The 72,089-nt window shown below is 36.2% G+C and overlaps 1 protein-coding gene and 2 pseudogenes across 2 annotated transcripts in view; all 3 read right to left on the bottom strand.

Annotated features, from left to right (window-relative positions):
* The window catches only part of LOC145641639 (cytosolic sulfotransferase 15 pseudogene), a 3,329-nt pseudogene extending 2,074 nt beyond the window's left edge, over positions 1–1,255 (bottom strand). The window contains exon 1 of the transcript XR_014115485.1: positions 1–1,255. This exon is cut by the window's left edge and continues 1,130 nt beyond it. The product of XR_014115485.1 is annotated as a cytosolic sulfotransferase 15 pseudogene (transcript).
* A 7,532-nt stretch (positions 1,256–8,787) lies between these two features.
* On the bottom strand, positions 8,788–10,102 carry LOC145555685 (cytosolic sulfotransferase 15 pseudogene; annotated as a pseudogene).
* Positions 10,103–65,457: 55,355 nt separating this feature from the next.
* On the bottom strand, positions 65,458–67,201 carry LOC145642641 (protein FAR-RED IMPAIRED RESPONSE 1-like). Its single transcript, XM_081693829.1, has 5 exons — positions 67,053–67,201; positions 66,613–66,852; positions 65,799–66,492; positions 65,682–65,714; positions 65,458–65,586 (listed from the first exon to the last, which is right to left on the bottom strand). The coding sequence occupies exons 1-5, from the start codon at positions 67,199–67,201 to the stop codon at positions 65,458–65,460; spliced, it is 1,245 nt and encodes a 414-aa protein (XP_081549955.1).
* Between the last annotated feature and the right edge of the window lie 4,888 nt (positions 67,202–72,089).

Genomic DNA, 72,089 nt, shown 5'->3' with positions numbered 1-72,089 from the left:
TCCCTGAATCCGGATTACCCCAAAGGGGAAACCAGGTGAAACACCAAAAAAAAAAATAACATAAAATAAAAAATAATATATCAAAGGCAATAAATCAACCAAGTGATAGTGGCCGAAAACAAAACCATCAACCTTCTAAATTACCTTGGAGCTTCAAAAAAGAGTTGCTGGTACTTGGAAGAAAAACCAGAAGCCTTTAATTTTTCATAGAAGTTTTGATCAAAACTCTTAACTAATGAAGGGCTCAAATAATTAGTCCAATCTCCAACTTGCCCTTTTCTAAACAAATTTTTGTTTTCAAAATACCCAAAATAATTACCTTTCTTGTTCACTTCCATTTCCTTCAAACTTTCAAGGCTACAAAGTTTGATTATATCATCTATGATACCCTTGTTTTCTTCCTCTTCCGAAAACGGGTAACCCGCAAACTCCGCCATCTTTTTCACATGGGCTTTCGGATCCTCCTTTAGCCCTTCATATTCCAAGAACAACACCTTATTTGGATTTTGTACGCTCTCTTTTCAAAAACCAAGTACATGATCATCATAAGGACCAAATGGAAATTTCCCCTCACAAAACATACCAAAATGCTTCTCTATCATATTATGATCTAGCTCATAACCCTTACCCTTATAAAGGTCTATTTGAGAGTAAAAATGCCATGATGAAATAAAAGTGTCCAAAGGATTTCGACATACATAAATTATTCGAGATTTTGAGGATCTTATTGATTTTGTTATGTAGTGACAAATAAGGTATATGTGTCGCAAAGAGTCGAGGTGGGGATAATTTGGCTAAATTGGGTTGGGTTCCATCACTATTGTTATCATAAATTGTGTACTCGAAATGATGAACAAGTTTATGAGCATTTTCGGTATGAAGTGGGTGTTTAGTGAAATCGGAATAAATATTCCGATTCACAATAGTATAAAGGAGAGATTTTAACCAAGTGGTACCGGTTTTAGGTAGGCTAGCTAGAATGATATCGGTGTCGTATGCCTCAAATTGGGTTTGAAATAAGATAGTAGCTTTAAGTGCTCTAGATGGTAACCATAATTCCTGATATAGAATTAATGGGAATGCACCCATCCATGATTCCTTTGGGAGTGAGTTTCCAAGCTGTTTTACTTTATCTTCTAATTCTTCCATTTTGAGGGGTTTTGTGGTTTCTAAGGGCTCCATTGCATGCTTAGTGATAAGATCATGGTGTTATATAATGTATATCGTATACATATTCTAGATGATTTTTTTTTTTTTTTTTAATTTTTATTTTTTTTGAAAAAAGTCCTAAAGGACACTAGATGATTTTATATATGGTTGTCATTAAATTTTAAAAATGAACGGTTCAAATTTAATGAATTTCCCCGTCAAAAAAAAAAAATGAATTTCGAATTAATTTTAGATACTATCATATCATATAACTAATATATAAAGCTAAACTTTTAGCCAGGTCACGAGACATCGACACTTGGCGTTTTAACTTTTTACCAAGTGTCGCGCCACGTTGGATAGATTTAAATAGACGATTAAAAACTTAATTTAAATTCTATTTGGATATAATTTTAGGATAAAATTGTTAGTTTAGAGTTTTATTTTCAATAAAATACCAATATTTCAGAGGTACAAATTGAATTATAATTTTGTTAAAAATTTTTGCTAAAATATAAAAAATTGTCATAAAAGCACATCAATTCCTAACTAATTTTGTATCAATGATATGTTTAAAAATTTGACACATAGATTAAAATTTTATCTTCAATAAAAAACCCGGGCATCGCACGGGGCACAAAACTAGTTATTAATTAAAATTTATTTAATTATTATTCTTTAAATAAATTTATTCATATTTTTAGATTTATTAATAATTAAAACTAAATATCATAAACTAATTTGAAACAAATTTAAAAATTAGAAAAATTATTATTCGGATGAAAAATGAATTTTGAAAATAAGAAAAATGAAATTTATTTTATTTGAAAATTTAAAAATAGTTCATAATTTATTAAATCACAGTCATCGTCCAATTTAAACAATTCCAATAGAATTTTTTAGTCTTAAAAAATAAAATTGTCATTTTTAACCGTTTATCTCCTGATCACATGCATCTTTATCTTTCTCTTCAAATTTATTAGTCACAAAGAAATTTTTCAATAAATATATGACAAGACTTTTGTTTCATATAATATTAAACGGAGGTAGTATATCAAATTGATATGTAGAAAATAATAGGAACCGGGGGAAGTAATAGTAGAACTGGAAAACGGGTCGTTCAGGTTGGTTCAATTCGGGTCGGGTCGGGTCATTCGGGTTTTGGGTTAAAGTCGGGTCATCTTTTTGGGTCGGGTCAAGTTCAGGTCAGGTCAGTTCGGGTCGAGTCAGTTCGAGTTGAGTTACTTCGAGTCGTTTAGGACTGATTTTCGAGTCAATTTTGGGCCGGGTCAATTTCGATTCGGGTTAATTCGGGTCGGGCTAAGTTCGTGTTGGGTCACCAAAATAAATTCACTTACAAAAAAAATTGGAAAAATAAAGTAAAATCGTTAAAAAAAAATGAGTACCTATTACTTAATAATTCATATTTCCTCTGTCCCTTATTAATAATCCCTTATGGGTAATTTTTACGAAAATTTATAAACATAAATAAGAACTAGAAAAAATACATTAAAAAGGTAAATTTACATTGGGTATGCAAAAAAGTAGAGATTGAAAGTAATAAAAGTATATGGAAACGCAAAATTTACATGGAAAAAATAAACTGTACAAATATTGTTGTAAATTGGAGGGGATTTTGATAAAAAAAATAATATTAATTGTACTTGAAAAAAGCAAATAGGACTATTATTTTGAGACTTAAAATTGGTCATAAGGGACGGAGGGAGTAGGAAAGAAAGAAGCCTTAAGCTAAGTAATTTACCATTGTACCCTATTCAGATCACTTCAGGAATCGAGTCACTTCGGATTGTGTCACTTCGGGTCGATTCAGGTCAATCAATTCGGGTTAAAATCAGGTCAGGTCAAGTTCGAGTTTTGGGTCAATTTCAGGTCACGGTCATTTTGGCCATCGGGTCACATTCGCGTCAACTCCATTTTGGGTCGGGTTCGGGTTCAGGTCGAGTTAGTTCGGGTTCGGGTCAATGATTTTGGGTCAATTTTGAGTCACGGGTCGGGTCGTTTGGGTCGAGTCAGGATTACCAGGGCTAAGTAATAGAAGTCTTTTTTATCTCATAGTAATTGACACATTCAAATTTTGCACACATGTTGATACACTAATTTGATATTTTCTATACATGTGAATATTAATGAAAATTATATTAAAAAAAGTTATACTATGAAACTTTAATACTTCATCTGTTATACAAATATTGCAACAATAACTGTGTTAGGAAGTTTCACAAATATTGTAAAAATGTTTTTTTATTGTATTTCACATGTTTTTTCCGTTTTTCTTACACAATATCTCATAGGTCCCTACCTTTATTCCCCCCTCTCTCCTTTTTTTATAATACGTGTTCTATTTCATGTTGCAATATCTGTGGATTAGAGGAGGTATTTCATAACTTATCTAACATACTTTTTGATAAAATATGTTTTTTATTATGTTAAAAAAATATAGTAAAAATTAATACTTCATATATGACGAATAACGAATAATAATGTAACATATCAATTATTTTGGGATAGGAGTATGAAAGAACGAATTATTGTCATATAAAAGAAAAATAAAGATTAATGGAAAGATTTCTAAAAAAAAAAAGAAAAAAAAGGATTGATGGAAAGAAATTGCTTCAGAAGAAGCGGGGACCGATTTGCTTTGAACTTATGCGCGGTTGCTCACCATATTTTCCGTTGTCACTCTCAGATGACAAAGGATTTATCATAAATTCATGAAACAAAACAACTTAAAAAGTGAAAGTAAGGGATAAGTTTAATGTCGTTAGAGCTTTCTTTCCGATTTTAAAGCATTCTGAAATCGATTTTAATCACTCATCCTTGTGGCTTTCCATACACACATACAAAAAAAAAAAAAAAAAAAAAAAAAAAGTCACAACTTCAAAACGTGAGGAATGAAAAAGAGAAAAAAAAAATTCCTTTTTTATTTTTTTAAAGGCAATTTTCAAATTACATTTATTTAAAATTAGTATTTTGCAAATTGCAGCCATTTAAAAAAATTGCAAATTGCAGCCTAAAAGTTCTTATAAATTGTAAATTGCAGTACGATTTAACTTTTTCATCAGTTTACGTGTCGAAAAATATTCGGTTAAGGGTTTAGGACCCATTTTTTTAGTTCTTAAGGGACCGAATTGAGCTCAAAATCAGCAAAAAAAAAAAACAAAAAAAAAACATAAGTGCCTCATTTTTACAACAAAAAATAGTTGTCCACATAGCGATACATTTTTGATACGTAAAACGAGTCACTTACTTTTTTAAAAAAAAAAAAATTCAAACTCAATTCGGATTCTTAAAGACTAAAATGACCCCTAAAACTTTAATCAAAATCTTTTTGACACGTAAACTGATGAAAAAGTTGAAACGGGCTGCAATTTACAATTTATAAGAACTTTTGGGCTGCAATTTGCAATTTTTTTAAATGACTGCAATTTGTAAAATACAAGCTTTATATTGCTGCAACTGGCAAATTTTCCTTTTTTTTTTTTAAATTTTATCAGTATCAAAGTTGCTCTACAAAACAGGACCAGGGGGGTAATTATGTGAACCATATTTTACATTGCCAGTCTTAGTTGACAAGGGATTTATCATAAATAAAAAAAATAAAAAAAATAAAAAAAACTTCACTGTTCAAAATGTGGGAATTAGGCTCTGTTTATCGGTAGCGTTTTAGATAGCGATTAGCGTGTGGACCAAGTCAAAACACTAGTAGGAAAAAATAAGTGTGTTTGGTAAGGTACCTAGAGGTATCGTTTAAGTAGCTTTTATCAAATAATAATATTAGCATTTGAATGGTAGCTGGTAGCTTTAATTTTTACAAATTTTCTTTACATTTTGAATATTATTATGCTTGTACTTTTACTTTATATTAACATTTCAACCGCTATTTTTTGCCAAACGCTCATACTATTAACTGCTTCATTGAAAATTAACTTCTATCAACTTCTAATTAACAGCAATTCGCTACTCTAAAATCTAAACTCTGTTCGCTATTAATTGCAATGGTTCCACTTTAGTACCTAATATTAGGAAAGTGAGTTTAATGGAGTTAATTATTGTGTAGGTAGGATTTGTGGAGAGTTAGAAAAGAAATAGTGAGGAAATGGATTGTTCAAAACGGTAAAGGCTACACATACAATTGTTGTATGTGGTCCCTACATACAACCTCACTTTGTCATGTTTTTATTGGCTATAATAATGGGCCCATGTTCCATTAGAATTCAATTTATATTTTACTCCTAATTTTCTTCTCTTTTTTGATGATGTGTTAAATTTTTAGTGGTGTTGTATGTAGGGACAACATACAATAATTATATGTGTATCAGCTCTCTGTTAAATACTAGCCTTCCATTGATTGCTCCAGTCAAGGGGGCCATGCGGGTAATTATGTCAAGTTGTCAACCATATTGTTCATTATTATGTGAACCATAAATTCAACAACAAAGCAATTCACAGTTCAAAACGTGTTGAATTAGGTTTTTATTTTTATTTTTATTTTTATTTTTTTTTTGTTATTAGATAATAAGCATAAGTGTCAAATCGTTTACTGGCCTCAACCTAAGTATAAGTGTCAAATCGTGTACTTCTAATAAATCATTTATTATCCAACAATGGGGAAATTTGGTTTACTTTATTAAAAGGGGAAGGAAAATGGATCCTTTCAATTATCTCCTTACATTAGGTATCCAAACAAAAGATAATGCATCTTTTTTATTTCTCTTTAATTCATTCCCTACTTCTCTCTATTTTTTCGCTTCTCTCTATCCAAACATAGTGTAAGGCTTTTAACAATTACTTATAGAAAATTATTTTTAAAAAAATATGTAATCCCCCGTATTTTTAAATATTTTATAAATGAAAATTTATTTTATTTATAATATTTATTTGTTATTTTTCATAATTTAATTTCAAAAGTTTCAAATTATTAATCTGGGTCAAAACTTATTTGAACAAATTATTTTATGCACCTTATTCTACAATTTATGTCCAATCACACAAGCCTAACCCATTTGTTTACTTAATCGACCCATTATTTTTATGAGGCTCAATCTTCCTATTTACCCTACAATTCTCTCCTATAAATACCCCATGAATCCCCAAAAATTTTCCCACACAAAAAGGTTAGTCTTATTTTCTTTCTCCTTAGTTTTATTAATTTGTGTAATTATAATTATTGATTTATGGGTTTTGATTTTATTGTTTGAAATTAATTTAATTAGTATCAAATTGTATTTTGATGATTGAACTTTATAATTTCATATTTTATAAGTGTCATAATTTTCAGATTTTGTAAATTTTATAACCTAGGGTTTTAATTATTGAAAATCATGATTTTAGGGGGTTTATGAACAATTGATTTAGAGCTTTTATAGTAATGATGTTTTGAAATTTTGGTGATTATAACTAATGATTATTTTAACTTAATTCCAGATTATTTTGAACACTTAAATTCAGGTTTTAATTTTTAGATTTCCGTTCGTTAATATTAATCATGTTTTAATCCCGATCAGGTTCTGAACTCATCCGATTTTGATGAAAAAGTAGTGTTTTTCTCGTGGCCAAATTCAGCCTCTAAATATGATTTTCGGGCATTTTTTTATTTTAACAAAGTTTTTTTATACTTAAAATATTATCCTTGAGTTTGATTGATAAAATTAAGGATAAAATTAATTATGTTTAAAGTTAATTAAGCATAAATATATGTTTTTATTGAAGTTTTATGTGCTGGAAATAGTTTCTAAGTACTACTTTTGATGTTTTATAAAGAGGGTTTAATCACCCACTAAAAAGGGAGATTATTAGGGGTTTTTAAATAATTTTCAGATTTTTATTAAACTTTAAACTTGCTGTAATTTCATGTATAAGAGTGTATTTTAAGGTTTTTATGAAGAAAATTCAAAGAACTATATATAAGCCTTTAATTTTAACTAAAGGGAAGGTTTTAAAGTGTTGTTTGATTTGGATTTTGAAGGTTTTAAAGTAAGTTAGTATTGCTGTAAATTTGATTGATTGGGTATTGATTGAGATGTTATTGTTTGGTTTTAGAGAGGAGTTTATTGAAGGTGATTTCTAGATAGTAAAGTGGCATACCAATTCAATTCGTTTATTCAAGGTACGTACAAGTTACGAAACCTTGCTTGTAGGTGCATGTTTAAGGACGGATCGAGAACTTAGTATCATGTATAGGGTTGACTGGGTTAAATTGTTTGGTTATACATTGTGAATTTCAAATGATGTGCACTGTTTTATATTGCAAGTATTATTTGTGCTCTAATTATGCAAGGTGCGCTTAGAGGCAAATGTATGCAATTGGTGTAAAGATTAATTTATTACTCATTCATGATTATGCAAACAAGATGAGTAAAGGAAGAATTCAAGTCTTATAAGACGAGGTTAAGGTTTTGGGGTGCCTTATGCACTCAAGGTGTTTATACACCGAGGTAGTAAAGGAATAAATAATAAGTGTTGTTTGTCACTAATAAATCAAGAATTCAAATTGGAAACTTGTCTTGTTTGATTGAATTGTGTTTAGAATGTTTGTATTGTTATGCATATGAGTCATCAGCAAGTCTAAACCTGTAAATCACGTAAAGTGCAAAATGGATGAGCAATAAAACTCTAGATTGGTGCACTTCTGGAGTAATGACAATCAGGGGTTGGGGTACACGGGGTATTAGCCGTATACTTTTATTGAGGCCATCTGATCTACGAGTCTCCTATTTCAAATATTTTTTAAAACTAGGAGTTAGGTGAGATCTCATACTAACTACGGTCACGGAGTCGCGCCCGTGGTCGTTGGATGTTTATTGATGTTTCCGAAAGGAGGCATGGGGTTTTTCTTTTATTGATGTTCTAAATGGGACATGGGTTGGACAACCTTGTCTATTGCTAAATCCAATGAAATAAATAAATAAGTTAGTTAATATTAACTAGTGAAGTCTTAATTAATTTGATGGTTGAGTCATGTGCTGAGTCTATAATTTAATGATGCTTATGCTTGATTATTAGTAGCATGTTAGGTATTTCTTAATTTATTTCGCAGCTTGTATGTACTCAGCTTTGTTGATTGCGGCTTTTGTGTGTCTTTCTTTGGTCATGGTCTTCGCCTTTCAATGACCCTGTGACGATCCAATTTTTACACTTGTAATATTGGGGAGCAGATTAACCACATGTTCTTACACATGCAGCATTCGCATCAGGGTTGTGGGATTTTAAGTGGAGAGTTGGTTATTATTCGCAGTTTATTTCTTTTCATAAGTTTGAATTTATTTAAACTCTGGTTTTATTTATTTACTACTTTTGTTGGGTTTTGAATAAGGGCCTTAATGGTTCCAAGTTGTATGATTTAATTTGGTTTTGGTTATTGGTTTTGAAACTTATTTATAACTAAATTAGTTTTTCCGCTGCTATTTTCTAATAAAGCCTTAACGTTTGAACACGTGGCGGTAGCACGCCAGTAATTCTCTTGAATATTGTTTAGAGTCCTCACAGATTTAAAGAGAGAATTATTGGAGTGTTACAATGACATATTTATATTGTATATCAATAGTACAGTTGTGGAGATTCTTCAGATCATAGGGAATAACATACATAGTTTTGTGTAATTATCAAAATACAAATAGCTCAAACAAGAACAAGAACAATATTATTTCAAATTCAAACTGATGATTCGACTCAATGTATAAGCTAAACTAAATATAATAATAATCATAAAAACAATAAGCTAAGCTCCCCTTCCAACAAATGGTAAATATTGGACGGGTCACACACTAGTTGACATCATAATACATAAAACATAAATAAAATAACACTGCACCAATCTTAACGTGGAAGTTTTTATTTATTTATTTTTTCTTTTTTGAGGAAATCTTACCGTGGAGCTTAAAAAGAGAGTTGATAATATTTAGAAGAAAAATTAGTGTCCTTAAACTTTTCATGGAAGTTTTGATCAAACCTATTTGTCATTGAAGGAGTCAAATAATTAGTCCAATCTCCAACTTCCCCTTTCCTAAACAAAGCTTTGTTCTCAAAAATTCCATAAGCATTACCACTATCATTCACTTTCATTTCCTTCAAATTTTTAAAGCTACAAAGCTTGATAATACCATCTATGATACCTTTGTTTTCCTCTTCTTCCGAAAACGGGTAACCCACAAACTCCGCAAGCTTTTTCAAATGAGTTTTCGGATCCTCCTTTAGCCCTTCATATTCCAAGAACAACACCTTATTCGGGTTTTGTATGCTTTCCTTCCAATACCCAAGTACATGATCTTCATAAGGACCATAAGGAAATTTCCCTTCACAAAACTTACCAAAATATTCCTCGGACTTACTATGATCTAGCTCCGTGCTCATGTTATGGCTAAGCCGATGATAAAAATGCCATGACGAAATAAAAGTGTCAAAAGGATTTCTAGTCACATAAATAATTCGAGTTTTAGAAGTTTTTACTGATTTTGGTAGTGATAAATAAGGTATATGGGTGGCTAAGAGTCGAGGCGAGGGTAATTTGGTCAGATCAGGTAGGGTTCCATTAGTGTTATTTTCAGGTGGGAACTCCATATGAACAACAAGTTCATGAGAATTTTGAGTATGAAGTGGGTGTTTGTTAAAATCGGAAAAGATATTCCGATTTACAATAGCAAAAAGGAGGGATCGCAACCAAGTAGAGCCGGTTTTTGGAAGGCTAGCTAGAAGGATATCTGTGTCGTGTGACTCAAATTGGGTTTGAAATAAGATAGTAGATTTAAAAATATTAGGGGAACACCAATAACCCTCGTATAGACTTATGGGAAAAGCATCCATCCATAATTCCTTTGGGAGTGAAATTTCAAGATGTTTTACATAATCATCTAATTCCTCTAGTTTAGGGTATTTTGTGGTTGTTTCTAAGGGCTCCATTTGCTAGGGATCGATTATGTTGGATGGAAACAAGGTCTTACTACCTATTGCTTATATAATGTATAGAGGAAATTACTTGTTAAATATTTTATTCCATTGAATAATGATTAAACTAAACAAATTTAAGTCAAATATTGGTAAGTAGATTCTCATAAATGTCATAATATTTAAAGCATTTAATGACATACGTACTTACTGAGTAAGTGAGTAACATACATGCAATTCATGCTGGTATGAATAAAACAAACAAAAAATCAAGTATTGGTGAGCGAATCCCCAAATTAATGCAATAAATATAGTAACATGTTGCTGCTGCTCACGAAACGAAAAGTATATTAAACATTATCCATGTCGATGGTTATTTGATTGATAAATTGAATTAAGAGATTGCAAAATCCAAAGGTTAATCAAAGAAATATAAAAGAAGTATGGGTCATGTTTAAAGAAAATATGGAAGTTGAAAATGATCAATCCGAAGGTTTCACGAGCCTCAACGTTGTCAAAGCTTTTATGAACAAGGAAAGCTATTGAAGAAAAGGTCACAAGTTCAAGTGACCTGTTTGAAGACCTTACTTGGTGATGAGTTGATCCCGCCAAGAAAGGAAATGCTAGCCAAGGTCAAATAGTTTCGATTCTCTCCGCTACTCTCTTTAGGGCGTGTTTTATGTTTCTATAAGAAAATCCTCATCTGCAATATGTCCGGCCAAGTCCAATTTAATGTTGTTTTTAATTTCAAAAGTTATAAAGGCTTAAGTGTTAACAACCAGATTTTCAATTCTCAAGTTGTTTTAATTTTGAAGTTGGTAGTGGTTAGTCTTAATTCTTATTTGGTATGTTGTAAACTCTGATTATATAAATATATTTTGCTTTTGTAAAAATTAAAAAAAAAATTACAAAAAAAAAAAAAACCTCCAACTAGTCAAATAAATATATTTATTTATTTAACTATTTAATTGTATTAGTTAATTGTAGAAAGGTAGACTTGTCAGTCGGGTTGGGTTCGGATCGAGTCGCTCAGGGTCATGAGTCATTCGAGTCGGTCGGGTCACATTTAGTGGCAGATCTATCCTTGATCACGGTGGGTCACGCGACCTAGAAAAAAATACGTTGAATGAAGAATTGAAGGGAAAAGAACAAAACAACAGTAACATAATAACATTATTCTTCTCTCTCCGAAAAATTGAAAGTCACGGAAATCGCCACACCATTGCTGCTTGCCGCCGCACCTTTCAACCACCACCTTTCCCGCCGCCGCACCTTTTAGCCACTTCCCAGTGCCTACGGCCCACCGCATAGTCGTACTCCACTCCTATAACCTTCGCCTTCTAGGCGAGTTAATTTATTTTTAAGATTTTAATTTCGTATTATACACTAATCGTTGACTTGTTGGGTTGATTTTGCGCTTAATTGAGTGTTTTATGTTATTTAATCTAGTGAATTAGTGTGTATGTTTTTTAAATTGTTGTTTGTTATTAAATTTATCAAATTAGTGAGTTAGGGTTTCTGATTTTTTTAGGAATTGATATTATTGAAGTTTTGATTTTTTTCTATGAAATTGATATTATAAATTGACAATGGGCTAGTAAAATTGATGATTTCATATTTAATTTATGAAATTAGAGGGGTTAAGAATTTCTTTTGGCATGATGATGCAGAAAGATTCGATCTTTCGATCACCAAGTACCCCTGATTCTTAGCCCAAACTTGAATACCCTAGTCGCAATTTTTGACATAAAAAAAGTTTGAATCCCCCTTTACTTCAACCTAGAAGAAAAATGACTATCACCGTCTATTTTTTTTGGTATTATAGAGTTCGCATTCAAAACTCTGTGTTTTTTGTGTCTCGATGAACCCTTTGATGGGAAAGCAACCAGAAGGAAGAAGATGAAGAGTAATGAAGAGGGAGAAAGAAGGAGAGAGAGAAACGGAGGAAATTAAAATCAGGTAGTTGGGTGAAATAAAAGGGGGCATTTTTGTCATTTTGCTATTTTGGTTAACCGTGGTTTGATTTTTTGTTTAAACACCACCATTAATGTCATCATTAGGAGAAAAAAGATAATTAATGTCATTTTGTATAATTTAAAAAAGGCGGGGGGGGGGGGGGGGGGTGTTACCTTTGATGCGTAGCAGAAGTTGTGGGTCAACGTTGAGAATTTCCCAAAAATTAATTTATACAAGTAAACATTATAACAAATCCAACATTTTTTTTTTCTTTTCATATGAATGTGCAAAATTCCAAGTCTAGCTTAAAAAAAAAAGTAAAAAAAAAAAAAAAAGGGAGTACATACTACCTTTCACTAACCTTCCAAAGGTAAAATGACCTTTTGGTTATTTCAAAAAAAAAAAATGACAATTGACATGCACTATTTGCTCAAAATAGAACATGTCTGATTGATAATAAGTACGTCATTTAAATTTTGGAAAACCGACAAAATGTCTTATTATTTTGACAATTTTTCTTATTCCTAAACAAAAAGGATGGAAGAAAATACTGCATTAATTTAACTTTATATTATGTACAATATAACATTAAGAGAATAAAAATTACTATTACTTTTTTAATGTTGTTTCTCTTCATCTCACAATTAAAAACGTTGCAACACAAAGTTTTTTTTGAATAATAATGTTGGGTTTTGGTGATTCACCAGCCACGGGTGGCTGAGACAGCAAAGGGCATAATATGCATAGTCGCGGCTATGAACACTGCTACTGTACAGTGTGCACGTGTCACTTGACTCATACTCTGTATTGTTTTGGCCTTGTGGGTTTCGAAGGGGTAACAATTGTATGTACTACATATGATTCGCATCGCAATAAAGAAATATTTTTTTATCTCATAAATAATACCTCTTTGTTAGAATCGGAGGTATTATAATTAATTATGTAATCAATTGATTGTCTCGATAATTCTCAATCATTGCAATTATTGACATGATCATTGTGTTATGCATGAATTATTTGATGATGTAGTATATATACTCAATTCTTGTTAGGTTGGAAGTATGAGTCGTGTTGTTCCACTTGAAATATTTAATAAAGAACCACTAGTTTATAACCTAGGTGAGTTACTCCTTTAGTTGTCATAAGATTTTAAAATGAATCTTCACTTAGGTTTATAAGTGAACTTATGTCCCACATGGGAAAATTATATAAAGAACAACTAGTTTATAACAACCTTTTAACCCCAAAACTGTACCACCACTTCTAACTCCAAAAACCACCATCTTAAAGCACTAATCTATCCTCATCAACTCAGAATATCCTCCAACCATCCCGAATATAGCAAGAGGACAGCTAAATATTTATACAAGAGGAGGAAAATAAAAAAATAAAAACTTAATTAAGAAGAGTTGGCAGGTGGTTGTAACTAATTCTTCTTAGTGGAGGAATTAGTTAAGGCACTAGCTGACGTGTCTTCCACTAATTATTGTGAAGATGATGTCTCAACACTCTATGTCTCTACACTAAACAAAACTCGAGCTAGGAGCTTTCAATTCGTGTCGGACATGTGTGTGGGATGAAGTACCGATCAAAATATACTGATATGCTTTGTTATATTCAACTAGAAAATGTTCATTGTTGTTATAATAAATGTTCATTTTGGTAACGACCTCATAAATATGTAGTTGGGCTCGACCTCAGCTAATAACGATTGAAACAAAATAGATTAAGAGAAAAATGGACTGTGCTATTAATGAAAATCTCAAGCAATTTTTGAATCAAATATGCAAACTAGCCTATCACTGGGTTTAGGTCGAGGAGATGCAATTAGATGTCTACATGTCTACATACTACAAAGTGTGACACTTGGTGAACATATAAAATGTCAAATATTGATGTTTTTAAATTTCATGGCCTGACTGAATATTAGTTAATGTATCACTTCCTCAATCCTTTTATTAAGAGTCTACACTATTTGATTTTTTTCACAGGAATTAAGAAATTTGTAGATTCCTTAAAAGTAATAATTGGGAGTACAAATATAAATGCGGGGTTAGGGAGATATGGAGAGAAAGAAAAAGTGATGGAAAATTTTTTACAAGAGGGGGAGAAAAAATATTGAAAATTGATGTTAAAAGTATAAAAAACAAAAAAGAAAAAGAAAAATGATGACAAATCATCAAAAAAAAAAAAATATTGTTAAAAAGTACAACCTTGTAATAGAAATAAGCTCTTACTTTTGGTTACCCAAAATAGAATACAGGCTCTTAATAAAAGGATGGAGGGAGCTGAGTAGTCAAATGCCATGATGAAAAAAAGTGTCTACAGAGTATTGATTGTAATAGTGAAAGATATGGTATATGAGTGGCTAAAAGTAGAGGTTAGATAATTTGGTTAAATCAGGTTGGGTTCCAGACTCTAGTAGTGTTGTTGAAAGGTAGATACTCAAAATGAAGAACAAGTTCATGGGTATTTTGAGTAAAAAATTTGGTGTTTAGTAAAATAGAAGGAGGGATCGCAACCAAGTGGAGCTGATTTTTGAAAGGCTATCTAAAAGGATCGATAACTGTGTCATGTTCCTTAAATTGGGTTTGAAATAATATTTTAGATTTAAACATTATAGGGGAGCACCAAAAAGAGCAAATTCAAGTTTATCATGTTGAGAAACATTCCTTGTTTATCAAGGGGCTTTTTAGTACTTTCATACGTCAAAGGTAAGGGTAGTACTGTCTTTTTTGGTTGGAGCTGTAACTCTACACAGTTGACGATCGTTTGAAGGCGTTACTCTCTCTCCTCTGTCAATTTCTCTCTTTCCTCTGTCAAAATCGTTGTCCTATTTTCTCTCTCCTCTATTATCTATCCTTCATTTTACTCCCTCCCCGCTCTCTCTACACAGTTCCGTGGATGTTTTGTTAGTGGTTATTTCCTTGTACCAAAAGTTTCCGGAGGATTCTCGAGACCTGGTTGCGGACGGCAGTCGGAGGTAACATCATGTCAAATTTCTGGATGACAACAATACGTCAAATTTCTGGACGGCCGGAGGTAAGATCACGACAAATTTCAGTGCGTGTCGATTGTTAATACTTTATTCTACGTGTTTTATATAATTTGAAGTTATCTTTGAGCGATGTCGTGTGCCGATTGTTGTGGCGGCGATTTCAGTTTAGAGTTGATTTAGGGTTTGAAAATTAGTTGCTGAAATTAGTATATTAATTCTGTTTGCACATGTGCGTTGCCTGATTAATGTTGTTTTATGTGCTTAAAACTAGGTTGTAGAAGAGGAATGGGTTGCTGAAATGGTGAATTCGGCTATGGAATTTAAACACAATGAGGAACAAGACTGTCGTTGTGTACATCTTGAATTGGTAAATGCCTGGGCCCTATATTATCTGCAGTACATATTTTTGTGGTTGTTTATGCTGTTGTTGGCGTTTGGTGTAGGAACTTGGTCTAAATGCAAAACGGAAAAGGATTAGTGATAAGGTATTGGATGTCATTTGTTTGATTCATTAGTATTAGTTGTTATTTCTTATCCATTGGATGTGATGTATTCTGTGTTTCATATATGGTTGCAAGATTGGACCGCTATACCAAGAGATGTTCAAGGTAAATATATGAGTTCATGTTACTTGTATCTGCATATGTTTTTAATTTGTTGAATATTGCACTGTTTGATGATTTTTCCATATGTGTAATGTGAAGGATGATTGCATGACTGTCGGTGGGTTAGTAAAAGCTAAGGGTGAGGTCTTGAAGCAGTATGCAATTGGTACCTCAAAGGTTTGTGTTTCATGTATTCTGTTGTAAATTGGTATTGAAAGGATTAGATATCATTCAATACTTATGTTAGGGATTATTTGCAGGCTCCAAACTTGACATGTCGCATAGAGTCTTTTGGTAGGATATGTCAGAAGTTTGATGGAAGACGAAGGCGGTGGGTCACAGAAATGGGGTTTGGGGGTTTGTTGCACCTTGCTGCTTTAGGGATGCAGTTTCCAAGGCAACTGGCATATTGGTTACTGACTCGTGTTGATCCGGTTAGCAAAATTCTGATATCACCAGATGGTAAAGAATTTAGGTTGTCTCCAAACCAAGTGTATTGGGTTTTAGGAATTCCAAACGGTGGGAAGCCATTTCCTACTAAGAAAAACATGACCTCTGAAATAAAGGAAAGAGTAGATGCATTACTGAGAGAGTATGGTAGTTCTTGGGAAACCAGGTGTAGTAGATATGAAGGTCGTGTGTACATTAGTAAGGGTATATCTGTTAATCACATGGTAATGGTGAGACTTGAGGGGGAATGGAAAGATGGGGAGGAAGCTGAATTTAAGACCTTATTTCTATTGTTGTCCCTGCATATGGTTCTATGTCCCACCCAATCCCCTAGACTATCGGCGGATCTTGTTCCTTTGTTAACTTTTGCACAAGAGTGTACTGATTTTGACTGGTGTGGGTTGGTTGTGTCAAAGTTATTATGTAGTGTGGCGACTTTTGCCCGGACGTTTTATGCTAGTGGTTATGCTCGAGGAAGTGGAGGATGCTTGCTATTCATTGTGGTAAGATATGTCAGTTGCTGATGCTCTAGTTGATGGTTTCAATTAACATTCTGATATGTTGGTGATGATGTTTGTAGGTTTTCTATTTGGATAGGTTGAATAAGGTTCCACTTTCTTGGGGATTGTTTCCCAAGATTAAGGTGTGGAGTATGCATGAGGTTGGTTTAGTTGCTAGACTGGATCGGAAGTCTCCTGATGGTGATTTTGGAAAAATGGGGGTAAAAGCATTTCATTGTGCTGTAATGGTGGGTGATTTGGTTACTAACTGTTTAGTGTAAATTAATCGGTTGCTATTTAATTGCAGATGCTTGATGTGGCATATGGAGAGGACCACCCTAGGGAGGCTTGTGATAGCAATGGTCCCATTGTGATGCACAATGAGGTATGCATAGCATAGTTAATGGACAATATCAGAATCTTTATTGGTTTTTGCTAACGAATCGGTTGATATTCTGTTTAGGTGGCTGAGGAAGGTCCATATACACATAAAGCACCTAAGGCACGTCGGATTAGATACACCGGGATTCCCTGTTTTGTTACCACCCATTGTCATGCTCCACCATCTAGGGAAGGCTTTTGACGTGAGTTATTACTTATTCAAAACCTAGTGCATGATTGTGAGATTCAATGGTCCCGTTGTCATGCGTAGTGAGTGTATTTTTGCACGTTGTGAGTGCGGGTTTTACTGTTATGTACGATTTAGATTGTGAGATGAAAATTTTGTTGTATGTTAGCAATGTAGTTTGAACAGTAGGCCTTGCTGTATCAACTGTAATAAATGTTCCCTTGTGGAACGAACATTTGATAGCCAGATATGTTCACTTCATGTAAGGCCTTTGAATTTGAGAATAATTTTCAATTCATTTGATGAAAATACTGAAATAAACATTACAGATCTAGTTTGTTCAGTACATACTAAAGTTTGCTGATTTAGTACAAACTGAAACTAATCCCTAACAATTGACCTAGTGGCAATTGCTGCTATTAGAACATTGTTAGAATCTGCACCCTCCTCCCAGCAGTCCATCTAATCCTACATTAGTTATTAACCATTATTGCTTCACTACAATGACTAATTCCCAGGCGGATATCCAATCATGCATTAGGTCCCTGCAACACGAGGTGCATATAATGTATTGTATTCAGGCAAGGAAGTTATCTGGAACTTAATATTATGTGAAAAAGGGGCGGTGTTAGAGACTAACCTGAATCACACCATGGACACTGCTGAGAGTGGTATTAATAGGAACAAAGTCTACGTACTCCTCTCGCCAGAATACCACAATTCCCCCTGAAATACCTGTTGGATCAACCATCATCCATTTATCGTAAGCAATCATACTAAGGACTGTAGCTGTGTCTTATCTGCATAACCTGTTCTCTGAAATAACAACCATATGAGGTTGGTGCTGTATGATCAGGTCCTTGATGTTTCGGAGAAATGATCGCCGAGCCATTTCTCTTGCATTCCATTACAGTATAAGTAAGTCTGGGATGGTTTGAGGGTGATGAAAAGGCTCTACCTGTTCTTCTGTGAAGCTCGTGACATACTCTTTCTCCAGTCCGGTGCAGGGATCAATAAGGACATAGTTCCTAGGGACACAACATATGTGTATTGGTCGTTCCTTGTCCGGTGAGCCGCTTGGTTCCCAAGATACAGTTGGCTGAATCTGGTTTTCAGGTCGCCTGGCGCGAAGTAACTTCATAGCATTTGTCCAACTCACTATGTGCACATTAACTGCCACATAGCCGAGGTTAACCATTTCGATCACATGGGGGGAGAACTGGAGGTGGATCCAGTATGTAGGCGAATTCTGGAGGGATGACATCCATTGACCGTTCTTCTAACATTTTCTCTATTAACCAGAAAAAAGTTGCTTCACCGGAGGCGAGAGAAATACCAAATCAGAAATGTTTGGGAGGAGGGCTGGGATCAGATCCCCCTTGTTATTCAGCATTTTCATCTCTTTCCATTCTTCAGGTACTACAAGTGGATTGCAGATAATTTGCCTCAGCACCTCCGCCGGGGTGACCTTCACATCTTCGATATGAGCTGTCTCAAGCATGAACATAATATTGTTTGGGTTCAGGTCTGATATCCCAGCTGCAGGGGGGGCTAGATCTGAGACATATGTGTTCCATGTTTCGAGTACCTGCTGCTTGTACTCAAAAGGAGGTGATGCTAGCTGGTTTGGGCTGCTCGTTGGGGTTGATGATGGTGATGGGGTTCCTGGGTTGTATGTTTCATAGTTTGAAACCATTTTCAGAGAGAGTCTGTGTTGATGAGTTTGAAAGGAGGTGAAGTATGTTGAGATGGTGAAGACCATATCGGCCCATTATATTGCAGAACTCCGTAGAATTTCCAAATATGGGTCAAACATTATCGGCCCATTAAATTGCAGAACTACGTAGATTTTCCATGTTTCATAATTGGATTGGCCCAATTATCGGCCAGTCGTTCAATTTTATTTTGTTGTCCAATGGTTCGGTTAATTGATGGACTGGCCCATTTAACATATACTGACGGCAGTTGTGTGTACTAAATCCATGACTGGGCCTTTTAAATATTGGTTCTCATTTATGGACTGGGCCAGTACTTGTCAAGATTATTGATTTGATAATATGTTTGTCCAGTCTAAGGCTTGGACTATGTCCAGCACTTATTACATAACATTACGGACTGCGCCAATGTTTTATTGAGCTAGTTGTTGCATAATTCAAGTATTGTAAAATTTCTAATAAAGAACATGGTGGACTACAAACTTTGTAATATTGCATTCACAATGGGCCATTACAATTTTTAGGACACTAATCAAATTTTTGGATGAAACAACTACTAGCGAACTTACAAGCACTAATCTATCATGTTATGACATTCCAAACATTCATTGAGTAGTCTTCCAGATAGTTCTCAATGGTCAAATGCTTAGACAGGATAACAAACAAGACCCCTCCAATGACTCCGTACACTGATCTTCCGGTAGATTTGTATATGTTCACCTCGCTACAAATGAAACGACCCATACGAACAGATGACCTTGTCTCGGTTAACACAACCAGATCAGGCATGTGCCGGTCTAGCATGTGCTGGAATTGAGGTAGAAATGATGATCTGGATACATCTCTGCAGTTCCAAACCAAGACCCTAGCACCCCTAAGGTTGTTCTGGCATTTCACTATGTTGAAGTCAAGTGTCACCTTTCTTTCATCTAGTGGGTTTGCACTTAACCACTCCCAGCATGCGCACACTTCATTCAGGCGTAACGTACTGGAAGTGGTGAAAATCTTCAAATCATCTGAGTAGCAGTTGATCTCCATCCTGTGCCGTCTTGCGTTAAGATTACACGTTTCCATTACGGTTGGTAGTATGGATGGGGAGTCAACAATATTTGCGATGCACTCTAAAATTACATGTTCTAACTCGATTCCTTGGACACCCCCTTCTTCTTTCAGTTTCTTCTGTATGGCTATCTTCAAAGCTAATGGGAGCAGGGCCAAGTCAGACAGATCTGGTAAGTGAACTGGTGTGACGGAGCTCTTTTTCAACAGCAACAGGTCACCAGACGGTCGTTGGCCATTGGCTATCCAAGTAGCTGCAGTAGATGCAGTGACCAACTGCACAGTAATTGCCTGATATTCTCCTTTTTTTATTGGCTGTATAATGGCCAATACCCCCTTAAGTTGTTCAGGGAAACCTCCCACGGGACGTGTAGGCTTCACCTTCACAGTCAGCGTCGGGGTACGGAGCAGGACAAATGGGACCATCCTATTTTTGAACAACACAATTTTTTTTCTACCTTCATTGCTCATACAAAAGCCTTTAGCTTTTCTTGTCTGAAGTGTGTGTGCATTTATTTTTAGGTAGTTCATTTTGGTATATTGAATTGTGAATTACGATCTGTCATGTGGTGTGAAATGGTCTGAGGTGTGTGTGGGGTGATTTAAGGGGATGAAGCTTGGCGCCAAAAGGCTGTAATTGGTATTGTCATGAAATGTCAATTTCGTTGAAGTGGCGGCAAATTAAATTGAAATTTCGATTTGGCGGTTTATTTGTTGGCGCTTTTGTCTATTCTAATAAGAATACAAATTTGAGCAAAGCTGCGAAGAAATTGCCAACTCTACTCGTATATATACGAAATACTTGTATAAAAGTAGTTTCATATTTTAAAGATTGTAATTCATCATCGTAATTAGTTTCATAGTACGAACAGACATTGTTTAATCAGTTGACCATTAAATAGAACTAAACAGTACTGTTAGAGAGTTTTACTCAACAACGCATAGCAACAACTAATACGGAAATTTACAAAGGATTAAGCACGTGTGATACTAAATTAGTATTACCAAAAGGTAACTCCGTTGTTGATTAAGAAGTTTTTTGCTTGCCTTGTCGAACCCATTTTCAGCCTTTAATACAGTCCCTGAGTTCCGGCGGACAGATCTGATGGTCTGATATCAATCAGACGTTTACTGGGCTAATAGAAAGAAGAAAAAAGTTCAGATTAGGTAGAGTACAAGCGTCACGTAATTAATCAAATAATTAAAGCACATGACTTACGATGATGTCGATGGCCAAAACGTGATCATACAGAGACTGTTTCCAGTGAGAGAAGTGTGGAGAAGCCCCAGTGGCATACAGAAAGAACACCCCACCCAACCTTGAGTTGGGTCCGAATACGTCTGCTTTGTAATTTCCTTTGAGCTCATTACGGACGAATTGCATCATTGGCTTGCGGCCCCTTGCCTCTGTTATAATCACCATCAGTGGCGAGTAGTTGTCCACAATTACTTTCATATTCTTCGAAAACGATGGCCTGTGCACGTCTCAGGCATTCCATATTATTACACTGCTACCCCTCTGAAAATTGAATTGGCCTGGAAATTTGTTTGCTCTTTCCGACTGTATAGATGTTCGAAAGTACCTGTTCCCTGTTCGTCTTGTCCTGCAAGAGTATATGTCGAATGATATTTTGAAAATGAAGTCGTTTATCACCATGACGTGAACACCAGCATTATAAGCTCCCATGAAAATTTCCCTTTGTGAGATTGGAAGAGTGTACTTGCATATTTGATGTGGGTTTATCTCGAATCGCAAATCAAATATAGGGACCACATCTTGTGGAATCAATTGTTCAGCAAATGGGCTCTGTTGTAGGCATAGCCACTTCACGAATTCACCTGCACCTTTGTGTAGGTAACCATTTAGATCTGATAACAAGGGCATGTATGCTGGTCTGTATTCCTCGTCTCCTTCTTTCATCACTCTGAATGGGCTGCCATGTGTTGAGTCGTACAGAGGATAGCCGCAGATTTCTGCTTTCAGTGTGTGAACTTGAATTTGATTAAACTCGCTAAAATCAAGTTGGTTGTGGAAGTATTTTGTGTTGTTCATCTCAATCTCTGATTTGGTTGATGGGATGAAATGGCTAAAATACATGACAGGTTGTCGTGGATGGAAAATCATGCCATTTCCACCTCGACTACCGATCTCTGAGTTCGCCATTTGAGAGACGATTGATCTGCTTCTCCTCTTTTCCATGTTTACGAGATTATGAAGAGAATATGACTTACCAATGGCTATACTGAAGAGAATATGAAAAAGTATAATGCGTGAGTATAAGATGAAAGAGTACAAGTTTGACTTGGAAATGTGTTTCTATTTTGCAATCTTAAAGCAAACACGTCGAAAATTGATGCAGTACGCTTTAATCAATGGTCGGAAACGAGTCACTGGAAAACGAGTCACTGGGAATTCAGAAATTGCTGTAAATCAACGGTCGAAAACATTGAATTCACATACATTTTCTCATTAGTGAAATAAAATGCATTGCCCATATTTTGGATTGAATGAATTAGGGTCGGTTCTCATACGTTGAAAACCAGTTCAGTTCTGCTTGGAATCGTCTAACTAAGTATTATCCCAATATATAACTTTTATAATTTTAACTTATAGAGTATTACAGTTATTGATAGTTAAACTTGTGCATCAACAAGCGTGATAAAATAAACATGTCACCAAGTAAAAATGAACAGAGGAAGTAATAATAATAATAATAATTACCAATAATAATAATAACAATAATAATAAGCAATAAATAAAATTATGAATAATAATAATGATATTCAATAACTAATAATAATAATTAATAAATAATAATCAATAAGAAAGAAAATAATCAATAACTAATAATAACAATAACAATAATAATAATAATAATAATAATAATAATAATAATAATAATAATAATCAATAAATAATAATAATAATAATAATAATAATAATAATAATAATAATAATAATAATAAATAATAATCATAATAATCAATAAATAATATTAATAATCAGTAAATAAAAATAATAATAATCAATAAATAATGATAATAATAATAATAATAATAATAATAAAATAATAATAATAATAATAATAATAATAATAATCAATAACTAATAAAAATATTAAACCATAACTAATAATAATAATAATAATAATAATAATAATAATAATAATAATAATAATCCGGCAGCAGGTTCCACGTTAGTTTTCCGGCAGGTTCATCGGCGGCTTCTGCAACGGTGGTCCGGCATACATAGGGGCAGCAACGGCTCTGTTTTCAGGCGGTTTCCTCGTTCAATTTGGTGCTGTTTTAGAGCGTAATTCAGGCAATTTTCTGGAGGTTTTCAGGCGAATTTACTGGCGGTTTTTGGTGCAGTGTCGGGTTCCTTTTTTTTGGTTTATGGTGATCGTCATAAAGCGGCTTTCTACTCAGGTTTGTTTTCTGGTTTGATCTGGCAGTTTGTGGGAAGTTTTGGGGTGTTTTTGGGTGCAATTTCAGGCGATTTTTAGGCGAAAATTGGGTGTGTTTCCAGCGTATTTCCTGGTGTGTTTCAGGCGTGTTTACTTGCTGTTTTCTGGTCAGTTTTCTGGTCGGTTTTTGGGCAGTTTGGCAGCCGTTTTTTTTTTCAGTTTCGGGAAGGTTTTTGGGTTGTTTTCAGGTGCAGCTTTTCTCGCGAATATTGGTGTTGTTTTTGGTTAGTTAGAGGAGGTTCTTTGTTGGTTTCTGTTTTGGAGCAGTTTTGGGGCTGTTTTGGAGCAGTTTTGGGGTTGTTTTGGAGTAGTTTTGGGGCTGTTTTGGAGCAGTTTTGGGGCAGTTTTGGAGCAGTTTTGGGTGCTATTTTCACTAGTAGAAAAAAAGCATTAGGCACCCCCCATATGGCACCGGTTCAGGCTAAACCGGTGCCCAAAACCGGTCTGGAAATGGGCGGGATTTTACCAAAAGAGAAAAGGCACCGGTTTGGCCTGAACCGGTGCCAAAAATTAAAAAGGCACCGGTTTGAACCGGTGCCAATTGAACCGTTCCTTACTTTAAAAAAAAACCGGTTAAACTTAAAAAAAAAAAAAAAAAAACAGCCATATAAATATGAAACCCTATTTTGCTTCACTACTAGCTCGCCGCTTCATTCTCCTCTCCTCTTCTTTCCTACTATTTCTCTCTCCTCTTCTCCTCTCCTCCTCTTTCACTCCACTTAACCTCCTTCCCTTTCTCATCGATCTCCTCCTTCTCATCTCCTCCTTCCCTTTCTTCGTTTTCATCTCCTCCTTCCCTTTCTTCGTTCTCATCTCCTCCTTCAAGCTCACCACGGAGACCACTACGAACACCACCACGGAGACCACCACGAACACCACCGCAAGCACATGCAACAACACCACGGAGACCACTCCTCCTCCCTCAATTTCTGGGTTTTTGTGTTGTGATTTTGATTTTTGATTTTTGAATTTTGTTTTTCGATTTTGATTTTCGATTTTTTCAGGGTTTTTTCGATTTCAATTTTTTTTCGTTTTTGTTTTATTTTAATTGATTTCTGGGTTTTTTTTATTTGTTCGTTTTTGTTTTTATTTTTTCGATTTCTGGGTTTTTCAATTTTTATTTTTATTTTTCGATTTTGATTTTTGATTTTTGATTTTCTTTTTTATCGATTTTGATTTTTGTGTTTCGATTTTTACTTTTGTTGTCTGATTTTGATTTTTGATTTTTGTTTTTCGATCTTGATTTTTGTTTTTCTTTTTTTTCGATTTTGATTTTTATGTTTCGATTTTACTTTCGTTGTCTTATTTTGATTTTGATTTTTGTTTTTCGATTTTGATTTTCAATTTTTTCTGGGTTTTTTCGATTTCAATTTTTTTTTGTTTTTGTTTTTATTTTAATTGATTTCTGGGTTTTTTAATTGTTCGATTTTGTTTTTATTTTTATGATTTCTGGGTTTATTCATTTTTTTTTCTGGGATTTTGTTTTGATGTTTTGATTTCTGGGTTTTTTTCGATTTTATTTTTAATTTAATCGATTTTAATTCGATTTTTTTTTTCTGGGTTTTTTTTATTTTTTTTCGCAGCTTGTTCATTTTAATCAATTTATTTTTGATGTTTTAATTGGCGCAGGTATACATAATCCAAGAATCAAGAATATGGGGATTTTTAGATTGTGATGTTGTAATTTTTTTTTTTATTTATATTGTAGTTTTTTTTATTTATTTATATGTTGTAATTATTTTTGATTTATAAGTAATTTTTTTTATTGATCTATGTTGTAAAATTTTATTGATTATATATTAAACAGAATCGTTTAGACGTTTATATTGATTGTGATGTTTGATTTATATTTTGTGTTTTTATTTAAATTAGTTTATTTAATTTTTAAGCGAAAAAAAAAAAAATTTGGGGGTTTTTTGGCACCGGTTAACCGGTGCCAAAAAATTTGAAAAAAAATTTAGTGGGCCTTTTTGGCACCGGTTAACCGGTGCCTATTACACCCTATGGCACCGGTTTTGAACCGGTGCCAAAAACCATGTTTTTGGCACCCCTCACATAGGCAGCGGTTCAAACCGGTGCCTTAGACCGGGTTTGAACCGCTGCCAAATGCCTTTTTTCACCTAGTGTTTGGAGCAGTTTTTGGGGCTGCTTTGGAGCAGTTTTTGGGTGCTGTTTTGGAGCAGTTTTGGGTGCTGTTTTGGAGCAGTTTTGGGTGCTGTTTTGGAGCTTTTTTGCGGCAATTTCTGGTGCTCTTTCGGGCGTATTTCAGTTTGGGTGGTGCAAGTCAGCTATGTTGGCTGCCGTTGTGAAGTTTCATTGTCCCTTTGTGGGTCTTAGTGGTTGTCAAGATGGGAGTGGAAATGGCCTTACTCGACGTTCTCTAATCAAACATCTTAGTGATCGTCATTGTTGTATCGGTGCGCGAGATATCACCCGACATTCTCTTACTTCTAATTTGGCTGTTTATAATGAGGCAGAAGTTATTTTTAGGCGTATGGGGATTTGGTTATGTGGAGTTTGCTATAAAACGCACACGGTACGTATTAAGTGTCGTCATCGTGGGGATGAGGATGTGTCACCCCCTGATGAAGGAGATGGTGTTGTTCGTTTTGTGCTTCATAATTTCACCAAGCCGCAATCTCCTTCTTCTCCTGCTCGAGTTGATCATATAGATGGATTGGTGCAAGATCATAACGGTGGTTTTGATGTGGCCCTCCTTGATTGTTTATTCTCTAAGGGGTTTCGCTCTATTAAGTCTATCCCTCCCAAGTGTCGTTTGGGGTTTTCTCGGGTTCTGAAATGTGCTCTTGATAAGGTGATCTCTAAGCCTGATGACATTTCTAATTGGGTCTCTTTGTTGGTGTTACCTCTTTGCATCCTTAAAATCTTTCGCCCGCGGAGTAGTCTTGAGTCTCGGTCTTCGGTAAGACGTCGGCATCAAGAAGAGAGTATTTCCCGTGCTATTTGTTCTTGGAGTGTAGCGGGTGGTAATTTGCAGCTTGTGAGGGAAATTTTGGCAGAGGATTCTCCTACTTTGTCGATGGTTGATGATGAGGACATTGATTTGGAAGAGTGTAATATTAAGCAGTGTCGTAGGAAGATTTGCGATGGCCATTACACTGCTGCGGTTGGGGTCTTTCTTCTTCAGGCGTTGCACCTTATAATGACGCCACTCTTGCAGATTTACAGTCAAAACACCCTTCATCTCCAGCTCCATCCCTGCCTGATATACCTATTGATCACCTTCATCTCGTTACGACTTCTGCTGTTGTTTTGGATCGGATTAGGAGTTTCCCTCGTGGCACATCATGTGGTAGGGATGGTTTGCGTGCTCAACATCTTATGGATTGCTTGAGTGGTGCGGTTGTGGCAGTATCAGATGAGTTGGTTGACTCTATTACTGGGGTGGTTAATCTCTTTCTAGCTGGGAGATGTCCTATGGAATTAGGAGAGTACATTGCTAGTGCTCCTCTTACGCCACTTGTCAAGCCCGGTGGTGGTATTCGTCCTATTGCTGTGGGTACGGTTTGGCGGTGTCTCGTTTCGAAGGTGGGTGCTGTTATGGTTGGTTAGTCTTTAGGGAGTTACTTTGATGGCCTTCAATTTGGTGTTGGGGTTTCTTCCGGTGGTGAGGCAATTCTTCATGCGGTGAATCGGTTGATTGAGGACCGTGGTTCTGATATTGGTTTATCTATGTTGTTGGTGGATTTTCAAAATGCCTTCAATATGGTTGATCGTTCGGTCATGTTACGTGAGGTACGTCGTCGTTGTCCGGGCATTTCGCGATGGGTAGAATTCTGCTATTCTAATCCAGCCAGGTTGTACTATGGGGACCAAACCTTATGGTCATCTCAAGGGGTGCAGCAGGGTGATCCCCTTGGTCCTTTGCTTTTTTCTTTGGTTTTACAACCCCTGGTGTGTAAAATTAGAGAGACTTTTGATGTATGTCTTCAGGCTTGGTATTTAGATGACGACACGATTATTGGTGACACTTTGGTGGTGGGGCAAGTTCTGCAGTTGATTATGGAGGAAGGACCTCGTTCTGGGTTATGTCTTAATGTGGAAAAAACTGAAGTTTTCTGGCCTACAGAAGACCCTCGAAGCAGGCTGTTGGGTGTCTTTCCACCTAATATTGCTCGACCTTTGCGTGGTGTTAGGTTGCTTGGAGGTCCCGCTAGTTTCGATTCTGGATTTAGTGGTGAGCTTGTGATGCAGAGGGTGACCAAGACCATTGCCCTTATGGATAAGGTCGCTATGCTCGATGATCCTCAGTGTGAGCTTTTGTTACTTAGGGCATGTACTGGAGTTTCAAAACTCTACTTTGCATTGCGTACTTGTCCTCCTAGTACTTTAAAGGTGGCTCAGCGCACTTTTGATGCAGCTCTTCGTTCTTCCATGGAGCGTATTGTTACTGCTTCGGGGCCGGGGTTTGGTGATTGGCAGTGGCGACTTGCCACCTTACCATTTGCGTTTGGAGGGCTTAGTGTTTATTCTGCAGGTGATGTTCGTCACTATGCTTTTCTTGCTTCTCGGTTACAGTCTGCTGGGTTGCAGACACAACTTCTTCGGCATGCTGGCATTGTTGGTCTTGGACGAGCCTTTGAGGATGCGTTGAGTCTGTTTAATGGAACAGTGGAGTCTGACATTTTGAGTAATCCTAGTGAGGTCGCTGCCCCTAAACTCATGAAGAAATTGGCAGATATATATTTCACAAAGGTTACCGCTTCTGCAGAATCTGCTTATTCTTTAACTCCTCGACAATCAGCATTATGGAAATCACAGCAAGGTGATCACACCTCTGCTTGGCTTCGGGCGGTTCCTATTTCAGGGTTGGGTCAGACGATGAACGCCAAGACTTATCGCTGTGTGTTGTCCTATCGGTTGGGTGTACCATTGTTCTCTATCTCGACGTTGTGCTCTGCTTGTTCGAGGGTTTTTGCTGGAGATATTTTCGGTGATCACGCAGTGTCTTGTGCTGGTATTGTGGGTATTAAACATCGGCATAATGTTGTTCGGGATACCCTTGTTGATGTTTGCTATCGTTCTGGGATTTCAGCGAGAAAAGAGGTTGACATTGGTTTAGCCGGACGGAACGACGAGGCCCTCAGACCCGCGGATGTGTTACTTTATTCATGGGATCGTGGTCGCGATGTCTGTGTTGATTTGACAGGGTCTTCTCCTTTGACACAGTCAGGGCTATCTGACTTCAATCCTGGGCGGGTTGTGGCTGATGCAGCTCATCGGAAGCGTGTTAAGTATGAAGCTCGATGTCAGGCGATTGGATATGGTTTCATTCCCTTCTCCTTTTCTTCGCTTGGGGAATTAGAGAAAGAGGCTGTTGCGTTACTGAAGCGGATTCAAAGGTTCTCGACGACGCAAGACATTGGGGCTCGTGCTGCAGCTCATATCTTCACTAGGGTAGGATTTGCAATAGCTAGAGGAGTGGGGGCCCAGATTGTATCTCGGCTTCCCACTAATTTATTGTAGGTTGTATGACTTTTGCTTTTGAGATAATAATAATAATAATAATAATAATAATAATAATAATAATAATAATAATAATAATAATAATAATAATAATAATAATTACTATAATAATAATCACTCCACTTCAGTGCAGTTCAGTTCAGTTTAGTTTAGTTCAGTTTAGTTTAGCTGAGTGTAGTCAATAGCTCAGTGTACTCAATAGCTGAGTGTAGTCAATAGCTGAGTTCAGTCAATGAGAACATGCCCTTAGACTGAGCTAAATAACTACAAACATAATAAGGGTATAACAACATAATATGCAAGCTCTCATTGACTGAAGAGCGTGACCATTACCCAAGGGTATAGTAGGGTGTAGTAGGGTTATAGTAGGGTATTGTAGGGTTATATGTATATTAGGGATTGTAAGTGTATATTATATTAGGGTTATAAGGGTATTGTAGACACCCATTTGTGTCTCCCCAAAACCAAACCCAGTGATGAGTGCCTTTCACGTCGAATCATAATCGAATGAAACAAAAGTGTGGAAAGGTCTAGTGTTGCGGAAAATTTTATTTCTTTTCTCTTCTCCCTGTTTTTGAAAACTTTATTTTAATAAAACAGCCAATCCAGTTTTGTTGGTCCATGATATGGGTCCAATAGTGGTGTAGTTGGATGGGGCTTGCAAAGACCTTTTCAACGATATATTATAAGCCCAATTCCGATGAATATTGAGGAAGTTATGGCCAATTTACTAAACTGGGCCCGGTTTGAGCTTTAAGTACGGCCCTATGATCTAGGGGAGGGCCTAATATAATTTATCATTCCTAATGTAATTAGGAATGGTTTTAGTCTTCTAGAACATTCTAGAAGGTCTTAGCATTCTTAATTCAATTAGGACTCTTCAGAGTTTTAATCAGATCAAATAGCATTTTCGATGGAATTATATTATTTTATCTTCCAGTACAGGAAATTTATCATATTTTCGAAAACACGTTTAAAGTCAGTTTGGCGTCCAACCCCAGGCCTTGGCGCCTGGAACCAGGATTGGCGCGAGGCGCTAGCCAATGGCGCCTGGCGCTAGCCACTGGTCCTGGCGCCAACTAGCCAGGGCTGGCGCCAAGGTGTTTTTGCGATCTTCAGACTCTGTTTTGTTAAATTATCTTTCTTGGATGATTTTCTCTATAAATATCGTATCAAAAACTCCGTTTTCATTCACCAATTATCAATAATCATTCATCTCTTTCATTCATCTACAATCAAATCAATCATCAACATCATTCATTCTATAGAATAAATATTCTTTCTTGCTTTTTAATACAAAATTCCGCATTCATTAGATCTAGAAACACCTAGCCATATTCGAAGTTGCCTTCGCCCTAGACATGAAAGGTTTTTAATTTCTGAGGGTTTGGTCCCAAATCTCTCTTTCAATTATTTAATTTAATTGTTTTGATTATTGTTTTCCTTGAAGTTACTAACGTGTGTATTTTGTTATTAGAAAGAGGTACGAAGCATCAAAGTAAGTACTTTAATTGGTTTTTATTGATTTATGATGTAGACATCATGTTTATATTTTTATTATGATTCCTAGTATCATGTCTAGGGTAACTTTAATATTAAATATGATTGCTATGATGCCTTTTATTCTCTTCCTAATATTTATGATTGTTAGTATCATGTTAGGGTTAAAAGGTTTGATTTTTATTGCTTAGTGACATGCTAGGGTTTGTTATTAATCTTGTTAGTATCATGCCTAGGATCTTGCTATGCTTTAACATGATTATGATGATTATGATTATGATTGATATTATTGTTATTAATGATGTTGATTATTTATTATGTTGCTTGATTTATTTTATTTGTTATTGCTTGATCACACCCTTTATTGCATGTTAAAGGGAATTGGTACTTCCAACCACGCTTAATAAGATAATTAATAATCTTGTTAGTTTAACTTTGATTATAATTCAAGTGATCGCCAATAACAGATTTGTTTGTGCATTAATATTCAACCAACATAGATTAAACAGGTTTAGGGTTAACCTATTGATTGTATGTTAATCAGAAAGCGCACATGAATACGATCGGAATAAAGTAGATGCCTATTATTAGGGCAGGTTCAATCTCTTTTAGGTTGGATTTGTACCTTCATCCCCGGACCCTTATTTGGTTCATGACCTTATGGAGTTGACGATCTCTTGGATCGTTAAGGGGTGTAACCTTCACCTCGTGAACGGTTTACAAGTTCCTAAAAAACTTGTTGGCGACTCTTTTGCTCTATCTTCTTCCCTTTTGGACGCCACCGTACTTTAGTGTATGATCACAGTGGGGTTCAAGCTAGTGGGATTTTTAAAGGCTTGAATTATTCCCTACAGTTTTTGGCGACTCCGCTGGGGAGGATTTCTATTTTAATTCCTGAATTTGTTTCGGCAATGATTTAGAATGAGTGGATGAGACTCGAAAAGTTCTAAGTATTTCATGTGCTTAATTTTGATTAACATTATTGTCATATGCATAAAAAGGTTCTCATTGGAAAGACCATCCGTAATGAGTCAAAAACATAGGATTTTAAACGTAGGAAATTTGAGAAATGTCTTTCACAACTAGGACTGAAATAACACCGCGCGAAACTGGATGATTTTATTGAGCACAGAAAGCTGCTGAGGCATGTGGGAAGTAGCGTCAGGGGCCAGAGGTTGGCGCCAAACTTTTAGCCGTAGCACCAGACGCCAGTATTGGCGCCAGGCGCTACAGTTAAAAGTTGGCGCCAGTCTCTGTTTGCTGGCGCCAATTTCCCCCAATACCGAGCCAGAAATATGCGTTCTAATTTCGACCGGTTTTTCGTATTGTTTGCTCGATCCTACTTTCTGATTGAATTTTTTCTCACTTTTCTGAAACCCATATGTGTTCTAAATATGGACATAACCCTCTGGGAATTCATGCTCTATCTACCCGATTAAACGCTCCTGGCAACAAAGAGTACATTTGAGAGGTTGAATTCACCAAACCATGAAAGTGAGTTTTTTCTAAAAACTCGCGGTGTCCTATCCACACGCGCTAACCCTTCATGGTTAGGCTTCTGCGCGGTGCATCTGGACAATTAACCATGGACCCTATTTGACTAAACCATATCCCGAACTTTAGAGAACTAGAGCCATGGTTAGGTTGCGAACTCATTGCATCATATTGTGCTTACTTGACTAATTGTGCATTATTTGTTGTGCATATATATTCTATGTTTCTCTTAACCGTTTGTTGATTTGTGTTGAGATTAAAATTAATGACTCAAAGAACTTTGCCTAATTAATTAATTAATTTGAGTCAATAAAGTTTCTTTTTAATCGGAATTGACCTAGTACGACTTTAGGCATACCCCATTTGATTAATAATACCGAAAACAGTCCCAGACCAAAGCTCCAATGTTGGCGCCAAAGTCTGAGCTGTAGCGCCACTGTATAGTGTGTAGCGCCAGACATTAATTAAATAGTCTGGCGCCAATCACCGTATTGTGACGCCAGTCCTGTCGCTTGGCCGACAGTTCGGATTATTTGTCGAGTCATCACCTAGGGTCTAATTAACCAGTTTGCTAATTAATTCGGTTAATTTTCGCTGTCAATAACACCTTGTCAAGTCATTAATCGAGTCTTGGTCACATAGTCTAGCCACATGGTCATGACACGAGTCTTAACATGTCACCTACACTCACTAGTCTTAGCACACACTTTGAGTACACATCGCCGTGGCCATGTCTTAGGTTCATGCATGAGTCGGTTTTTTCCGTCATTTGAGTTGAGGGGGTACATTCTATTCTTAATTCTTCACATCCCTCCACCTAAATCTTCTTCACATTCTTCCATTTTTCTTCACTTCTTCCATCCATGTGTGTTGAATCGAGTTTGAGTCATATGATTGACAAAAAAAAAAAATGAGGGTGATGATGAAACAACACAAGACAAGAGGCGAGCTTCAACGACAAGATTTCATGACCTCTTTTTCTATTTCTTTTTCATTTTTTCCTTTCCCCAACAAGTCTAGCATAGGCACCTTTTCTTTTCCTTTAGATTATTTTGTAGTTTTTCTTTCTTTTCCCTTTTTAATAAAATGAGCATCTATTTCCTTGCACATGATCATCACATTGCATTGCATAAAAAAAAAAAATCCATGTCGAATTAAGCACAAGGTATACTAATGATTTGAGGCACCCCTTGTAGCCACATCATATCTCCTTTCGCACTTCAATTATACAATCCTGTCTTCATAAACCACTTTGAGCCTCGTCTAACAATAGACCCCTTCTTTTTTCAACCTACATCTACTTAACCTTGGGATGGGATGGCGTGCAACTTATGCAATTCTAAAGAAAGCTTGAGCAAATTCAAAAGAAAGCAATAGCAAAAAATAAGCAATAATAAAAAACGAAAACAAGTGTACAAAAGGGTAAGTGTTCCAATGTCTTTGATATGAAAATATCTTCGATAAGAACACGTCTCAGATTGCGTCTCTTATTGAGTGCTCGGTACCGTGCCTGAGAAACATGAATGCCAAGTGAGTGATAGACCGCCTGATCAGGATTGCCCACACTTACAAAAATAAAATAAATGCTAATGCAAAAGATAAAAGAGAGCTAAAAAAAGAGTAGAAACTCAAGTATAAAAATACAAAGATTCAAAAGCAAGGTTGCACACCTTGGGGGCTTATCTAGGGTCTTGAGCCTTTATCCCCTTCTTCTTTAAACCTTTAGCCTAACCACGTTACAACCCTTAAAAAAGACCTTTTTGAGGTATACATACTTGTGCGAGGTTTGGCTAGAGCTACGTTCGGCCTGATTCCTAACGGATACGTAGGCAACCTCACATCGAGGTGCGGCCGTAATAAAAATGCATTCATATTCACATTCACACACTTACACCATGATCATATCAAGGGATCCCCTGTTCTCATCCCTATTCATTTAGAGCTAGACTTGGGGGCTTGATCCCTACATCATTAGCTTACCTAGCCTAAGAGTCACCACCATTTGACACTTTTAACAAATTATATTTTTTCACACACTTAACTCTTGCGGCCTAACTTTAGTGTCACTATCACACACATCACGCATACATATTTCCTTAGGAACCCTTTGTCATGAAATCTTAACGCTGAAGCATGCTTCGTCAAAATAACTCGTAATTGTCATTGCATCACGAAGTACAAGTGCTTAGCCTCCGTGCCTAAGTTACCCAAATACTTTCATCATGGAGTCAACAGTTGAGATAGCCTAGGATGAATTAATCCTTGAACCTTGAGAGATAGTATCAAACAACATTTGACTAAGCTCATTCAACATGCATCTTCAAACTTTTGATTTTCTTTTTCACGTCTTCTTTTTCGGGAGAAAGTCGGTACCCTCCGTAAAAATGACGGAAATTTTTGCTTTTTGCATTTTCGAGTCGCACAATCAGCACTATGCACACACAGGTCACAAGTCACACGTGTCATTTTACTTCGAGTCGAGTCAACCTCGAGTCAGTCAATCATATCGAGTCAAGTTTATACCTTAAGTCGTGTCAAGTCGATGAGTCAAGCAACATTAAACCTTAGGTCAACCCTAAGATAACATTAAGCCTTAGGTCAACCCTAAGATAATTAAAGAAATTGGCAAAGTTCTATAGTAAAAAATAAATACAGGTGCAGCAGAACAGGGAAGACCCTATCACAGCGTTCGGCGACAGAATCAATTCTTGGCGCCAGAGATATCTCAGCAACGACAGAGCTCGAAGCCTCCCAGAAAGGTGATTTCGACCTCATGCAGCAATTTCGGGTTCCTTGGTACCCCAGTTAGCCCCTATAAGCAATTTGACATGATTAGTAGTCGGCTCGATTACAATCGTAGTAAGTGATTGACCTGACGAAAGATCGTCTAACTTAGCTTAAGCGCCTAAAACACTGGCTCATTACAGTCAGTTCAAAAGCAAGCACTTAAACGACAATATTTCCAAATAGGGATTGTCGCGCATTCTTATTAAAACGACAAAGTTTTCCAAAAATTGGATTGTCATCCCCAACTGACAATATTTCCAAAAATGGATTGTCATGCATCTTCTTCAAACGACAATTTTTCCAAGATTGGATTGTCATCTCTGGCAAGGTTTCCAAGCGTGGATTGTCGTGCTCCTTCTTTGTTGGCAAGTTTTTCCAAGTTCGGATTGTCATACATTCATAGATCGCTGGCAAGTTTTCCGAGATTGGATTGTCATACACCCAGTTCCCAATGGAAAAGTTTCCCAAAGGATTGTCGTAGGTCTCTACTTATCATAAATTTCGGCAAAAGTTCCTCAACGCGGATTGTCTTCAGCAAGTGGCAAATTTTCCCGAAGTGGATTGTCGATCGACTCTTTTTTGCAAATGTTCCAAGACGCGGATTGTCAATAGAGGCAATATTTTCCCAAAAGGATTGTCGCATAGCGTTGGCAAATTTCCAAGGTGGATTGCTTTCAAGAGTTATATTCCAAGATGTGGATTGTCGATCGTAGCAAAGTTCTTACGAAAGATTGTTACGAAGCATTAGCAACTTTTTCCAAAAATTGGATTTTGGCAAATTTTTCGAGATACGGATTGTCGCTTCATCGTGACAACATTTCCAAGGATGGATTGTTACGAAGCATTGACAACTTTCCCTAAATCGGATTGTCATACATCATACAAGAGTTGTGTTGGCAACTATTCCCTAGAGGATTGTCATCACAGCAAAAGCACCGACATACTGGTTCACAAGCAGCAAAGTACCGACGTACTGGCATAGCAAACATTAAGAAGCAGTGATCTTTTCGAAGACTATCACAACGGAAATTAGAGTCATATCAAATAGAAGCTCTTGGTTCAGAGACGAGTGAACATCGAAACAGCAAGGTGGCGTTCCCTGGATTATGGAGAGTTGTCACAAACAACTGAGGATTGTTTCAAGAGAAGCAATCTTCGATAGTATTCCCTTGGACGTGGAATATTATCAATGCGGATGGGGATTGTTTCGAGAGAAATAATCTTCGATGATATTGCGGAGGAGGATCGTTTCAGGCGAAGCAATCTTCTAATTTGGAAGCAGTTACGGGCGTAGCGGTTTTCAAGCGGGATGGCATTCTCCAGCTTGCAGAAGGTCGTCACAACAGTAAAGCAGCAAATCGGTTACTTTCAGAGACGTGTGCTCGACGGTGCAAGATACGCGTTTCTTAACTCTTTTATCTGTTTAACTAACGCTAGTTTTGCAGGTATCGACGTTACAAGATTGATTTAGGATCGCAGAACGTTCTGAATCATTCTCCGTCCCTATCGATACTTTGACTTTTGTTTTCGAAACTTGCGTTTCTCCAAACTCAGTCAAAGTGGGGGCTTCTGCAGACACTCATTTGTGTCTCCCCAAAACCAAACCTAGTGATGAGTGCCTTTCACGTGGAATCATAATCGAATGAAACGAAAGTGTGGAAAGGTCTAGTGTTGCGGAAAGTTTTTTTTCTTTTCTCTTCTCCCTGATTTTGAAAACTTTATTTTAAGAAAACAGCCAATCCAGTTTGGTTGGTCCATGATATGGGTCCAATAGTGGTGTAGTTGGATGGGGCTTGCAAAGACCTTTCCAACGATATGTTATAAGCCCAATGCCGATGAATATTGAGGAAGTTATGGCCAATTTACTAAACTGGGCCTGGTTTGAGCTTTATGTACGGCCTAATGATCTAGGGGAGGGCCTAATATAATTTATCATTCCTAATGCAATTAGGAATGGTTTTAGTCTTCTAAAACATTCTAGAAGGTTCTCATCATTTCTAATTCAATTAGGACTCTTCAGAGTTTTAATCAAGATCAAATAGCATTTTCGATGGAATTATATTATTTTATCTTCCAGTACGGGAAATTTATCGGATTTTCGAAAACGCGTTAAAAATCAGTTTGGCGTCGAACCCCAGGCCTTGGCGCCTGGAACCAGGATTGGCGCCAGGCGCCAACTAGCCAGGGCTGGCGCCAAGGTTGTTTTTCGATCTTCAAACTCTGTTTTGTTAAATTATCTTTTTTGGATGATTTTCTCTATAAATATCGTATTAAAAACTCGTTTTTCATTCACCTACAATGATCTACATCTATCGATTCATCAACTCTATTTATTCACCAACGATCTTCATCTTTCTTTCATCAATTCTCAATAATATTAATTCTTTAGTATTCTTTTCTAAACTTTGCTTTTTAATACAAAATTCCGCATTCACAAGATCTTGATACACCTAGCCATATTCGAAGTTGCCTTCGCCCTAGACGTGAAAGGTTTTAATTTCTGAGGGTTTGGTCTCAAATCTCTATTTAAATTATTTAATTTAATTGCTTTGATTATTATTTTCCTTGAAGTTACTAACGTGTGTAATTTGTTATTAGAAAGAGGTACGATGCATCAAAGTAAGTACTTTAATGGTTTAATTGATATTATGATGTAGAAATCATGCTTAGATTGTTATTTTAATTCCTAGTATCATGTCTAGGGTAACTTTAATATTAAGTATGATTAAAAGTATGATGCCTTTTATTATCTTCTTTCTAACTTTAATTCATGTTAGTATCATGTTAGGGCTAAAGGTTTGATTTTTATTGCTTAGTGACATGCTAGGGTTTGTTATTAATCTTGTTAGTATCATGCCTAGGATCTTGCTATGCTTTAACATGATTATGATGATTATGATTATGATTGATATTATTGTTATTAATGATGTTGATTATTTATTATGTTGCTTGATGCTTATTTTATTTGTTATTGCTTGATCACCTTTATTGCATGTTTAAAGGGAATTGGTACTTGTAATCGCGCTTAATAAGATAATTAATAATCTTGTTAGGGTAATTGTGATTATAATTCAAGTGATTGCCAATAATAGTTTATTTTTGCATTAAATTCAACCAACATAGATTAAACATGTTAGGGTTAATCCTATTGATTGTATGTTAATCAGAAAGTGCACATGAATACGAGCAGAATAAAGTAGAGGCCTATTATTAGGGCAGGTTCAATCTTTTTTAGGTTGGATTTGTACCTTCATCCCCGGACCCTTATTTGGTTCATGACCTTATGGAGTTGACGATCTATTGGATCGTTAAGGGGTGTAACCTTCACCTCGTGAATGGTTTACAAGTTCCTAAAAAACTTGTTGGCGACTCTTTTGCTCTATCTTCTTCCCTTTTGGACGCCACCGTACTTTAGTGTATGATCACAGTGGGGTTCAAGCTAGTGGGATTTTTAAAGGCTTGAATTATTCCCTACAGTTTTTGGCGACTCCGCTGGGGAGGATTTCTATTTTAATTCCTGAATTTGTTTCGGCAATGATTTAGAATGAGTGGATGAGACTCGAAAAGTTCTAAGTATTTCATGTGCTTAATTTTGATTAACATTGTGTCATATGCATAAAAAGGTTCTCATTGGAAAGACCATCCGTAATGACTCAAAATCATAAGGATTTTACACGTAGGAAATTTGAGAAATGTCTTTCACAACTAGGACTGAAATAACACCGCGCGAAACTGGATGATTTTATTGAGCACAGAAAGCTGCTGAGGCATGTGGGAAGTAACGTCAGAGGCCAGAGCTTGGCACCAAAATTTTAGCCGTAGCGCCAGACGCCAGTATTGGCGCCAGGTGCTACAGTTAAAAGTTGGCGCCAATCTCTGTTTGCTGGCGCCAATTTCCCCCAATACCGAGCCAGAAATATGCGTTCTAATTTCAACCGGTTTTTCGTATTGTTTGCTCGATCCTACTTCCTGATTGAATTTTTTCTCACTTTTCTGAAACCCATATGTGTTCTACATATGGACTTAACCCTCTGGGAATTCATGCTCTATCTACCCGATTGAACGCTCCTGGCAACAAAGGGTACATCTGAGAGGTTGAATTCACCAAACCATGGAAGTGAGTTTTTTCTAATAACTCGCGGTGTCCTATCCACACGCGCTAACCATTCACGGTTAGGCTTCTGCGCTTCAAGCCTTTAAAATCCCACTAGCTTGAACCCCACTGTGATCATACACTAAAGTACGGTTGCGTCCAAAAGGGAAGAAGATAGAGCAAAAGAGTCGCCAACAAGTTTTTTTAGGAACTTGTAAACCGTTCACGAGGTGAAGGTTACACCCCTTAACGATCCAAGAGATCGTCAACTCCATAAGGTCATGAACCAAATAAGGGTTCGGGGATGATGGTACAAATCCAACCTAAAAGAGATTGAACCTGCCCTAATAATAGGCCTCTACTTTATTCTGATCGTATTCATGTTCGCTTTCTGATTAACATGCAATCAATAGGATTAACCTTAAACCTGTTTAATCTATGTTGGTTGAATTTAATGCACAAACAAATCTATTATTGGCGATCACTTGAATTATAATCACAATTAACCTAACAAGATTATTAATTATCTTATTAAGCGCGATTACAAGTACCAATTCCCTTTAACATGCAATAAAGGGTGTAATCAAGCAATAAATAAATATCAAGCAACATAATAAATAATCAATATCATGAATAATAACTATAATAATAATAATATCAATCATAATCATAATAATCATAATCATGATAAAGCATAGCAAGATCCTAGGCATGATACTAACAAGATTAATAACAAACCCTAGCATGTCACTAAGCAATAAAAATCAAACCTTTAACCCTAACATGATACTAACAATCATAAATATTCGGAAGAGAATAAAAGGCATCATAGCAATCATATTTAATACTAAAGTTACCCTAGACATGATACTAGGATTCATAATAAAAATATAAACATTATGTCTACATCATAAATCAATAAAAACCAATTAAAGTACTTACTTTGATGCTTCGTACCTCTTTATAATAACAAAATACACACGTTAGTAACTTCGAGGAAAACAATAATCAAAACAATTAAATTAAATAATTGAAAGAGAGATTCGGGACCAAACCCTCAGAAATTAAAACCTTTCACGTCTAGGGCGAAGGCAACTTCGAATATGGCTAGGTGTTTCTAGATCTAATGAATGCGGAATTTTGTATTAAAAAGCAAGAAAGAATATTTATTCTAAAGAATGAATGATGTTGATGATTGATTTGATTGTAGATGAATGAAAGAGATGAATGATTATTGATAATTGGTGAATGAAAATGGAGTTTTTGATACGATATTTATAGAGAAAATCATCCAAGAAAGATAATTTAACAAAACAGAGTCTGAAGATCGCAAAAACACCTTGGCGCCAGCCCTGGCTAGTTGGCGCCAGGACCAGTGGCTAGCGCCAGGCGCCAATGGCTAGCGCCTGGCGCTAATCCTGGTTCTAGGCGCCAAGGCCTTGGGTTGGACGCCAAACTGACTTTAAACGCGTTTTTGAAAATATGATAAATTTCCCGTACTGGAAGATAAAATAATATAATTCCATCGAAAATGCTATTTGATCTGATTAAAACTCTGAAGAGTCCTAATTGAATTAAGAATGCTAAGACCTTCTAGAATGTTCTAGAAGACTAAAACCATTCCTAATTACATTAGGAATGATAAATTATATTAGGCCCTCCCCTAGATCATAGGGCCGTACTTAAAGCTCAAACCGGGCCCAATTTAGTAAATTGGCCATAACTTCCTCAATATTCATCGGAATTGGGCTTATAATATATCGTTGGAAAGGTCTTTGCAAGCCCCATCCAACTACACCACTATTGGACCCATATCATGGACCAACCAAACTGGATTGGCTGTTTTCTTGAAACAATCTTCAGTTGTTTGTGACAACTCTCCATAATCCAGGGAACGCCACCTTGCTGTTTCGATGTTCACTCGTCTCTGAACAAAGAGCTTCTTTTTGATATGACTCTAATTTCCGTTGTGATAGTCTTCGAAAAGATCACTGCTTCTTAATGTTTGCTATGCCAGTACGTCGGTACTTTGCTGCTTGTGAACCAGTATGTCGGTGCTTTTGCTGTGATGACAATCCTCTTGGGAATAGTTGCCAACACAACTCTTGTATGATGTATGACAATCCTATTTAGGGAAAGTTTTCAATGCTTCGTAACAATCCATCCTTGGAAATGTTGTCACGATGAAACGACAATCCGTATCTCGGAAAATTTGCCAAAATCCAATTTTTGGGAAAAGTTGCCAATGCTTCGTAACAATCTTTCATAAGAACTTTGCTACGATCGACAATCCACATCTTGGAATATAACTCTTGAAAGCAATCCACCTTGGAAATTTGCCAACGCTATGCGGCAATCCTTTTGGGAAAATATTGCCACTATTGACAATCCGCGTCTTGGAACATTTGCAAAAAAGAGTCGATCGACAATCCACTTCGGGAAAATTTGCCACTTGCTGAAGACAATCCGCGTTGAGGAACTTTTGCCGAAATTTATGATAAGTAGAGACCTACGACAATCCTTTGGGAAACTTTGCCATTGGGAACTGGGTGTATGACAATACAATCTCGGAAAACTTGCCAGCGATCTATGAATGTATGACAATCCGAACTTGGAAAAACTTGCCAACAAAGAAGGAGCACGACAATCCACGCTTGGAAACCTTGCCAGAGATGACAATCCAATCTTGGAAAAATTGTCGTTTGAAGAAGATGCACGACAATCCATTTTTGGAAATATTGTCAGTTGGGGATGACAATCCAATTTTTGGAAAACTTTGTCGTTTTAATAAGAATGCGCGACAATCCATATTTGGAAATATTGTCGTTTAAGTGCTTGCTTTTGAACTGATTGTAATGAGCCAGTGTTTTAGGCGCTTAAGCTAAGTGAGACGATCTTTCGTCAGGTCAATCACTTACTACGATTGTAATCGAGCCGACTACTAATCATGTCAAATTGCTTATAGGGGCTAACTGGCGTACCAAGGAACCCGAAATTGCTACATGAGGTCGAAATCACCTTTCTGGGAGGCTTCGAGCTCTGTCGTTGCTGAGATATCTCTGGCGCCAAGAATTGATTCTGTCGCCGAACGCTGTGATAGGGTCTTCCCTGTTTTGCTACACCTGTATTTATTTTTGACTATAGAACTTTGCCAATTTCTTTAATTATCTTAGGGTTGACCTAAGGCTTAATGTTATCTTAGGGTTGACCTAAGGTTTAATGTTGCTTGACTCATCGACTTGACACGACTTAAGGTATAAACTTGACTCGATATGATTGACTGACTTGAGGTTGACTCGACTCGAAGTAAAATGACACGTGTGACTCGTGACCCGTGTGTGCATAGTGCTGATTGTGCGACTCGAAAATGCAAAAAGCAAAAATTTCCATCATTTTTACGGAGGGGGTGAAGGTTACACCCCTTAACGATCCAAGAGATCGTCAACTCCATAAGGTCATGAACCAAATAAGGGTCCGGGGATGAAGGTACAAATCCAACCTAAAAGAGATTGAACCTGCCCTAATAATAGGCCTCTACTTTATTCTGATCGTATTCATGTGCGCTTTCTGATTAACATGCAATCAATAGGTTAACCCTAAACCTGTTTAATCTATGTTTGTTGAATATTAATGCACAAACAAATCTATTATTGGCGATCACTTAAATTATAATCTCAATTAACCCTAACAAGATTATTAATTATCTTATTAAGCGTGATTACAAGTACCAATTCCCTTTAAACATGCAATAAAGGTGATCAAGCAATAACAAATAAAATAAATCAAGCAACATAATAAATAATCAACATCATTAATAACAATAATATCAATCATAATCATAATCATCATCATAATAATCATCATCATAATAAAAATAAATTAATAATAATCATAATCATCATAATAAAAGGTGATCAAGCAATAAAGAAATAATCAAGCAACATAATAAATAATCAACATCATGAATAATAATAATCATCATCATAAAAATAAATTATAATTGAAATAATCATGATAATAATCATAAAAGAAAATAATCATCATATCAATAATAATTGAAATAATTATCATAAATAAAATAATCATCAAAATAATAATATTCATAATCATTATAACTATTATAATCATAATCATATTCATGTTAATATTAAAGCATAATAAAAATAGCAAGATCCTATTCACGATACTAACAAGATTAATAACAAACCCTAGCATGTCACTAAGCAATAAAAATCAAATCTTTAACCCTAACATGATACTAACAAGAATAAATATTAGGAAGAGAATAAAAGGCATCATAGCAATCATATTTGATATTAAAATTAACCTAGACATGATACTAGGAATATCATAATAACAATATAAACATGATTTCTACATCATAATATCAATAAATCAATTAAAGCACTTACTTTGATGCCTCGTATCTCTTTCTAATAACAAAATACACACGTTAGTAACTTCAAGGAAAATAATAATCAAAAGCAATTAAATTATATAATTGAAATAGAGATTTGGGACCAAACCCTCAAAAATTAAAACCTTTCACGTCTAGGGTGAAGGCAACTTCGAATATGGCTAGGTGTTTCTAGATCTAATGAATGCGGAATTTTGTATTTGAGAAAAGGCTAGTTTAGAAAAAGAGAGAGAGAGAAAATAATCAAGAAAATCTTGATGAGAGTTGGTTATTGAAAAAGGGGAGATATGACCTCTATTTATAGGAAAAAAGAGGGTCGAGGAATTAAGAAAAGAATCCAAATTCGAATCGAAATAAAACTCGTAGACAACAGTTTTTGCGGATTTTGTTTTTATCATATCTTTTGAGTTAGGAATCAGAATAAGATGAATAAGATGTCGTTGGAAAGATCTTGAAGTATACTTTCTAACCCAATTAAAATCAGATTAAAATATGTTGTAGAATAAAAGATATGAACGAAATAGTGAGACGGTGTCAGTTTTGGATAGAGTTTGATATCTTATTCATATCTTTTTCGTTATACCTCGGATTTAATATTATAATATATCATTGGAAAGATAATTTAAAGATCTATCCAACCATATAAAATTTGGATAAAAAATATGAGGCACGAAAATAATATCTGACTGTCTTTGAACATGTTTAAATCCGAATAGAATTAGGACTTTTAAAAAGGAAAGTTTTATAAAAAAGGAAAGTTTATATTTAAATCAAATTCCTTAATCTTATCTTTAAGATATTTTAGAAACTTATAGAAGATTCTAATCAATCCTAATTAGTTTAGGAATAGGATTAAACCTTTGGACCCTCCTCATGATCATTGGGTCGTAGGTAAAATCCGGTTTGGGCCCAGTTTAGTATTTTGGCCATAACTTCCTCATTATCCATCGGAATTGGGCTTATAATATATCGTTGGAAAGGTCTTTTCAAACCCCATCCAACTACACCATTATTGGACCCTTATCATGAACCAAACTAAACTGGAATGGACGTTTTCATAAAATAGAGTGGGTTTTCGAAAACAGAAAGAAGAGAAAAGAAAATAAAACTTTCCGCTACACTAGACCTTTCCACACTTTCGTTTCATTCGATTATGATTCGACGTGAAAGACACTCATCACCGGGTTTGGTTTTGGGGAGACACAAATGGGTGTCTACAGAAGCCCCCACTTTGACTGAGTTTGGAGAAACGCAAGTTTCGAAAACGAAAGCCAAAGTATCGATAGGGACGGAGAATGACTCAGAACGTTCTGCGATCCTAAATCACTCTTGTAACGCCGATACCTGCAAAACTAGCATTAGTTAAACAGATAAAAGAGTTAAGAAACGCGTATCTTGCACCGTCGAGCACACGTCTCTGAAAATAACCACATGTTGCTGCTGCTGTTGTTTTGATGACCTTCTACAAGCTGGAGAATGCCATCCCGCTTGAAAACCGCTACGCCCGTAACTGCTTCCAATTTGGAAAATTGCTTCGCCTGAAACGACCTTCCTCCGCTATGATAATATTCCACATCCAAGGGAATACTATCGAAGATTATTTCTCTCGAAACAATCCTCATCCGCATTGATAACATTCCACGTCCAAGGGAATACTATCGAAGATTGCTTCTCTTGAAAAAATCCTCAGTTGTTTGTGACAACTCTCCACAATCTAGGGAACGTCACCTTGTTGTTTCGATGTTCACTCGTCTCTGAACAAAGAGCTTCTTTTTGATATGACTCCAATTTCCGCTATGATAGTCTTCGAAAAGATCACTGCTTCTTAATGTTTGCTATGCCAGTACGTCGCTACTTTGCTGCTTGTGAACCAGTATGTCGGTGCTTTTGCTGTGATGACAATCCTCTTTTCTTTGGGAATAGTTGCCAACACAACTCTTGTATGATGTATGACAATCCGATTTAGGGAAAGTTGTCAATGCCACGTAACAATCCATCCTTGGAAATGTTGTCACGATGAAGCGACAATCTGTATCTCGGAAAATTTGCCAAAATCCAATTTTTGGGAAAAGTTGCCAATGCTTCGTAACAATCTTTCATAAGAACTTTGCTACGATCGACAATCCACATCTTGGAATATAACTCTTGAAAGCAATCCACCTTGGAAATTTGCCAACGTTGTGCGACAATCCTTTTAGGAAAATATTGCCACAATTGACAATCCGCGTCTTGGAACATTTGCAAAAAAGAGTCGACCGACAATCCACTTCGGGAAAATTTGCCACTTACTGAAATGAATGACAATCCACGTTGAGGAACTTTTGCCGATATTTATGATGAATAGAAACCTACAACAATCCTTTGGGAAATTTTGCTATAGGGAACTGGGTGTATGACAATCTAATTTCGGAAAACTTGCCAGCGATCTATGAATGTATGACAATCCGAACTTGGAAAAACTTGCCAAACAAAGAAGTAGCACGACAATCCACGCTTGGAAACTTTGCCAGAGATGACAATCCAACCTTGGAAAAATTGTCGTTGAAGAAGATGCACGACAATCCATTTTTGGAAATATTGTCAGTTGGGGGTGACAGTCCAATTTTTGGAAAACTTTGTCGTTTAATAAGAATGCGCGACAATCCATATTTGGAAATATTGTCGTTTAAGTGCTTGCTTTTGAACCGATTGTAATGAGCCAGTGTTTTAGGCGCTTAAGCTAAGTGAGACGATTTTTTTGTCAGGTCAATCACTTACTACGATTGTAATCGAGCCGACTACTAATCATGTCAAATTGCTTATAGGGGCTAACTGGCGTACCAAGGAACCCGAAATTGCTGCATGAGGTCGAAATCACCTTTCTGGGAGGCTTCGAGCTCTGTCGTTGTTGAGATATCTCTGGCGCCAAGAATTGGAGTAGGGTTTTCCTTATTCTGCTGCATCTGTATTTATTTTTTACTACAGAACTTTGCCAATTTCTTTAACCATCTTAGGGTTGACCTAAGGCTTAATGTTGCTTGACTCATCGACTTGACACGACTCAAGGTATAAACTTGACTCGATATGTTTGACTGACTCGAGGTTGACTCGACTTGAAGTGTAATGACACATGTGTTAGACTCAAATAAAAGTGATATGGCACGACATGACTCAATGTGTAAATGACTCGTGTGTGCATTGTAATGTGATCGTGCGACTCGAAAAATGCAAAAAGCAAAAATTTTCCGTCAAATTTTGTGGAGGGTACCGACTTTCTCCCGAAAAAGAAAGATGTGAAAAAAGAATCGAAGTGTTGAAGATGCATGTTGAATGAGCTTAGTCAAATGTTGTTTGATATTATCTCTCAAGGTTCAAGGATTAATTCATCCTAGGCTATCTCAACTGTTGACTCCATGATGAAAGTATTTGGGTAACTTAGGCACGGAGGCTAAGCACTTCGTACTTCGTGATGCAATGACAATTATGAGTGATTTTCACGAAGCATGCTTCAGCGTTAAGATTTCATGACAAAGGGTTCCTAAAGGAAATATATTTGGTCATGTATGCGTGATGTGTGTGATAGTGACACTAAAGTTAGGCCGCAAGAGCTAAGTGTGTGGAAAAATATATTATTGAAAAGAGTCAAATGGTGGTGACTCTCAGGCTAGGTAAGCTAATGATATAAAGATCAAGCCCCCAAGTCTAGCTCTAAATGAATAGGGATGAGCATTGGAGATCCCTTGATATGATCATCGTGTAAGTGTGTGAATGTGAATATGAATGCATTTTTATTACGGCCGCACCTCGATGTGAGGTTGCCTACGTATCCGTTAGGAATCAGGCCGAACGTAGCTCTAGCCAAACCTCGCACAAGTGTGTGTATACCTCAAAAAGGTCTTTTTAAGGGTTGTAACGTGGTTAGGCTAAAGATTTAAGGAAGAAGGGGATAAAGGCTCAAGACCCTAGATAAGCCCCCAAGGTGTGCAACCTCGCTTTTGAATCTTTATAATTCTATGCTTGAGTTTCTACTCTTTTTTTCAGCTCTTTTTTCTTTAGCATTTATTTTATTTTTATAAGTGTGGACAATCCCGATCATGCGGTCTATCACTCACTTGGTATTCATGTTTCTCAGGCACGGTACCGAGCACTCGATAAGAGACGCAATCTGAGACGTGTTCTTATCGAAGATATTTTCATATCAAAGACATTGGAACACTTGCCCTTTTGTACACTTTTATTTATATTTTAATTTTTTTTTTTGAATTCACTCAAGCTTAGAATTGCATAAGTTGCACGCCATCCCATCCCAAGGTTAGGTAGATGTAGGTTGAAAAAAGAAGGGTCTATCGTTAGACGAAGCTCAAAGTGGTTTATGAAGAAAGGATTTGTAAATTAGAAAGGCGAAAGAAGATATGATGTGGCTACAAGGGGTGCCTCAAATCATTGGTATACCTTGTGCTTAATTCGACATGTTTTTTTTTTTTTTTTTTTTTTATTTTTTTTTTTATTTTAAATGCAATATAATGAAATGATCATATGCAAGAAAATAAGTGCTCATTTTATTAAAGGAAAAGAAAGAAAATAATCTACAAAATTAACCTAAAGGAAAAGAAAAGGTGCCTATGCTAGACTTAATGGGGAAAGGAAAAAATGAAAAAGAAATAGAAAAAGAGGTCATGAAATCTTGTCATTGAAGCTCGCCTCTTGTCTTGTGTTGTTTCATCATCACCCTCATTTTTTGTTTGTCAATCATATGACTCAAACTCGATTCAACACACATGGATGGAAGAAGTGAAGAAAGATTGGAATAGAATGCGAAAGAATATTTAGATGGAGGTGGAGGGATATAAAGAATTAGGAATAGAATGTACCCCCCAACTCAAATGACGGAAAAGACCGACTCATGCATGAACCTAAGACATGGTCATGGTGATGTATACTTAAAGTGTGTGCTAAGACTAGTGAGTGTAGATGACATGTTAAGACTCGTGTCATGACCATGTGGCTAGACTATGTGACTAGACTCAAGCAAAGACTAAGTAAAGACTTCACGTATATGCATTAAACTGGACAGACTGTGGTATTTTAGTCGTAACTTTTTATCTGCGACTCTGATTGGGATGAAACCAACGCCGAATTGAAGATAAAACTCGGGGCTACAGATCCATATGTTGTACGACTCGTATTTCTTTCTAGAACTCCAGATATGACCAAAACAAGTTGACGTTTGTGCAGTATACGGGAATAAAAATCCGGGTTGACTTAAAGGAACTATGACTCGATTTTATGTTTATTTATTAGCTCAAATTAATTAATTAATTAATTAATTAAACAAAGTCCTTTAGTCATTAATCAGTTTATTTAGTCTTAACACAAGTCAAACAAACAGTTAGGAAAAATCACATAGAGTATGCACAACAAATAATGCACAATTAGTCAAGTAGGCACAATATGATGCAATGAGTTTGCAACCTAACCATGGCTCTAGTTCTCTAAAGTTTGGGATATGGGTTAGTCAATAGAGGGTCCATGGTTAATTGTCCGGATGCACCGCGCGGAAGCCTAACCGTGAAGGGTTGGCGCGAGTGGATGGGACACCGCGAGTTTTAGAAAAAAAACTCGCTTCCATGGTTTGGTGAATTCAACATCTCGGATGTACTCTTTGTTGCCAGGAGCGTTCAATCGGGTAGATGGAGCATGAATTCCCAGAGGGTTATGTCCATATGTAGAACACATATGGGTTTCAGAAAAGTGAGAAAAAATTCAATCAGGAAGTAGGATCGAGCAAACAATACGAAAAATCGGTCGAAATTAGAACGCATATTTCTGGCTCGGTATTGGGGGAAATTGGCGCCAACAAACAGAGACTGGCGCCAACTTTTACCTGTAGCGCCTGGCGCCAATACTGGTGTCTGGCGCTACGACTAAAAGTATGGCGCCAAGCTCTGGCCCCTGACGCTACTTCCCACATGCCTCAGCAGCTTTCTGTGATCGATAAAATCTTCCAGTTTCGCGCAGTGTTATTTCAGTCCTAGTTGTGAAAGACATTTCTCAAATTTCCTACGTGTAAAATCCTATATTATTTACTCATTACGGATGGTCTTTCCAATGAGAACCTTTTTATGCATATGACAATAATGTTAATCAAAATTACGCACGTGAAATACTTAGAACTTTTCGAGTCTCATCCACTCATTCTAAATCATTGCCGAAACAAATTCAGGAATTAAAATAGAAATCCTCCCCAGCGGAGTCGCCAAAAACTGTAGGGAATAATTTCAAGCCTTTAAAAATCCCACTAGCTTGAACCCCACTGTGATCATACACTAAAGTACGGTGGCGTCCAAAAGGGAAGAAGATAGAGCAAAAGAGTCGCCAACAAGTTTTTTAGGAACTTGTAAACCGTTCACGAGGTGAAGGTTACATCCCTTAATGATCCAAGAGATCGTAAACTCCATAAGGTCATGAACCAAATAAGGGTTCGGGGATGAAGGTACAAATCCAACCTACAAGAGATTGAACCTGCCCTAATAATAGGCCTCTACTTTATTCTGCTCGTATTCATGTGCGCTTTCTAATTAACATACAATCAATAGGATTAACCCTAAACCTGTTTAATCTATGTTGGTTGAATTTAATGCACAAATAAACTATTATTGTCGATCACTTGAATTATAATCACAATTACCCTAACAAGATTATTAATTATCTTATTAAGCGCGATTACAAGTACCAATTCCCTTTAAACATGCAATAAAGGTGATCAAGCAATAACAAATAAAATAAGCATCAAGCAACATAATAATAATCATAATAATCATTAATAATAATATTAATCATAAATAATCATGACAAACATAAATCATAATTAAAATAATAATATTTTTAATCATGTTAAAGCATAATAAAAATAGCAAGATCTTAGGCATGATACTAACAAGATTAATAATAAACCCTAGCATGTTACTAAGCAATAAAAATAATATCTTTAGCCCTAACATGATACTAACAATCATAAATATTAGGAAGAGAATAAAAGGCATCATAGCAATCATATTTAATATTAAAGTTACCCTAGACATGATACTAGAAATCATAATAAAAATATAAACATGATGTCTACATCATAAATCAATAAAAACCAATTAAAGTACTTACTTTGATGCTTCGTACCTCTTTCTAATAACAAAATACACACGTTAGTAACTTCAAGGAAAACAATAATCAAAACAATTAAATTAAATAATTGAAAGAGAGATTTGGGACCAAACCCTCAGAAATTAAAACCTTTCACGTCTAGGGCGAAGGCTTCGAATATGGCTAGGTGTTTCTAGATCTAATGAATGCGGAATTTTGTATTAAAAAGTAAGAAAGAATATTTATTCTATGGAATGAATGATGTTGATGATTGATTTGATTGTAGATGAATGAAAGAGATGAATGATTATTGATAATTGGTGAATGAAAACGGAGTTTTTGATACGATATTTATGGAGAAAATCATCCAAGAAATATAATTTAACAAAACAGAGTCTGAAGATCGCAAAAACACCTTGGCGCTAGCGCTGGCTAGTTGGCGCCAGGACCAGTGGCTAGCGCCAGGCGCCAATGGCTAGCGCCTGGCGCCAATCCTGGTTCCAGGCGCCAAGGCCTGGGGTTGGACGCCAAACTAACTTTAAACGCGTTTTCAAAAATATGATAAATTTCCCGTACTGGAAGATAAAATAATATAATTCCATCGAAAATGCTATTTAATCTGATTAAAACTCTGAAGAGTCCTAATTGAATTAAGAATGCTAAGACCTTCTAGAATGTTCTAGAAGACTAAAACCATTCCTAATTACATTAGGAATGATAAATTATATTAGGCCCTCCCCTAGATCATAGGGCCGTACTTAAAGCTCAAACCGGGCCCAATTTAGTAAATTGGCCATAACTTCCTCAATATTCATCGGAATTGGGCTTATAATATATCGTTGGAAAGGTCTTTGCAAGCCCCATCTAAATACACCACTATTGGACCCATATCATGGACCAACCAAACTGGATTGTCTCTTTTCTTAAAATAAAGTTTTCAAAAACAGGGAGAAAAGAAAAGAAATAAAACTTTCCGCAACACTAGACCTTTCCACACTTTTGTTTCGTTTGATTATGATTCGACGTGAAAGGCGCTCAACACCGGGTTTGGTTTTGAGGAGACACAAATGGGTCTCTTGAAACAATCCTTAGTTGTTTGTGACAACTCTCCATAATCCAGGGAACGCCACCTTGCTGTTTCGATGTTCACTCGTCTCTGAACAAAGAGCTTCTTTTTGATATGACTCTAATTTCCGTTGTGATAGTCTTCGAAAAGATCACTGCTTCTTAATGTTTGCTATGCCAGTACGTCGGTACTTTGCTGCTTGTGAACCAGTATGTCGGTGCTTTTGCTGTGATGACAATCCTCTTGGGAATAGTTGCCAACACAACTCTTGTATGATGTATGACAATCCGATTTAGGGAAAGTTGTCAATGCTTCGTAACAATCCATCCTTGGAAATGTTGTCACGATGAAGCGACAATCCGTATCTCGGAAAATTTGCCAAAATCCAATTTTTGGGAAAAGTTGCCAATGCTTCGTAACAATCTTTCATAAGAACTTTGCTACGATCGACAATCCACATCTTGGAATATAACTCTTGAAAGAAATCCACCTTGGAAATTTGCCAACGCTATGCGGCAATCCTTTTGGGAAAATATTGCCACTATTGACAATCCGCGTCTTGGAACATTTGCAAAAAAGAGTCGATCGACAATCCACTTCGGGAAAATTTGCCACTTGCTGAAGACAATCCGCGTTGAGGAACTTTTTCCGAAATTTATGATAAGTAGAGACCTACGACAATCCGCGTTGAGGAACTTTTTCCGAAATTTATGATAAGTAGAGACCTACGACAATCCTTTGGGAAACTTTGCCATTGGGAACTGGGTGTATGACAATCCAATCTCGGAAAACTTGCCAGCGATCTATGAATGTATGACAATCCAAACTTGGAAAAACTTGCCAACAAAGAAGGAGCACGACAATCCACGCTTGGAAACCTTGCCAGAGATGACAATCCAATCTTGGAAAAATTGTCGTTTGAAGAAGATGCACGACAATCCATTTTTGGAAATATTGTCAGTTGGGGATGACAATCCAATTTTTGGAAAACTTTGTCGTTTTAATAAGAATGCGCGACAATCCCTATTTGGAAATATTGTCGTTTAAGTGCTTGCTTTTGAACTGACTGTAATGAGCCAGTGTTTTAGGCGCTTAAGCTAAGTTAGACGATCTTTCGTCAGGTCAATCACTTACTACGATTGTAATCGAGCCGACTACTAATCATGTCAAATTGCTTATAGGGGCTAACTGGGGTACCAAGGAACCCGAAATTGCTGCATGAGGTCGAAATCACCTTTCTGGGAGGCTTCGAGCTCTGTCGTTGCTGAGATATCTCTGGCGCCAAGAATTGATTCTGTCGCCGAACGCTGTGATAGGGTCTTCCCTGTTCTGCTGCACCTGTATTTATTTTTGACTATAGAACTTTGCCAATTTCTTTAATTATCTTAGGGTTGACCTAAGGCTTAATGTTATCTTAGGGTTGACCTAAGGTTTAATGTTGCTTGACTCATCGACTTGACACGACTTAAGGTATAAACTTGACTCGATATGATTGACTGACTCGAGGTTGACTCGACTCGAAGTAAAATGACACGTGTGACTCGTGACCCGTGTGTGCATAATGCTGATTGTGCGACTCGAAAATGCAAAAAGCAAAAATTTCCGTCATTTTTACGGAGGGTACCGACTTTCTCCCGAAAAAGAAATACGTGAAAAAGAAAATCAAAAGTTTGAAGATGCATGTTGAATGAGCTTAGTCAAATGTTGTTTGATACTATCTCTCAAGGTTCAAGGATTAATTCATCCTAGGCTATCTCAACTGTTGACTCCATGATGAAAGTATTTGGGTAACTTAGGCACGGAGGCTAAGCACTTGTACTTCGTGATGCAATGACAATTATGAGTAATTTTGACGAAGCATGCTTCAGCGTTAAGATTTCATGACAAAGGGTTCCTAAGGAAATATGTATGCGTGATGTGTGTGATAGTGACATTAAAGTTAGGCCGCAAGAGTTAAGTGTGTGAAAAAATATAATTTGTTAAAAGAGTCAAATGGTGGTGACTCTTAGGCTAGGTAAGCTAATGATGTAGGGATCAAGCCCCCAAGTCTAGCTCTAAATGAATAGGGATGAGCACAGGGGATACCTTGATATTATCATGGTGTAAGTGTGTGAATGTGAATATGAATGCATTTTTATTACGGCCGCACCTCGATGTGAGGTTGCCTACGTATCCGTTAGGAATCAGGCCGAACGTATCCCCAAATTCCTTTCCCACAGTACTTGGTCGAGGAGAGAAGGGAGATTAATCAAGGACAATCTCTTTATTCAAGTCTCGCTTTTTGATAAACCGATTCGTCAAAAGAGGAAGGCTAAGAAGATAATGGCAACTCAAGAAGAAGTCAATGAGCTTAGGAACCAATTGGTTACCATGAGTGAAACACTGAAGCTCCTCACACTTAAGGTCGATGATCCCGTGAAGCAACAACAGATGGATTTCATGCAAGAAAGTCTAAGCAAGCTATCTAGTGACTATAAATTTCAGGGCATGAGTTCGCAAGGGGTCTCGCTGGACAAGGAACTTCTTCCGCATAAGTTCAACGCCACTGACATCCCTAAATTCAAGGCAACAGATAACCCTTACTTCCATCTAAGAGCTTTTGAAACTATAATGAGCATTAAGGGTATCGATAAGAAGGTTTTCCCCTCTCTGTTCCCACTATCTCTTGAAACCGTTTGCCAACAATGGTTCTTCTCCCTTGACAAGGAGAAAACCTCTACCTGGGAATCGATAGTGAACGCTTTCGTTGATAGGTACAAGTGCAATATCCAAGTTGAAACCGACCATAGACAACTTGAGATGCTAAGACAAAAAGAGAATGAAGGCTTTACTTCTTTCTTTAATAAATGGAGGGAAACTTCCGCCAAGATGATTGAGGTTCCCACCGAAAAGGAGTCCGTGAGGATGTTTATCAAGAATCTCCAAGAAAAGTATTCAAAGCACTTAAAATATCAACACAACTTGAATACTTTCAAGGCCGTTTATGACATCGGAATTGAAATCGAAGACAACCTCGCAAAGCAAAAAGCTACTAACAATAATAACCACGGTGGCTGGAAAGGAAAGAAGAACGACAATCCTTCTTTTTCCAAAAACGCCCACTCTAGTAATAATGTTAGTACCCTTGACCATAATGGTGTCTTAGCCATAGATAATCAAGGATCTAAAAGGAAACCCAGGCGAGAGTTCACACCCATTGGAATGACTTACGATGCTGCTTTCGATCGTCTCTATGATCGAGGATTAATCAAACCTATTGGCCCTACCGAGGATCCAACACCAGAAAATTGATCTTCGAGATGGAATCCAAACTCCTATTGCAAGTACCATCGAGTAAGTGGTCATACTACTGATGAATGCTACAGGTTTCGAAATCTCATTCAAGACCTCATAGAAACAAATAAGATCCCATTGCCTCTAGCTAGCGAGAAGACTGGATGATGTCGGAGCAAACAACACAAGACAAGAGGCGAGCTTCAACGAAAAGATTTCATGACCTCTTTTTCTATTTCTTTTTCATTTTTTCCTTTCCCCAATAAGTCTAGCATAGGCACCTTTTCTTTTCCTTTAGATTATGTTTGTAATTTTTCTTTTCTTTTCCCTTTTTAATAAAATGAGAATTTATTTCCTTGCATATGATCATTTCATTACATTGCATTTAAAAAAAAAAAAAAAAAACCATGTCAAATTAAGCACAAGGTATACTAATGATTTGAGGCACCCCTTGTAGTCACAACAGTAAAGCAGCAAATCGGTTACTTTCAGAGACGTATGCTCGACGGTGCAAGATACGCGTTTCTTAACTCTTTTATCTGTTTAACTAACGCTAGTTTTGCAGGTATCGACGTTACAAGATTGATTTAGGATCGCAGAACGTTCTGAATCATTCTCCGTCCCTATCGATACTTTGGCTTTCGTTTTCGAAACTTGCGTTTCTCCAAACTCAGTCAAAGTGGGGGCTTCTGTAGACACCCATTTGTGTCTCCCCAAAACCAAACCCAGTGATAAGTGCCTTTCACGTCGAATCATAATCGAATGAAACAAAAGTGTGGAAAGGTCTAGTGTTACGGAAAGTTTTATTTCTTTTCTTTTCTCCCTGTTTTTGAAAACTTTATTTTAAGAAAAAAGCCAATCCAGTTTGGTTGGTCAATGATATGGGTCCAATAGTGGTGTAGTTGGATGGGGCTTGCAAAGACCTTTCCAACGATATATTATAAGCCCAATTCCGATGAATATTGAGGAAGTTATGGCCAATTTACTAAACTGGGCCCGGTTTGAGCTTTAAGTACGGCCCTATGATCTAGGGGAGGGCCTAATATAATTTATCATTCCTAATGTAATTAGGAATGGTTTTAGTCTTCTAGAACATTCTAGAAGGTCTTAGCATTCTTAATTCAATTAGGACTCTTAGAGTTTTAATTAGATTAAATAGCATTTTCGATGGAATTATATTATTTTATCTTCCAGTACGGGAAATTTATCATATTTTTGAAAACGCGTTTAAAGTCAGTTTGGCGTCCAACCCCAGGCCTTGGCGCCTGGAACCAGGATTGGCGCCAGGCGCTAGCCACTGGTCCTGGCGCCAACTAGCCAGGGCTGGCGCCAAGGTGTTTTTGCGATCTTCAGACTCTGTTTTGTTAAATTATATATCTTGGATGAATTTCTCTATAAATATCATATCAAAAACTCCATTTTCATTCACCAATTATCAATAATCATTCATCTCTTTCATTCATCTACAATCAAATCAATCATCAACATCATTCATTCTTTAGAATAAATATTCTTTCTTGCTTTTTAATACAAAATTCCGCATTCATTAGATCTAGAAACACCTAGCCATATTCGAAGTTGCCTTCGCCCTAGACGTGAAAGTTTTTAGAATGAGTGGAGTCGCCAAAAACTGTAGGGAATAATTTCAAGCCTTTAAAAATCCCACTAGCTTGAACCCCACTGTGATCATACACTAAAGTACGGTGGCGTCCAAAAGGAAAGAAGATAGAGGAAAAGAGTCGCCAACAAGTTTTTTAGGAACTTGTAAACCGTTCACGAGGTGAAGGTTACACCCCTTAACGATCCAATAGATCGTCAACTCCATAAGGTCATGAACCAAATAAGGGTCCGGGGATGAAGGTACAAATCCAACCTAAAAGAGATTGAACCTGCCCTAATAATAGGCCTCTACTTTATTCTGCTCGTATTCATGTGCGCTTTCTGATTAACATGCAATCAATAGGTTAACCCTAAACCTGTTTAATCTATGTTGGTTGAATATAATGCACATATAAACTATTATTAGCGATCACTTGAATTATAATCTCAATTAACCCTAACAAGATTATTAATTATCTTATTAAGCGTGATTACAAGTACCAATTCCCTTTAAACATGCAATAAAAGGTGTGATCAAGCAATAACAATAAATAAGCACCAAGCAACATAATAATAATCATTAATAATAATATTAATCATAAATAATCATGACAAACATAAATCATAATTAAAATAATAATCATAATAATAATATTTATAATCATGTTAAAGCATAATAAAAATAGCAAGATCCTAGGCATGATACTAACAAGATTAATAACAAACCCTAGCATGTCACTAAGCAATAAAAATCAAATCTTTAGCCCTAACATGATACTAACAATCATAAATATTGGGAAGAGAATAAAAGGCATCATAGCAATCATATTTAATATTAAAGTTACCCTAGACATGAAACTAGGAATCATAATAAAAATATAAACATGATGTCTACATCATAAATCAATAAAAACCAATTAAAGTACTTACTTTGATGCTTCGTACCTCTTTCTAATAACAAAATACACACGTTAGTAACTTCAAGGAAAACAATAATCAAAACAATTAAATTAAACAATTGAAAGAGAGATTTGGGACCAAACCCTCAGAAATTAAAACCTTTCACGTCTAGGGCGAAGGCAACTTCGAATATGGCTAGGTGTTTCTAGATCTAATGAATGCGGAATTTTGTATTAAAAAGCAAGAAAGAATATTTATTCTAAAGAATGAATGATGTTGATGATTGATTTGATTGTAGATGAATGAAAGAGATGAATGATTATTGATAATTGGTGAATGAAAACAGAGTTTTTGATACGATATTTATAGAGAAAATCATCCAAGAAATATAATTTAACAAAACAGAGTCTGAAGATCGCAAAAACACCTTGGCGCCAGCCCTGGCTAGTTGGCGCCAGGCGCCAATGGCTCCAATTCCGATGAATATTGAGGAAGTTATGGCCAATTTACTAAACTGGGCCCGGTTTGAGCTTTAAGTACGGCCCTATGATCTAGGGGAGGGCCTAATATAATTTATCATTCCTAATGTAATTAGGAATGGTTTTAGTCTTCTAGAACATTCTAGAAGGTCTTAGCATTCTTAATTCAATTGGGACTCTTCAGAGTTTTAATCAGATCAAATAGCATTTTCGATGGAATTATATTATTTTATCTTCCAGTACGGGAAATTTATCATATTTTCGAACGCGTTTAAAGTCAGTTTGGCGTCCAACCCCAGGCCTTGGCACCTGGAACCAGGATTGGCGCGAGGCGCTAGCCATTGGCGCCTGGCGCTAGCCACTGGTCCTGGCGCCATCTAGCCAGGGCTGGCGCCAAGGTGTTTTTGCGATCTTCAGACTCTGTTTTGTTAAATTTTCTTTCTTGGATGATTTTCTCTATAAATATCGTATCAAAAACTCCGTTTTCATTCACCAATTATCAATAATCATTCATCTCTTTCATTCATCTACAATCAAATCAATCATCAACATCATTCATTCTTTAGAATAAATATTCTTTCTTACTTTTTAATACAAAATTTCGCATTCATTAGATCTAGGAACACCTAGCCATATTCGAAGTTGCCTTCGCCCTAGACGTGAAAGGTTTTTAATTTCTGAGAGTTTGGTCCCAAATCTCTCTTTCAATTATTTAATTTAATTGTTTTGATTATTTTTTTCCTTGAAGTTACTAACGTGTGTATTTTGTTATTAGAAAGAGGTACGAAGCATCAAAGTAAGTACTTTAATTGGTTTTTATTGATTTATGATGTAGACATCAAGTTTATATTTTTATTATGATTCCTAGTATCATGTCTAGGGTAACTTTAATATTAAATATGATTGCTATGATGCCTTTTATTCTCTTCCTAATATTTATGATTGTTAGTATCATGTTAGGGTTAAAGGTTTGATTTTTATTGCTTAGTGACATGCTAGGGTTTGTTATTAATCTTGTTAGTATCATGCCTAGGATCTTGCTATGCTTTAACATGATTACGATGATTATGACTATGATTGATATTATTGTTATTAATGATGTTGATTATTTATTATGTTGCTTGATTTATTTTATTTGTTATTGCTTGATCACACCCTTTATTGCATGTTAAAGGGAATTGGTACTTGCAATCACGCTTAATAAGATAATTAATAATCTTGTTAGGTTAACTTTGATTATAATTCAAGTGATCGCCAATAATAGATTTGTTTGTGCATTAATATTCAACCAACATAGATTAAACAGGTTTAGGGTTAACCTATTGATTGTATGTTAATCAGAAAGCGCACATGAATACGATCAGAATAAAGTAGAGGCCTATTATTAGGGCAGGTTCAATCTCTTTTAGGTTGGATTTGTACCTTCATCCCCGGACCCTTATTTGGTTCATGACCTTATGGAGTTGACGGTCTCTTGGATCGTTAAGGGGTGTAAACTTCACCTCGTGAACGGTTTACAAGTTCCTAAAAAACTTGTTGGCGACTCTTTTGCTCTATCTTCTTCCCTTTTGGACGCCACCGTACTTTAGTGTATGATCACAGTGGGTTCAAGCTAGTGGGATTTTTAAAGGCTTGAATTATTCCCTACAGGTATATTAGGTTATATTTAGGGTTATAAGTGTATATTAGGGTTATAAGGGTATATAGGGGGTTATATGAGTATATTAGGTTATTTAAGGGTATATTAGGGCCTCTTGTCATTGACTGAAATCAGTTGAACTGAACTAAACTGAAATGAACTGAACTGAACTAAACTAAGCTGAATTTAACTGAACTGAACTGAAATGAATATATTAGAAGAGAAGGAAATTAGGAGCTGAACATAATTGAATTAAACTGAAATAAATATGTTATAAGTGAAGGAAATTAGGAGCTGAATTGAACTGCACTAAACGGATCTGAACTAAACTGAATTTCAACGTAAGAGAATAGGCCCTTAGTGTATATTAGGATTATAAGGGTATAGTAGGGTTATATAAGGGTATATTATGGAAATGAGTGCTCTAATTTTAGAGAGAAATTAGTGCTCTAAGAGAGAATAAGAGAGAAATTAGAGGAGAGTGAAATTAGCAGGAAATGAATGCTCTGATTTTAGAGGAAATGAGTGCTCTGAATAGTCAAGGAGAGAGAAAATGTTTTGTAAGGAGAGAGAATAAGTAAGGAGAGTCAATTCCTTTGTTAATAGGTTCTAACGTCGTCAGATTGTCATCCATGGAAAAAGTCAGAACTGCCCTTAACTTTGCAGATGACAGTACTAGAAGGCCCCTTCATAAACGGGGATTGTGTTATCAACCTGATAGACTTGAATTTGCTCGTATATTAGGGTACAGTAGAGTTATATAGGGGTTTATTAGGGTTATGTAGGGGTATATAAGGTTTATATAAGGATATATTAAGGTATAGTAGGGTTGTATAAGGGTATATTAGGGTTATATAAGTGTATATAAGGGTTATATAAGGGTATATTATTAAGGTAATAGTATGGATATATAAGGGAATAAGTGTCAAATAGGGTATGTTAGGGTATAAGGGTATAGTAGGAATTATAAGGATATTTAAGGGAATCCGAGGGTTTGTTAGTGTATTGTTCGGTATATGGAGGGTTATAAGCATATATTAAGGTTATAACCGGATGTTATAACCGGATATTAGTTGTTATCAGACCATAAGAAACTAATATAATTTGACTGCTAAACCCAGTATAATATGATCAAACAAAATGTGCTCAGACTATATGAACCGCTTACTCTTAAATTTAAGCAATAATTTATAAATTTAGTCGTTAGATTAGTAATATATTATCAGATGGTTATAAGGCTTGAATATTCGAATTTCTTCTTTGTTGGATTGTTATTACTCGAAAATTACGATAGTCTTAAATTGAAGTTGTAAAGTTCCAACATAAATAAAGGAAAATAAAAACTCAAAATAAAAATTAAATATACAGTTCTAAAAAAACTTAAATCTTGAGTCGCCCAGAACATGTAGCTCGAGAATGGTGACTTATTACATTTACATGATACTAGCTACTGCATCTCCTTCACGGAGCTTGTGACAGAAATGATGGTACTCCCTGCAAATTTAAAGCACAAAACCTGGATTAGATTACAAAAGAACATATACGTATATATAATTAACTTTAAAACTATTAATGTTTAATAAATACTCCCTCCGTTCCACAATGATGTTCCTGTTTTGAAATTTTTGTGAAAATTAAGGAAGATGGAGATTATGAGAATATCATTAATTGTGGATAAAGATTTTGTCCAGCTGTTTAAGTACCCCATGTTCCTGTTTGTTTTGGAAACTCTCTGGGATTTCCTAGTTAAGTAAAACCATTTTTCAGAATTAATAAATGTTGAAGTAATTAATGAGTCAGACTAAAATGAGGATATATTAGGCATTTTAATTTTTCTGTAAGGGTAGACATGGAAAAAAAATATTATCCTAAAAAGGAAAGTTTCCAAAACAAGAACATCATTTTGAAACACCCAAAATGGAAAACAGGAACATCATTGTGGAACGGAGGGAGTAATTATTAAGACAACCTGAATGAAAACATTAACCATTGCAGCTCGAACAAATGTTGGCCTTTGTTGAATTTCAACAACATCTGGGTTCCACATCAGAGCACATCCCCCATCGAAAGAGGATACTGGGGTGGCATAGAGATGGTATCTCCCCTGGAGATGGTTAATCATGGTAGCAACATTCTCGCCGGAGTGCCTGATCTCGAGGAGCAGTATGATCGAGGAATTATGAATTTGAGACAGAAGGGCAAAGTTTGACAAGAATGAAGGTCGGGTAATCCCCTTAATATTCCACACAGCTATTCGAGTATTAGGATTGAGTGGGTTCAACCCAGGAACAAAGAGAGGGCATCCTATAGGGTCTACCATAACAGTGTGATAAGGTGAACCTGACGATGGAGCCGAAATCCAATTACAAAATACCCTCAAACCAAGAGCACTGTTGTGCATTGGGGCTTCGACTATCTACAGGGCATCTGTATACGTAGCCATACAGAGGTATAGCCTATCAAACTGCAATTGAAAGATTGGTGCTGCGAAATCAAGCACGTGGACTGGATCGAGCAAGTGGAGTAGGTGGAAGGGTACGCCATGGTGGTTCTTAAGGTACCATTCCAGTTGTCGTTTCATACTCTTTGGCATTGCATGGCAGTTACCTATGTTAGGCAGGTGCGCCGGTACAGGTGCTCCTTCGACGTTTGGTAACCGCATTTTCAACCTACGGTGGGTGTATGAGGACATATGAGGGTTCAGGATGTAATTTGATAGCACTTCTTTTGAAACATAAGGACTGTGTGGTGAATTTGCAGCAGGACACAAGTAAATTGTATTGTTGAAATCAATTTCAGGTTGTAACCCACCAGGTGGTTTGAAAAAACAAATTACAGGGTTCCGAAGGCGTGCATAAGCAATTGAAGCCATTGAAACAAGCAAAGCTCTGTTTATTTTAGGTTTGGTAGGGAATCAAGTAGCCATATGACCTTAACAGTAAATTCATATAGTAAAACTAAAATAAATAAGATACTAAATTTTATTTATTTATTTATGTTTTTAAAAAAAAAAAAATTTAAAAATTGAAAGATATTATCATTCAAATGCTAATTAGTTGCCACATTCAAATGCTACTTGGGACATTCAAATGCTAATTAGTGATTAACATTGTATGAGTAACAAGTAAATACATTGTGACAATATGATTAAAGAATAGAATTGTTAAAATCCATTTGGGAGTAATAGAATAAAACCAAGGACATAAATACAAATTAACGACGATAAGCATTCCATAAGTTCTTATTCATTTGTTAAGTTATAAAATTAAAATATTATGATAAAACTATTACATTCACCTATATTACTAATAATATTTCAAAACCATAAATAAATAATTAATTTAACACACTGAAATTAATGTTTGATTAACAAAGAAGGACATAAATAAACAAGGACCATTACTAATGTTCTAATGTGCTTTGGGTGCCTAATGGTCTTTTACAAAACTGTGGTCTTCCACCACTATCATGCAATAACTTGTAGAGTTTGGTCATACCCCTAGGAAAGAGAGCTTGAAACAAGAGTACTGTAAAAAAAAAAAAAGGAGTAGTGCATCAAAAACTGGATTAAAGCAGCTTTGACAATGACAATTCACTATAAAGTAGGGGTGTAGGGGCTTGGTCTATTTTTAATATAGCATTAAAATAATAATTAATAGGACTACGAATCATATTTAGAAGGTAATATCTTTTACTTTGCTTCGTCTACTGCATAAGAATACACCAAATTAGTACAAAAGAGTATTGCCTTTTCAAGTGTACAGTAAAAAGGTGACATAAAGGCATTAAGCAGCCCATCAATTATAAATCACAACATATCTTCGAAATACAATTTCGACCTTACAACCGGTACGCAAAGATTTATACAATACGCAGTGTATCTTTTGAAACATTTCCATAAGAGGGCTCGAAACATAAGCATGGTCCTTATCAACACATTGAGTCGAATGATATTGAGTGGTCCATCATAATGTCATTTACGCGAAAAACATTTAATTTTGAATTACAATTGTATTTCATCTTATACGAACATTTTCAAGTTGCTAAAAAAGCCGCGAGTAAGCAAGCAAGGAATATAAGTTATTAAATTAATAAACATGTGTACCTTAGTTAATCAAACCATTATTTTATTTTTTTAAAAAAAAACATATTTTTAGAAGACTATGATCACCAATAACATAATTTTAGAACACTATTATCACCAGTAATTAACTTGTAAAACAAAATCATAGTGCAGCTTTGCAACAAAATTGTTAATTTTAAAAAATATTTTGATAATAATAAGGTTGTGTATCTCCCACTATATAAACATGTGCTTTGAGATACCATACACACACCACAAACCAAATCCAAAACCCTAGCAAAACATGTCATCTTCATCCAAAGTTGTCATCTCTCACCCAAATATGAGCGAAAACTTGAGTGATGGTTCATCACCCACCAAGATCAAGAGGAAGGATAAGAAACAAGCCCCACCTGATGGAACTATGAATCGTAGTCAACCTTTATGTCCAACTGGAGACAAGGGAAAAGACATTATGAATCCTTCTTCTTCCGATCAGGACCCTCATGTAAAGAGATGGTCAAAAAGAAGATCAAGAAGCAGATCTGTGCGTAAGAGCACCCTCCTTGCTGCCACACTTAACCAAAACACCTTTGCTATGCTTCATCAGCTGCACCCCTACTATAGGAAGGACGAGCCTGCACCCTGTGTGAAGAGGAAACTCCTTGAAATAATGAGGGCTGGACTCGGGGTGAGTCAGGACAACTCATCCAGCTCATCAGGTGGGGGAAAAAAGAACGATGGTAAGGATGAGCCTGATGATGAAGCTGAATTTTGTATCCTTGTAAGGAGCCAAACCCTTGGTGACGTTGGTGTGATGTACACCATCACGAGCAGCCAAACTTTCGAGCATATCTACGATGATTATGCTGCCAAACTAGACCTCTACAAGACGAAATTTTTATTGGCTGATAATCGTACTAGAAAGGCCATTGCACCTACTGATACGGCTAGAGAGGTTGGTATAACTAATGGTCAGATCGTGCTTGCTATCGGCAAGGTATAAATTATGAACATTTTATGAATTAATGATTCTTCTTTGCCTAATAAATTTTGTGTTCAAAATTTTAATACATGTTCACTGCAGGATCTAGAGTATAATATGAATGCTGCATTACGAAAGTTTTATCTATGTGACGTTAGTGGATCATCTAAGAAGTTGACAGTCCATGCTGAGTTGACCATGAAGGTGCTGAAGCTGTATTACGTGGCCGCTGAGATCTATAGATGTCATGTTAGCCAACTTGTCCTGATGCACAAGAACAGGGTCCTCGTACAAAATCACACAATCCACAGTGCTGGCATCAGGAGCTTGAAGCGCGTGTACTGCCTTCCCTGGAAGAAGTGATATGTGTGTCCTGGCTAAATTACATATTTGGCTAAGCTAGGTTTAAGTAAATTTAATAACGATTATGGGGTTATGTTGCCCTATTCTATTAGTTTTAATGGTTATTAGTGGTTGTTTATCTTAAGTTTATGATTAGGATACTAATGTATTTTGGGCTCATTTTGTTCAGTTTGATTGGGCTCATTTTGTTCATTTTGTTTGGGCTCTTTTTGTTTATCTTTATTTCAAGAATTGGAGTGTATCCTGTTGATGAGTCTATGAAGATGATTATTAGTTGTGTTGATTATTTGTTGATGAATCCTAGTGAGAGTTCTCTAAAAATTTTAACAATATTATTATGTAATGTAATAATCCATCATTAAATAAAAAACAACTCAAAGTCATAATCCTTTAACAACTTTAAAACAACCCTAAAGTTTTGGGCCAATGAACAGGTGCGTTATATTTAGCCCATAAAATCAGTCCAATAAGATTATTAATAAACCGAATTAGAATCTTGGGACACTATACAAGACTAGTATTCATGGACAATCATAAAATACTTTGGGCTAACAATATCTTCAGTCATAAGGATTTGTTTAAATACAGCCCATGAGTTACACAATGTAATTGATCCATCGAAAAGTTAGATTAAATATTGGCCTATGACATCATAGTTATAAATGGGCCAATTTCAGAATATTGATGGCCCATTTATGACATACATAGAAGTGTCATTCATTCAAGATTGAATCCTAATATTTGGGCCATTACACACAGTGCCCAATTATTATTACATTAGTTCTACTCCAAGACATGGCAGGTCGTCCAGGCATGTCTGGGCACCCCTCAAAACGCATCGGACAAACCACTAGTGCAATCAATACTGTTAGTGTCAAACACCACGTCTTCATCATCTGAGAGGCATACACTGTCTCCACCTACATTAGGTTGTGTAAGGTGGATGTTATCATCATCCTGTAAATGTAATGTAATGCAAAATGCCAGGATGTTAGAACACATACTGTTAGTGTCAAACAATATGCTCATATCAAATATACCATCAGATATACCTGCAACTGGGCGTACTCCAAACCTTGTTTGGCCTGACAAAATGCACAAAACCATAAGGAGCTTGTGGCTTATCATCCTCAAATATTAAGACAGATGGGTGATCATGTAAGGCATACCTTTGATTTTCGTGGCTTAACTTGCTTGTAAGCAGTCTCTAAATAGGCTTTGTTGCGAGAACCCTTTGGTATACCACGACGGCGTTTTTTACACGTAGGGTCAAGAACGTTGGGAACGGTGGACGGCGAAGGAAGGGATTGTCCATTAACAGTATGGCTGTTAGAACCAATGTCTGACTGTGGATCCTCAACCATGGGGTAATCACTCGAAGCAATTAGTTCCATATATTTTAGGCTCCGATCCTTCACTTCAATGTGGAGAGTAGACAGGGAGTCTATCACTAGCTGTACGGTTTCATCATCTACAGCAGAAGCATCCTCACACACCCCCTCAAATGCATTCATCATCATGTTGAATTTTTTAACCTCAGGTGTCTGCGTGGGGTCATGGTACGCGACCTTTACCCTTGTGTGCTTCCTCACGATATCTTTGCGCCACCTGTCTAACACGTACTTTGTAGGTATTTCGAAGACCATGTTCTGATCCAACACACGAATACAATGCTTGCAAATAATACCATGTGTTTCAAATTTTCTGCATTCACAAGTGACCTCTTTCAAAACATGGTTATACATAATCGCATAATTGCGCCTACGGTCCGTAATGACTTCTTCACTTTCCCCTTCCGGTACTATCCAAACCCTGTCTTTGATCACATATCGAACCTTTGTCTCATCAATAACATGTTCTCCCCTGTCATAGCATTACATCAATCGGGATAGTTCTCTTTGAATCTCCTGGAACTTAACATCAGTGTAAATCTTTTGGAAAAATGCTTCATGTCGGAAACCACTAACAAGTCGCTGAATGTACTTTGTTGCCTTTGCATCTGCTTCATTCTCATCCTGGACCCTCTTTGTCATTGCCTTGGTGTATCGCATAGGAAATTCGCAAAGTTTCGTCTTCCGATTAACAAACCCATCAAAGAAACTGTTAATGCTCTCCACACGTTGTGTTGTCTTCATCCCGACCCAAAAGTATTCGCGCATGAAGGCCGGGATCCACATGTGTCTCTCTTCATATAGACCAACCAACCATTCATTATCCTCAAGACTGAATTTTTTCATGCATTCACACCACCTTCTATCAAATTCTTCTACAGTGAAGCTCTCTTATATTATTGCCTTCAAGGGACTCTTGAAATCTTTGTACCTAAACATAGACACCCATATCCATACCCACTGTTAAATTCATCACATAACATAGAACAATATTCATCATGAAGCAATATGACATCATATAACATAACTTACCCCTTGCATTTGCCAAGCTTTTCTGAAAATTTCTTAACAATGTACCATATGCACCACCTGTGCCTGGCAGTTGGCATCGTTTGAGCCAGTGCATTGCGCATTGAAGCAGATTGATCTGTCAAAATAGCTACGGGGGCTCTATTTTCCATGCAAGCCAACCACTGCTGGAAAACTCATTTGTACGTCTCAGTGGTTTCTCGGGACACTAAGGCACAACCCAAAAGGATGGACTGCCCGTGATGGTTGACGCCCACAAAGTTTACAAACGGGAGTTCATATTGGTTAGTAAGGTATGTAGCATCAAAACAAACTACATCCCCGAAATACTCATATGCTGCCCGACTTCTCACATCTACGCATAAAACATCCTTCAAGCGACCAAATTCATCTAACCGATGAGTGTGATAAAAGTTTTGATTATCCTCTTGTATCCACTCAAAATACGTCATCATGGCATTAGCATCTCCTCCCTCAAATTTCAGCCTCCTTGCTTTATACACCTCATGTTGCATGTCCTTAAAGCTGGGCAACTCCTCCTCCTCTTTCTCATGCGACAACCCTTTGCGAATTTTGGACACATACACCCCCTCTTCATAAAAATTAAGCAACACCTTCTTCACATTAGCAGTGTAATTCTTCATCCTATACTCTTTGACTAACTTGGACATGCTGGGGTTAACATCATGTGTGTGCACATTAATCACCTTCCTTACCTCCCAGTCCCCTTCTGCATTCACCCCAGCATATATAGTAGCACCACATTCGCATTTCTTTGATTTTCTCTTCCCTCGACTAAGTTTATCTGCCCCAATAACTCCATTAACCTTAGCACCACAGCCAGCAACATCCATTGATTTAGCCCTCTTTTTGGCCTCTCTCTTAGCCCTCATGTTAGGTGCACCCCAACACTCATACTTCCACGTTGTGGTCAAACGCTCATTGGTTACTTTCGATTTGGTTGCTTGCACCCTTGAAACACCAAAACCCTCCTGCTCACCATACTGTTTGTAATACTTCTCTACATCCTACCATGACTTAAACACCATCCCCACTTTCGAAGATTCAACCAAAGGAGCAGAACATACCCTGTTAGTTGAGACTACAGTCTTAATTGGAGAACGATATTCAATTACATTACTGCATTGCCCATCACGGATTGGTGACATTGGAGGAACGCACATATCTAATGACATATCATCAACAGAGTCAGGACAGTACAAATCATCGCCAATTTCACCTTCCCCAACTCCATCCCCAGTACCATTGTTATAACAATCATCCCCAAATTCACCTTCTCCAACTCCATCACCAATTCCATTGTCGTAAAGATAATCCCCAAATTCACCTCCTCCGACTCCATCCCCAGAAACATTGTCATGAAAATCAACCATCCTGATTTAATTAATAATCAATACCCCCAAATCATAATATTAAGAGTTGCATACTACAAAATAATACAAGGTACCTGTTAACAACGCAAACAACAATCATAACTCTAAATAAACGAGTCTATACAAACCACATTAAATAAAAAAAAAAAGCGTCTTAACCCTACACACAGGTTCAAGTAAACACATTCATGCTTCAATTTTGAAAACAATTAAGCACCTGAATATTTGGTTTCCAATAATAACAATTCAAATTTAAGCTCCAAATTACAATCCGACGCAGCCAAAGTACAAACCAATAGATTCGAAATGATCCAATTACAAAAAAAATTGCATAACACAGTCCAGAATTAGTACGAATCAATAAGCATGGAGAACGTACCTTATAAGCCCTAAAACAAATCCAATTTCTCCTCAACAGCTCCAATAATGCCTGCTATGTGCTTCGACGAGTTCCAAATCGCATGCTCATATATATATATATATATATATATATATATATATATATATATATATATATATATATATATATATATATATATATATATATATATGTATACATATATGTATATATATGTATACATATATATATATATATATATATATATATATATATATGTATATATATGTATGTATATATATACATATACATACATATATATACATATATATATATATATATATACATACATATATATACATATATATACATATATGTATATATATACATACATATATATACATATATATATATATATATATATTGGGATGTTTATGTATACTATTTAATCTCAAACTGCAGTGTCTGTCTTATTTTCTCTTTCTTCTGCAAAAGTAACTTCCATGTGTTGACGAAGCTGTTCTAATTGTTAACAAAGGCGTTAACTATCCGTTACTAAGGTCGCTTCGCTGCCAGCTTGGACTGGGACCCCTAATGCATTATTTAATTTCCTTTCGCAGAAAACTAGGCAAAATAATTACGAGAATGCCATTTGATAAACGTTTGTTGTTTATCAATTTGAGAAACCTGGGCGGCCTCGCACCAAAAACCATCGTACTGACTTGTGGGAAAAGCACCCATCCATAATTCCTTTGGGAGTGAAATTTCAATATGATGTACATAATCTTCTAATTCCTTGTGGATTTTCTAAGGGCTCCATTGGCTACAAGGTCTTACTGCTTATTGCTCATATACTTCGTATATTTTACTCGTATTTTTTTATCCTTTTGAAGACACTTATTATTGCTTATCTGATGTATAAAATAAATAACTTCCATTGAATGAATAAAACAAATTGAAATCAAATATTGGTAAGTAGATAGATCCCCATAGTATTTAAAGCATTAATGATATACATATATACAGTAGGCCAGTTGGCTAAAGGCTACAAATACCATTGTTGTATGTGATCCTTACATAGAAGTATACAACTCTAATTTGTCATGTTTTATTGGCTAGAATAATGGACCCAAGTTCCATTATATTCAATTTATTTTTGACTTTTAATTTTCTCCAATATTCTGATGATGTGTCAAATTTCTAATGATTTGTATACAATTCAAGCTGTTTTGAAAAAGAAAAAAAAGTATTGGTAAGCAAATCCCAATGATAATGCATTAATGCAACAAATATAGTAACATGATGTTGCTCCCATAACGCATAAAAATATTTGATTCCGGTTATGTTAAATTGTGACTCGAAATCTAGTAGGGCTGACTTTGAATGCTTATATCTCTCAAACTACAACTGATTTTGAGATGATTCAAGTTGGAGGTGATATCTTGGTTAACGAGCTTTTCAACGATAGGTCATATGCCCAATCTCGATAAGAAACAAGAAAGTTATGACCGTTTTAGAAAAACCTGACGAAGCTGGAAATTTGCAACGAGGCTGCGAGCTATAGCTCTATGCGAGTGAGCTATAGCTCGGCCCTTTGAGGACTTGCGGCAGGTATGAGCTAGCTGCCGAGCTATAGCTCGGTAGTTAGGTTATTCTAGAATAATTTATGGAATATTTCCTAAAATTATATCTTTTCTATGACGGCTATTTGAGTATACTTGGGGAACAATCTTAGGGTTTTATTAGGGTTTCCTTGTGTTATAAAGGACCCTTTAGTTGATCATTTAGATTATACCTTTTGAGCCATTAGATTTAGGACTCCTTGTATTATTCTCTTGTTTCTTTCTCTATTATAGTGAAGAAGCTCTCGAATCCCCCACCCGTGGATATAGGTCTATTTTGACCGAACCACGTAAATCCTTGTGTTCTTTGTTTATCTTCTTTATTGTTTTTCTCGTTCTTAATTTCATTGACTTGTTCCGCATTAATCAAACACAATTACACCATTATTTCCTAACAAGTGGTATCTAGAGCCAAGGTTTTAATTAAGGTCTTAAGGTTTAGGTGTTTATAGATTAGTTTGATTAAATTATGCCAATGAAATTTGATATTGAGAAATTCGATAGGCATGTGAATTTTGGCCTATGGCAATTGAAGATGAAAGCCATCTTGGTTCAAAGTGGCTATCACAAGGCTCTTGAAGGTGTATCCAAAAAGCCTTCGGGCATGACGGTGGATACGTGGGAGGAGATCGATTTTAAGGCTCTTTCGGCAATTCAATTATGTCTCTCTGATGATGTTTTGAGAGAGGTTGCCAAGGAGACGACTTCTGAGGGTTTGTGGTTAAAGTTGGAGTCACTTTATATCACAAAGAGCGTGACCAACCGTCTACTACTCAAATCTAGACTTCATGATCTTCGTCTAGAAGAAGGTAAACTGCTTAAGTCTTATTTAGATGAATTTTTCTCTATTATTATGGATTTGCAAAACATCGATGTTGAGATCGATGATGAGGATATGGCTATTAGGTTGTTGTGTTCTTTACCGCCTACGTATAAGCATTTTCGAGATACTTTATTGTATGGTAGAGATGATTTGAGTTTGGAGGATGTTAAGGATGCCTTAACCCATAGAGATTTAATTGACAGTAAGTTGGTTAATAAATCTAATAATCCTGCTCAAAACAATGCTTTAGTTGCTCATGGTGGTAATAAGAATTTTGGTAAAGGAAAAGTTTGTAACTATTGTCATGTGAAGGGTCATATCAAAGCCGAGTGTTGGAAATTTAAGAAGAAGAATGTGGAGAAGTCCAATGAGGACAAATTCGTAAATATTGCCAATACCGACGATGATGATGATTATGCACTTTAGGGTTACGAGCTTTGGGGTTGCGGTTTCTACGATCTCTTCATGATAAGTTCCCCTTTGAGATCTCTTGGTAAAACGAGAAACCGTGTGGATTTTTGGTATGGAGTCAATGATAGATTGCTTTTGATTTTTGTTTGTAATATAGTAGCAATCTTGGTTATGCATTAGATTTTGTTCTAGTTATGCTATTTCTTATCTCAATTTTGGTACTTTTGTGATTTACTAAGTACAATTGCAATTTAGAAATTCTTGATGTAATTTTTATTTTTCTAGGATTGCTTAAGTTTTTTTTTGGTTTGATTTTTTGAGATGAAGAAGTGTTTGAAGAGAGTTTGGTCAATTTTGATAAACATGCTTGGCGTCGGGACATTATACTCTCAATCTAGGCCATGTGATGGTTTGGTGTATGGAATTTTGTGTTCGGAGACGCACCGGTTCACA

Source organism: Chenopodium album, chromosome 8 (genome assembly GCF_948465745.1).
Source record: "Chenopodium album chromosome 8, dcCheAlbu1.1, whole genome shotgun sequence".
NCBI lineage: Eukaryota > Viridiplantae > Streptophyta > Magnoliopsida > Caryophyllales > Amaranthaceae > Chenopodium > Chenopodium album.
Note: the sequence above shows the minus strand (reverse complement) of the source record. Positions and strands in the feature narration are given on the sequence as shown.

What these genes read in the sequence shown, in the direction of transcription:
- LOC145642641 (XM_081693829.1), bottom strand. Translation starts at nt 67,201, where the DNA reads ATGGAAAATAGAGCCCCCGTAGCTATTTTGACAGATCAATCTGCTTCA. An exon ending in AAGCTTGGCAAATGCAAGGG is followed by an intron (nt 66,853 to 67,052) that starts GTAAGTTATGTT and finishes GAAAAAATTCAG; the next exon opens with TCTTGAGGATAATGAATGGT. An exon ending in TTAAGCCACGAAAATCAAAG is followed by an intron (nt 65,715 to 65,798) that starts GTATGCCTTACA and finishes GCATTTTGTCAG; the next exon opens with GCCAAACAAGGTTTGGAGTA.